The 71,178-nt window shown below is 52.8% G+C and overlaps 1 long non-coding RNA gene across 1 annotated transcript; it reads right to left on the minus strand.

The window, feature by feature from the left end:
• Positions 1 to 26,471: 26,471 nt before the first annotated feature.
• LOC125162633 (uncharacterized) lies at positions 26,472 to 53,590 on the minus strand. Its single transcript, XR_007151113.1, has 6 exons — positions 52,325 to 53,590; positions 49,023 to 49,117; positions 47,626 to 48,486; positions 46,115 to 47,520; positions 29,983 to 30,129; positions 26,472 to 28,388 (listed from the first exon to the last, which is right to left on the minus strand). It is a non-coding gene; the product is annotated as an uncharacterized LOC125162633 (long non-coding RNA).
• Between the last annotated feature and the right edge of the window lie 17,588 nt (positions 53,591 to 71,178).

Consider the following 71,178-nt stretch of genomic DNA (forward strand, 5'->3'; position numbering starts at 1 on the left):
GAGTGCAAACGAGTCTCCTCGCTTCTTCCCCTCTGCAAATTTGGGTTGGGGGAGGCAAGTGCTGGGCCCCCAGCCCAGTGCTGCTCACCATACACTACTCGAGGCCCTTGCTCGCTTCTTCCCTTTTTCCTTTCTACACAGATCTCGGGGTCGCTGCACAAGCCACAGGGTCAGGGACAAAATGAAAATGCAGGGCCCTTGTTCAAAAAGCAGGAAGAAGAGTGCCAGTAAAGGTACCCAAGGTACTAAAATAGAAAGTATTTTCCTTTCTTGACTTGTCATGGTGTTTCTTTGCTATTTGATGTTGTTCTCCGTGCAGAAGAAATTCAGAATGATTAGCATGGATTTTTGTTGCCCGGCTGTATATTGCAAAGCTCCAATTCTAAATTCAAAGAGAAGGGCATTGAGCCCGCCAGCAGAATCACCCGGATTACATGACTTGTATTTTGTCGCTCATGCGCGCGCGCGCGCACACACACACACACACACACACACATTCCATCCTTGCCAGTGCAGGGGAACACCACACAGAAACTTCTCTTCTGGACACGCGAACATTCTACCAGCCCCCCTCTGCCTTCTGCTCGCCGCAGAGAGAGGACGGGCAGAAAGGAGGAGGATTCACGGGTTGCGCAATCCTTCCTTTCCTTCCAAGTCTCGTTTCCAGGATCAATAACTGACCAAAACAGAAGTTCCGTGGGTAAGAAAGGGTTCCTTGGTTGGTCGGGTTTCTTTCTGCATTTGTCTTTTTTCTACATCCCAAGCGGGTTCTGGTTCTGACAGAAAGCCTGGCCTCTCAGGGCTGTCAGTGCCCCTCCCCCCACCCCCCAGTTACCACTCGGTCGGCCGTGAGTCTAACACGCATCCCTTGGACATCCCCTGAGTCTCGATGAACTCCCATGGTGGTGGGCGTCTCGGATTCCTGGGAATCCTGATCCTGGGAACAGCCGAGGTCGCCTTGGCTCTCTCACATTCCGCCTCCGCCCCCATCCCATTGGACTCCACTTACCAAACACCCGTTCGAAGATAAATTAGGAATTTTTAGAGGACAGAAGTGCCAGATGTGGGGCTGATCTGAGCACGAGGCCTCGGTGCCCAGCCATGACGCGGATCCTCACATCATGTTTATTTTTCTGACTCGCAATGCATCTGCTTCGCACAGCAAACCAGGTCTGATTATGTGACAATTACCGCCCGGCCACGACGCTGGCCGTGTAACTTGCTGGATGTTTCTCTAGGTCTAGGTCACCAGAGAACTCATCAAAACCCTCCGGCGAGTTCTCGAATGGGTCCCCATCCTACCTACACCACACCACATTCTCCCTACTGGCAGCTGACCCCCACCGGCCCCTCTCCGCCTCATTTCTCTGCTGCTCGCTCACCCTGCCCCAGGCCTCTTTCCTCGAACAAAGCCTTTCCAGTTTTGCACCCGCAGTTCCCTGTGCCTGGGATCCCTGTCCACAGCTCCTCTGTGACTGCCTGTGCAGCCTTGAGGTCCCGGGTGCAACGTCACCTCCTCCAAGAGCCCTGCTCTGACAATAAAGTACCTCCCAGTCCTTCTTCATCAGGCGTGTGACTGGTTGCCCAGCGACTCCCACCAGGGCTATGCTCGGTGCTGGTGGGTTTCAGATTGGGTTTCCGAACCGATCACTGGTTGGCAGTTAGATGATCATGACTGGCTTAGGCCAGGGGTGGCCAAGTCCGGCCCACTGCTTGGGTTTGTTAATAAAGTTTTACTGGAACACAACCACGCTCACTTGTTTATGTATCATTTTTTGGTTGCTTTCTGGCCACCACAGCAGAGTTGATTAGTTACGACAAACACTGTGTGGCTTGGGGGGCGCCTGGGTGGCTCAGTCGGTTGAGCGTCCGACTTCGGCTCAGGTCATGATCTCGCGGTCTGTGGGTTTGAGTCCCGCGTCGGGCTCTGTGTGCTGACAGCTGGGAGCCTGGAGCTGCTTCGGATTCCGTGTCTCCTTCTCTCTCTGCCCCTCCCCCACTTGTGCTCTGTCTCTCTCTCTCTCAAAAATAAATGTAACAAAACAAAACCAAACACTGTGTGGCTTGCAAAGCCTTAAATATTTACTCTCGGGCCCTTACAGAATATGTTCGCCACCCCTGGGTTAGATAGAGTTTACTCCCGGGTCTGGAGACGGGGTCAGCCTCTCTGGAGTCTCACGGCTGCGTCAGAAAGAGGTCGATGCCTAAGCAGGGTGAGGATGCCGAGAGGCAGGAGGAAGGGGAGGAATGCAGAGTGATCAACCAGCAGGTGCAGAAAATACTTCTGAGGACACAGACTTTCTGTAGGTTTCTTTTGGGACACGTGCCTTTGAAGCCCTGGGCCGCCACGTAAAGAAACCCGGCCACCCTAAAGCCACCACAGTAGACACGCCCTGAAAAGAGATCGGCCAGAGAGAGAGCTTCCCGGGAGCCCCCCGTGTCTGAGCCGACGGCCGGCTTCAGCATCAGCTTCTGCTGGCATTTTCACTGGCATTCGTAGCCACTACGAGCGAGCGAGCGAGCCTTCAGGGGTTCCAGATGCCACGTTTCCTGTGAGCCTCCCCAGCTGACGCCACATAGAGCAGAGAAGGGCTGTTCTCACCGAGCCCTGCCCAGTTTTCAGGTTTGCGAGATGAATAAATACCGGCTATTTTATACGCCCCCAAAGGTTCAGTGACATGCTCAAGGTCACCAGCTCGTAGGTGGCAGGACTTCACCTCCGTTTACCTCGCTCTGGAGCTCCTGCCATTCACCGTGTGCGGATGAAAGGAGACGAGACGTGAAAAGGGCTTAGCCCAGCCTCGGGCACACATGAAGTACTCAAGGACGGGGCCACGGTCACTGGCATTGTTATCTTTGCCCTAAGTTGCCCGAGACCCCCCAGTAAGTTAGAAATAACTGGGTCCTCCGCTGCTTCTTAGCCTGCTGCTTTCCACTCTCACTCCCATTTCTGAAGAGAGAGGACATGAGATGTTTGCAGAGCACTTAGGGAGGCGTGTGTGAAATACTACAAAATGTATGTATCAGTCTCCGCCCTGGTTCCCGAGCCAGAGCTCCTAAAACCCGTGTAAACAGGGATGCTAGGAGCATCTTCTGTTGTGCTGTTTGGTCTCTGACCCCAGTTCCCAGAGTTCCTAAATCCCTTGGGATTTCCCGGGTGACAGCGGTAGTTTTGGTTCTAGTGGTGGTCAGCTCCCGGATGGGGGCTGGTCACTAGAAAGAGCCAACCATGATTAGAAGCTTGGAAATTGCAGCCCCACCCCCACCTCCCGAAAGAGGACAGGGGCGAGAAAACGAGTGAATCGTGACTGTGTGACCAACACTCCATAAAAAATCCCAAAAGTATGGGATTCAGAAAGCTTCAGGCTTCGTGGACATATCCAGGTGCCAGGAGGATGGCATGTCCCAACCCCACGGGGACGGAGTCCCCTGTCCTCTTCCGGACCTTGCCCCGTGAACCTCTTCATCTGGCTCTTCACGGATACCCTGAAGAGTATCCTTTGTAATAAATCGGCGGTAGTAAGTGAAGTGTTTTCTTGGGCTCTAGCAAATTATCGGACCCGAGGAGGGGGCTGTGGGACCCCCCCTGGGCTGCTGGTGGGCTAGAAGCACAGGCTCACCTGGCCGGCAGCTGGTGTCAAAGTCGCCAGGGGAGGGGGAGGCAGCCTCGCGGGACTGACCCCGCGGCCTGGGGAGTCTGTGCCGATTCCGGTTAGTGTCAGAATCGGATTGAGTTGTAGACTCGCAGCTGGTGTTGCAGAATTGCTGATGGGGGAAAACCCACACACCTACTGTCAGAGTGCTATGAGCAGAGTGTGAAAAAGCAAACAGAGAACAGGGTTTTTTCCCTCTCCAGTCTGGCATGTGAGCCTGTGCCGTCAGCCCCAGCTGCCACGACCGATCGGTACAGGCTGGCGGAGAAGACAGCCCGCCGAGCGCCCGCCCCTCTGGTCTCTGCCTCTCCCCGGCCCCATCTCCTCGTGCCACCAAGATTTATCCTCACGTATGGATCCAGGGCCGACTGGTCACCCCAAACCTGGGACCAGCTGAGACTCATCTGAGATATTAAGCCCTCATCGGCCCTGGGGCCGCCCCCCGGAAGCTGACCTCTCTCCCCAGAGAGGCTGGCTCACGGGGCAAGATGCCTCGCTGCATCTGGGCAGAAGCAGTTGACATCGGCTGTCAGGACAGAAATGCCCCAGGGCTCGCAGAGGTCGGAAGCTCTGCCGTCAGGAAGCAGACACTAGAGCCTTGTGACTCACTGCTTTCCCAAGGTCAGGTATCATTTTGAAGGTCAGCTACGCCTGAGGCTCTGGGAGCCATGCCCTTATTTGGTGAAGCTTACAAGTGGACCTCTTGGCGACCACCCCTTGCCCCCATCCCTCGCGCCCTGGCCTTTATCTGAATTTTTCCTGAGTGCACTCGACTCCTTAAGAAATCATCTTGAGGTGTTTGGTTCTAAACTCTGTAGATGCCAGACCTCATCCCTTCCCCACCCAGGGATGCCCTTGGGGCCGTGGGTGAGTCACAAGGCATCTGGAGTGACATTATCCCGGGGCTGGCATCAAAGTGGCTGTCCTGCCGGGAGGCTCCCTCCTGACTCCATCCAGGTCCTGTGAGTCAGATACAGACTTGTGCAGAAACACCCTGCGTGTGTATGTGAAGCACCACCCCAAAGAGCAGGGGTTAGGAGAAGGGCTTAAAGCTCTGTGGGAGTCCAAGCTCCTGCCCATCACAAAAATGTCCAGTCCCTGGAGGCAGGAGCCTCCCAGGCAGGCAGCGTTTTGCAGCAAGCCTGTGCTCTGTACCATTTCTGGAGCAGCCTGGATGGTGGTATTCGACGAAGCGTGTGCCCCTCTAGGCCGCTTGCACTGGAATCACGTGGGGATCTTGTTACAAGCGTGGATTTCCGAGCCCTAAGCCAGACCCAGGGACTCAGAATCTCAGGCCTGTGCAAAGGAGCCTTCACGGGACTCGGGGCCACCAGGCCAGGAGGCTGGAGGCTGTACTCGCCAAGCACCTGCTAAGCACTTTCCGTGACGGCTCATCAGGGGCCTGCTCGGGGCCAGGCACAGTCTTCACCCCTGGGGACTCATAAAAGAAAATGACACATAAAATGTAAAACAAAGGAACAGAACACAAAATGAAAATAAACACAGAGAAAGCCCCCGCCCACATGCAAATTTCGGTTGAGAGCATGTGTGTGTCTTGCTGTTGCCTTAACGGGGAGGCAGAAAGCAGACAAAAAAAAGAATGAGATTATTCCAGAAAGTCCTAAGTGCTGCGCGGGAAAAGAGATGGGATGATAGGGCACAGCGGGAGGCGGAGGGCTGTTTTCGGTAGCAAGACCTTTCTTGGTGGGTGGCGGTCACAGGGAGGGTGGGGGTGGGGGGGAAGACCTGAGCCGTGAAGCCAGGCATGGGAAGTGGGGGGAGAAGGCCCGGGTCAGGCGTGCTGGGCACTTTGCGTACACTGCCTCATTTGACCCTCGCGGCATCCCTGGGCAGGGTTACTAGGGACCCTCCCCCTCCCCCTCCCCTCATGCAAACCTCCCCTAGGGACCCTCCCCCTCCCCCTCCCCTTATGCAAATCTCCCCGAGGGACCCTCCCCTCCCCTTATGCAAACCTCCCCCTAGGCACCCTCCCCCTCCCCCCCTCTTATGCAAACCTCCCCCTAGGGACCCTCCCCCTCCCCTTATGCAAACCTCCCCCTAGGCACCCTCTCCCTCCCCCCCTCTTATGCAAACCTCCCCCTAGGGACCCTCCCCCTCCCCTTATGCAAACCTCCCCCTAGGCACCCTCCCCCTCCCCCCCTCTTATGCAAACCTCCCCCTAGGGACCCTCCCCCTCCCCTTATGCAAATCTCCCCGAGGGACCCTCCCCCTCCCCTTATGCAAATCTCCCCCTAGGGACCCTCCCCCTCCCCCTCCCCTTATGCAAACCTCCCTGAGGGACCCTCCCCCTCCCCTTATGCAAATCTCCCCCTAGGGACCCTCCCCCTCCCCCTCCTCTTATGCAAACCTCCCTGAGGGACCCTCCCCCTCCCCTTATGCAAAGCTCCCCTAGGCACCCTCCCCCTCTCCCTCCTCTTTTGCAAACCTCCCCCAGTCTCAGATAGTGCCAGCCCCATCCTTCCAGTTTGCTGGAATGCGGCACCCCAGAAGGCTCAGACAATAGAAATTCATCTACTCCCAAAGTCTGGAGAATGGAGGACCCGTATCAAGGCACAGGGCCTGTTCCTCCTGGGGCCTCTGGGGGGGGGGGGGGGGTCGATCCCGTGCCGCCCCCCACCCCCAGCTTCTGGTGGATGCGTTAGCCACTGGTGCTCCTTGACGGCAGCCCGCTGTCGGTCAACTCCACTGTCCAGCCCTCCCGACCACGGCCATCCCACGGGGCTCCTGTGGAAGGAGGCCCCACTTCTCCTGAGGCTCCCCCCACCCCCAGGGCTATCTCCAATGTTCCAGCAAGCCGATGGGAGATTAGGGATGAGATGAGAGCAAAGTGATGGCAGAAGGGCCCACATGGCAGTATCGCCACCTTGAGGGAGACAACGGAACCGGAACCGGATCGCAGCCCTGGAATGCTTTTCTACTGGGAAAGGAGGGTCGTAGAGGTCAGCAGACTGCGAATGAGAGGGACGGGCTCTCGGCGACGGCGACCGATGGAGCTGCCCCAGGGGCTGTGCTGCCTCCGGAGTGGAGCCTGGAGATACACCCCCGAGATCCCAAAGGAAGACTGCTCCTTCGGTTTTGCTGAGCCCAATTTAGTAAAGCCAGTAAGTCACCTCTGACCCCAGATCACAGTCCCTCTGGAAGAGGAGAGTCTGCCCCAGGAAATGAAGCCTCGGGGTCAGTGAAGGAGGCTGGAAGCACCAGCGGACTCCTTGGTCCCCAACGCCGTGCTGGGTGGTCAGAACTCCAGTTCTTCTGGGCTGCTGTAGTCACACTGCATCCCCGATGGTGACAGAGACCTCACTGTCAGCCAGTGTCCAAGACTACACTTCTCAGCATCCACTGAAGCTAGATAAGACCGCAGGACTATGATTTGGCCCAGGAGATATAAAAGGAGATTTGGTGGGTTATTGCCAAGACAGCTCTGTAAAGGGGAAGGTGTGAGGGCCCTTGGCTCCTCAGTTTCTTCTGGCAGCTGGCCTAGAAGGTCGATGCGATGGCTGGAGCTGCAGCAGCTATTTAGAATCACGAGGTGACCTTGAGGATAGAGGCCACATGCTGAGGACAGTAGAGCAAAAAGACAGTCTGGGTCCCTAATTTTTTATGAAGGAATAATAAACTTTGATCTTTTTTTAAGGCATAACATATTTGGGTTTTTCTTCTGTTATGTTTAGTGAAACCTAATCCTAACAGATATAATTGGTTTAAATGGAAATCTGAAGTGAGACTCTTCATCTGAATTTTTTTTTTTTTTTTTTTTTTTTTTTTTTTTTTTACAAATGCAGCCCTACGCGTTTGGGATGTTTAGATTTTAGAAAACCTCAAAGCTCTCTGTGTTAATGGCACAAACTTGGGGTTGGGAGAAAGAAAGGAAATAGGTCTGGTACTGCCCTATTGCCCAGTAGACAACGCTAATGACAGCAGCCGTAGGGACAAAGAAAAGCGGTTTCTTGGCTGGGGACAGGGGTGGGGGCGGGGATGGGGGGGTGAGAGGTGGGGACAGCTGGAAATGTATTCTGAGGGTGGGGATAAAACTCCTGTCTCTGTGATTAGCAGAATTAGATGTGGGTCAGTGGCCACAGCTGGAGTTTGTAAACAGTCTTTTGAGTATTTATTTGCACATTTTTTCTGGCTTGATCAAAATGAAACATCATTAAAAACAGCCCCATCACCAATTGCCATCCCTGTCAGGGCCTTGGGAGGCGCCCTCCAGTCACGTCAGGCCGGTTGTAATTGGCTTTGAAGTTTGTATATGGCAAGTGCCTTTGACTGCAGCCCAAGAGAACTTTGGCGGAGGAAGAGACTTTGGGAGAACCCATCGACCGATACGGCGTCTCAGCTTAACTACAAAGACATCCAGCAGTCACCTAACACAGCCTTTGCTGAATGAACCTGAAAACAGGCTCAGGGGGGTGGCCTTCCTTCAGCCATCTAGAAAGAACGACGTCATCTTACGATGCCATGGCCGGGACCCCAACTATCCGAGGCCCATGGGCCAGTCCCTGGGGACCCAGGCTCTGCAGCTGGGTTAATCGGCCTCAAATTCCTGTTCTCTCGTTTACTGGCCACGTTACCCCACCCAACTCACTTCACCGCTCTGTGCCTCAACGTTCCCATCTATAAAATGGGGACAGTGTTCGCATGTAGCTCATACGATAAAGCACTTAGGAGAGGGGCAATACGGATGAGCGGCTGTTACGACCACCTACTATTGCTGCATAGTTTCTACTTGAAGTTAATCCTCCTGGAAAGTGGTGTTTTCCTTTTTACGGCATGATGTTTAATTTGCATGTTATTATCATTATTCCATTATAAACTGAACAAGGAACAAGTTCAGAGAGTCTTTTCTGCCTCCTGTTCTCATTTTCAAAGAACAGATGCCACATCGGAAAAAGTTAAAAAACCAAATACAATCAATTTAAAGTTTTAAAACGACTCAACGAGATATTTGCAGGCATATCCAAACCCCTCGCTTCCACAAGGTCTATAGGTTTTTTGGTCAGGTTTCACCTTGAATTTGCTTTATAATTCAACTGGTTTCTTGAGTTTGCCTCCCAATTTTAGGTGAGTTTTTTGGTCAAGAAAGGAAATCTAGTGGGACTTTTGCTCTATGGGAAGGCCACAGGGTCTTTCCAGGGAGGAGCTGAAGAAGTCGGGTAGTGTCCGTGGTGTCTGGGGGGTGTTTTCTTTCCTCTTACTTGTGACCAGAAGGCTCCTGACTCACCCAAGGAGACAGAGTTCTCAGACGCTAGCCCCTCAGGAACTGGCCGCAGACAGGAAGAACTTACCAGGGGTCAGAAGCCAACCGAGGCCCTGTGTGAGCCACTAAGGTACCTGTGCAAGAAACGTGCTGACCACTTGGGCTCATGGGGACTCTGAAGGGCCATTTGGGGACACAGAGCTACAGCATACCCTTCCCAGAGTAGCAGGGACTGCTCTCCACCACGGCCATTTCCTGACGAGTCCTTTTGCTACCTGTCTCCTCATACCTTCTGGAAGGTCTATTACCCTGTGCTGGGCACTCATTACCCACCACAACTGGCAAAGGTCAAGGGAAGCGATGGAGCCGAGGAGTCAGGGCAAAGACTTTCTGTTGACCCATGAGGAGAGGGCAGGGAGGAATGAAGGAATGAAGGAATGAATGACACTAACATTTATGGAGCAATAAATGTGGCTGACAGGCCAGGTATGTTCCAGGGGCTCTAAACATATCCCCTCCCTCGATCCCCACAATTCTACCAGGTGGGTCCTAGGACAACTCCCATTTCACAGATGAAGAAACTGAGGCACAGAGAGACGACTGAGCACTGTGCCCGGTACAAGGGAAATGACTTTGCGCAGAGACACACGTGGGCCGGTCGTCACGGCATTTTTCAGCATCTGAACTCATCTTAGGAAACACACTTCATTGTCTACCTGTTTCTATCCGTCTTCTCTACCAGAACGGTAGCTGGCTCCATGAGGGGAGCCTCAGGGGTCTCCTTCACAGTCTTACGGCTGGGCTACCCAGGACCTGGCACACAGAGGGCACTCAGAATTCATTCAACAAGTGACTGAACCTAGAGCTGAGTTTCTTGTGCTCGGCACTATTGACGAGTGGGGCTGGTCCCTCTCTGCAGGGAGGGGGGGAGGGGGAGCACTGCCCCCTGCATCGCAGGGGGGTCAGCAGCACCCTGGGTTTCCTTCCACCCACGAGGTTCAAGCAGCACCCGGCCTCACTCCATCCCCCACGGTCGTGACAACCAAGAATGTTCTCGAACGCTGCCAAATGTTCCCCGGGGGGCAAAATGATTCCCAGCTGAGAACCCCTGATCCAGAGCGTTGGAACGACCCCGCGGATACCCTACATGATCCCCCGAGAGGCAGAAACACAACGCCCGAGCCCCCTGACGCATCTGACATTCAGGACGATCCCTTTGTCAAGACCCTGAAATACCCGTGATGTGAACGGGCACGACTGGGCCCCGAAGCTAAGACATGACTCGAGCCCACAAGTATGCTGCAGATCCCTGTCAGCACTCGAAACCCTGAAATCTATACATCTGTCGTGGTGAGCCAGAACACGGAGACCCTGAGTGATGTCAAGAGGCAAGGGCCTGCGCTTGATCGGTCCAAGAAGTGTCCTATTTCAGAGGCTCTGCTGGTCTGGGGGGAGAGGCCCTTTCTCGGGAGGGTGCCATTTGCAGATGGCAGCGAAAACATGATGCAATCTGCCTCTGCCACAATTGGCGAAAGTGAGCTTTCATGCAGAGGGTTCTCATTTCCTCTGAGTGGCTTGTTTCTTCCCAGGGACAGAGCTGGAGGAAGGAGTTCCAGAAGCGCACGTCTCTCCCGGTGCCCCTCCAGCAACCCAGGCTGCCCCTTCTCCGGTGCTCTGATAGTACGTAGACGGACATAAACCTCCCATACGTAAAAAGCACATATGTAATACATAAATCATATATTACACATAAATCGCGTGTAAATCCCATTTTTTTCTCATCCCTGGGTCTTTATTCATGATCTCATTTAATTTTTGCAACGGTCCTGCCGGGTAGGATTTACTAACCCCACTTTCCCGATGACTAAGACTGAGGCATGGAGAGGCTAAGTGACTTGCCCCAGGTCATGGCTCTGATATTTTCTATCACAAGAAAACAGCACGACTGTCCCCCCCACCCCCCCGCCCTAGTCACTCTGACTATAGCAGTAGGTGTCCTTACGCCCCCACTCCCTCTGCCCGCACATCCTATCGACGGGCAGGTCCACGGGCCCTCCTTCCAGCAATGCTCCAGGCCTGGTCGTGGTCACGCGTCTCCCCTGTCCGAGGGCCAGGGTGGTCCAGGCCGTCTCTCACCTGCAGGACTACGCCAGCCTCCTCCTCTGCCGTTTCTGCTGGTCCCCGGCTCCTCCGTCTGGACCGTTCTCGCTGCACAGCGATTATCCCTGCTGAAATGTGAGCCGAGGCCCTGGTGGCCCTAAGGACCCATCCAGGTTCCGTGAGAAGGCCAGCAGACCTCGGCTACCTGCTCTGGGCCCTCCTCCCAAGATTCCCCTCGGCCATTCCTCTCTCTTGACCACGCCTCCCACCCACATTTACTGAGCACCTACTGTGTGCCCAGCCTTCACGCGTGGGCGCTGGGGATATGGTGGTCAGTCAATGAGGCAGAGCTCCTGGGGCGCCTGGGTGGCTCAGTCGGCGAAGCACCCGACGCTTGATTTCAGCTCGGGTCGTGATCTCGCGGTCCGGGAGTTTGAGCCCCGCGTCGGGCTCTGTGCTGACGGTACGGAGCCTGCTTGGGATTCCCTCTCTTTCCCTCTCTCTGCCCCTCACGCTTTCTCTCTCTCTCTCTCTCTCTCTCTCTCTCTCAAAATAAATAAACTTAAAAAAAATGAGCTGAAGTTCCTGCCCCCACGGGGTGGACGTCTGCAGCCTGCGCTCCGCCCCAACCAGACCCTCGCGGTTTCTGCCACAGCAGCACGTTCTCTTCCTTCTGGGCCCTGCTCAGTTGGTCCCCGCGCCCACCACGGCCTCCCCGTTCCCCTTCGCTTCCCTCCCAACACAGGGCTAATTCCCGCTCTTCTATGTTGGTTATCTGCTGCCGTGTAACAAAGCTCCCCCAGAACCAAGTGGCTTGAAACGGCATTTTTTTGTCCCGTGGTTTCTACGGGTCAGGAATCCAGACGCCGTTACCTGCGTCCCCTGGCTCTGGGTCTCCCGAGGGCCGCCATCACCTCGAAGCTCGGCTGACGAGGCCTCTGGCTCACCCACGGGGCTGCTGGCAGATTCAGTTCCTCCTGCGTCGTCGGGCCAGGGACCACAGTTCCTCGCAAGGTGTCGGCCGGAAGTACCCCCTCCCCACCCCCTGCCCGTCCCCGCCGCCTTAGTTCCGCACCATGGGGGCCTCTCCCCACCACATGTAACGACACGGCAGCTGGCAGACGGAGTGAGCAGGAGGGCAGGAGGGAGTGCCAGCGAGATGGAGGTCACGGTGTTGTGCACCCAATTCTGGAAGTGATAGCCCATCACGCTGCCACATTTTATTCGTTGGAAGCAGGCCACTAGGCCCAGCAGTGCCCACACAAGGGGAAATCTGACACGAGGCTGGGAATACACGAGGCAGGCAGGGATCACTAGGGGCTGTGGCAAGAGTAGCCTGCCACAGCTTCTTTCAGCGTTAAATGCCCATGTCTCCTCCTCCAGGAAGCCCTCCTTGCCTCCTGGGTTAGGAGCCCCTTCTTTGAGCTCACACAACCCAGGGGCCCCCTTACAACACTTACTATATTACTGTGTATGTTACATGGGTGAGCCCCCCCGCCCCCACCTTACCAGACTGGGGGCTCCTCAAGGACAGTAGGGCTGTCTTTACCAGTTTATTCTTCACTGTGTTCCCGGCCCCCTGCCGCTCCTGGGCACACAGTTGGGCTTGGTGCCTTTGTTTAAACTGTTTCTTTACTAGTTAAAAAGTAGTGACATATCTAAAAAAAAATTTTTTTAATGTTTTAATTTCTTTTTGAGAGAGAGAGAGACAGAGTATGGATGGCGGGGAGGGGCAGAGAGAGAGAAGGAGACACAGAATCCGAAGCAGGCTCCAGGCTCCGAGCTGTCAGCACAGAGCCCGACGCGGGGCTCGACCTCGTGAACCGCGAGATCACGACCTGAGCTGAAGTCGGGCCCTCAATCGACTGAGCCACCCACCCAGGCGCCCCACATGACATGTTTTAGTTCCACATTCGTTATCATAGATACACGTAACAACAGATTACACAGAATTCATAACAAGATTAATCTTTACCGATCATCTAAGAGTGAGTAGCTAATTTATTTTATTTTAGTAACCGAATCCTGCCTGACTTCAAATTCCTGCCCCTTCCCTACGCTGCCTGTGGAACCCCGGGCCCCTCCACTCAAATGTCCTCATCTGTACAACACGGATAAGGGCAGGTCTTTACTAAGCACCTACTATGTGCCACACAGCCTCATTTAATCCTCTGAACGACCTGACGGGTGGACCCCACTGCTGCTGTTCCCCTTTGAGGAAGAAGGAAAACGGGGCACAAGGAGATGGAGTTACTTGCCTAAGTTGAAAGAGGCAAGAATTCGAGTCCTGACTACCCGGCTCCGGAACCCACCTAATTCATCGGGTTACCGTAAGGGTTAAATGTGTACCCCAGCATATGGCAAGTGCTCGACAAACATGGCCGTGTAAGTTTAACTCCAGCTGCATGTAATGGGGAGCTAAGTATAGTTTTTTAAAACATGCAGGGCTCCTTTTCTTTTCACGTAGGAGGCAGCACGGGGCTGGTGTGGTAGGTATGGCAGTGCCACAATGCCATTGACACCCCAGCCTCCCGCTTAACCATCCTCAGCACAGAACTTCCGTGTTCAGTGATGAGCCATGGTCCAAGGTGGCTGCCGGGGCTCCGGCCGTTGCTTTGAAGATCCGAGCAGCAAAAAGGAGGCAAAGAGAAGAAGGGCCAAAAGGACTCACCTTCTAGTGAGTGAGTAAACTCTACAAAGAGCCTTTTGAGCCCCAGCTGGTGACTCCAGCTTTACATCTTACTGGCTGCCTCTAGCTGTAAGCAGGGGAGGGGTTGGGGCCATTTCGCTGGACACGATGCCCCAGTCAATAAAACTGGAGTGAAGGAGGGAACAATGGATCCTGAGAAGGCAATGAAGGGCCCCTGCCTTGCATACTTTATCTTGTCAGCGTAAATAAAACAAGAAAACTAGTTTGATATTAAGCTAATACTATTCACCTCGAGCCCCACATATGAGAACGGAGAGCGGAGGTGGGAATAGGGAGAAGTGGGTGCCCTCAGTGCCCTCCGTGCTCCTTAGTGCGACCTCGAATTTACCCGGGAAGGGCCCAGGGCACCACACCACCACAACAGCGTGAAAACCCCCTCTTCACCCTGGTCAAGTTATTTAACCTCTCGGTGCCTTGGTTTCGTCACCTGGAAAATGGGGCTAACAAAGGCATTCCACCATAAGACTCTGAGAAGGCCCACGAGGGACAGAACGACGTACACATTAGCACAGCGCCTGGCACTCCGTCCACACGAAGTAAGTGTCGTGACCTCGTGGCTGTTGTTATACCTGGACAGAAACCTAACGTCTGGGCCTCTGACTTCTCAAAAAGTGCTCTACTGGCTTTTCTTTTTTTTTTTTTCAACCAACGTACCGAATCCCACTGGGCTGGCAGGAGGCCACCGGTAAATCTGGGGCAGCACAGAACCCAGCAGAGTGCCAGGGTGTACCCCACCGCAGCATTTTTCCACAGACTCTGCCGGCCTGGCCCCAGCTCACAGTGGGAGCCGTGCTCCCCGCAGAACGGCGCGTCCTGGGCAGACCGTGTGGTGCTGCCCGTGGTGATTCATGCACGTCTGTGGGGAGCCAGGAGCAAAGCCGACACACTCCACTGCCAACTGGGCCTCGGCTGGTCCCGCTTTCCCCCGGGGCCAGAGATCCCCAAGCTACTTTGCGAATCATCAGAGCCTTGGACCCGGCCCGAAGCCCGCCCCCTGGGTCACTTACGGCCTGCGCGCGCGCTCTCTCTCCGGGGCCCGAAGTACACATGCCTCCTGCAACGCAGGTTCAACAGGTCCCAATTTTGACAAAGCATCCCAGAGGGTGATGGCTCCTCAGGGGAACAGGCAAAGCGCCTCCCTCCCCCTTCTTCCCTTCCCACCCAAATTCCGACTGGTTACTAAGACCATAGGTTTGAGGACCTCAGACCTGGGTTTGAATCCCTATTTGATCGTGTGGCCTCAGGTTAGTTACATAAGCTCTGTGGGCCTCAGTTTCCTTATCTGTCAAGTGGGGACAGTAACAGTGTCTACCCCATCTGGTGAGGACTGAAGGAGGCAATGCAGGGGAAGGGCCATGCCTGGCACTGAGCCACACCCGGGATCACTAGCCACTACGATCATCTCATCGTGGGGCTTTCCGTGCCTCTGGTTAGGCCCCTTATCATCTCTCTGACCTCACCGTCTACCGTCTTCCCCTCCTCACCTGCTCCAGCCACGGCAGGCTCTGTGTCGAGGGCACACTCAAGCTCCTGCCTCAGGACCTTTGCACTTGCCGATCTCATTGCCCGAGAGACTCTTCCACATAGTTCATTCCCTAACTGCTTTCAGGCTTTAGCCAATTGTCACCTTCTTAGTGAGGCCTTAGTGACTATCTTCTTTAAGACTGCAATTCCCTCCCCACCAGTCCCTTTCCTGCTTTATCTTTCTCCGCAGCACTTAGCCTTCACCAGGCACTGTGTGGGGCACTATTCGTTTCTCCCCATCTATGACTTATTTATTGCTGCATAATGAATTACTACAAAACTAAATGGCTTAAAAGAACAGACATCGGTTCTCTTACTGTGTTTGTGAGTCAGAAATTTGGGGGCAGCTCACCTGGGTGGTTCTGGCTCAGGGTCCCCCATGAGGTTGCAGCCAAAATGTCAGCTGGTGCTACCGTCTCATCCGGAGGCTTGACTGAGGCTGGAGGGTCTGTTTCCAAGATGGCGCCCGCACACGGCTGTTGGCAGGAGGCCTCAGTTCCTCACTGTGCGGACCCTGTCACAAGGGTGCTCACAACACGGGAGCTGGATTCCCTCAGAGTGACGGATTCGAGAGAGAGTGTGACAGAAGGCACAGTGTCTTTTCGACCTGACCTCAGAAGTCACCTCCATCATTCCTGTGAATGTGTGTGTGCGTGAGAGAGAGAGAGAGAGAGAGAGAGACCCCTGTTCACTGTTCACCGCGTGCGAATACAAGGAGGCGAGGAGGCCATCCTAGAGGCTGGCTACCACCGAAACATGAATATCAAGACAGCAGGACCTGCTGCTGTCCTTGGCACATAACAGATTCTTAATCCATCCTGTCGGAAAACCGACGGACTTAACGAACAGCGCCGGTGGAACTCAGTCGGCCAAAGCAAAACAAACACACCTCTCCGAGGACGGGCGGAGCATGGCGTCTCCAACGAGACTTTCTCCCAGGCAGCCTGCGAAGGACTCCAACCATGTGGTGGCACAACCGCAGGATGACGGGGAAACAAAAGAAAGAGCGACATCTCCGAACGTGGAGCGGCTTCTTCGGACTTCCAGAATGTTCTGATGTGAAGGACAGACGTGAGGAGGTGGGGTGAAGGGCAGAAGGTCCAGCCGCTTCACTGCCCGACGACTAGAGTTCCAGCCCCACCCATCCCGCCTAGCACCCAGGGGCATAGCTCATTTCTCCATCGGTATTGGTCATCCGGTCGTAATCCCTGATGTCATGGATCCACAGTTTAGCGAGAGACTCGGCGGGACTGGTACCCTCTGAAAACAGCGCCGTACGATACGACGCTCTGTGGTTAAGTGCCTTGGTGAACTCCCTTTTCATCTGATGGACAGCCGCTGTGCTATATCTTGTATGTATTCTCTATATGAGTCGGTAGTTTTAATTCCCATTTTATAGGTGAAGCAATGAAGTCTCAGAGAGGTTAAGCCACTCGTCCTACGTCACACAGTTAGTAATGTGAATCTAAGTTTTCTGACCCCCAAGCCTTTCCTACTACATCAGAAGTTTTGCTTATGTGTGTTTTAAATGTCCATTTATACTGGCAGTCGGGAGTGACTTAAAAATATTTTTTTTAATGTTTATTTAATTTTGAGAGAGAGAGAGAGAGAGAATAGAGTAGGGGCAGAGTGTGAATAGAGTAGGGGCAGAGAGAGAGAGAGGAAGACACAGAATCTGAGGCAGGCTCCAGGCTCCAAGCTGTCAGCACAGAGCCCGACGTGGGGCTTGAACCCATGAACCGTGAGACCGTGACCTGAGACAAAGTTGGACACTTAGCACTGACTGAGCCCCCCAGGTGCCCCTGGGAGTGACATTTTTTTCTTTCTTCAAATGTTTTTTTAATGTTTGTTTATTTTTAAAGGAGAGACAGAGCGTGAGCAGGGGAGGGGCAGAGAGAGAGGGAGACACAGAATGTGAAGCAGGCTCCAGGCTCTGAGCTGTCAGCACAGAGCCTGACGTGGGGCTCAATCTCATGGACCACAAGATCATGACCTGAGCCAAAGTCAGAGGCTTAACCGACTGAGCCACCCGGGCGCCCCGAGTGACATTTCTAACAAACGCCCAAATCAATTCACTTACTGCTATCTACTTTATAATGTAATACTTGTGGCGGGTTTGGATTGTGTCAACTCCGCCAAGTTAGAATTCCCAGAATTCCTTTCCCTGTACAGTTTCTGGTTGGCATGGGGCTCAGGAGACATTTTGGGTAAGACTGGGAAGGTAGAAGTGAAGAAGCATAGATGCTGTTTTTTAAAAGTTTCGTTATTTTGAGAGAGAGAGAGAGAGAGAGAGAGAGAGAGGCAGAGAGAGAAAGAATCCCAAGCAGCCTCTGCACTGTCATCATGGAGCCCAGTGAGGGACTCGCACCCACAAACCGCGAGATCACGAGCTCAGCCGAAATCAAGAGTCCGATGCTTAACCGACGGAGACACGCAGGTGCCCCGCAGATGTGCTGTTTTTATTCTTGAAGGGTGGGGTGTGGGGGCCTGGCTCTGGCTCGCCCGCCCCAGTGCTCATCTCTGGCTCTCCTGGCCGGCCCGGGGCCCCAGGAAGCCCCCTCCCAGTTCCTGCAGCTGTTTCTTCAGTCGTCCGAATGCCGGGCAGGTGCCTGTTTAGTTGCGTGATGAAGGATGCCACCTTCTCCAGCCGATCCCTCGGGTGGGGCTTCTGGCCTGTCCTTGTGGCTCCAGGGTGTCCTCGAGCCTGCGTCTCTCACTCGCCCTGTCTTCTTGGCAGCGGCCCTGCTGACGTGAGGCCCCAGCATCGAAGAAACAGGCTCACATAGGCTGTCGAACCACCTCCCGTGTTTGCATAACGTCAAATCCCTACGCTAAATCCTTCCGGCTGATTCTCTGATCAAACCCTGCTACAGTCATCGAAGGCTAATTCTCGTGGGATGCCCTTTAAGACAGAATAACCCAAGACTATTCTCGCGGCGCCACTGTTTTCAAATGATGGCATCGAATGCCTAGGAGCATGTAAGGAGTAAGGAACACCTACAGGCGTGTCACACATCATGGTTAGAAGTTCTGCTCGAGGTTTTGGAAAAAAACAAAAACAAAAACACGCTCGAGACGAACGGCAGGTCTGTCTGTCCGGAGAGGTGCAGCGGTACTGAGGTGGAAGGAAATCCCTTTGCCCTTGACCCAGACTCTTTGCTTCTCCCAGATCACTTGGTGGTTTTTCCCCAGACCTGCCCCCGAGGCCGTGGACATGGCTGCGGCTTTGAGGGCAGGAGCACCTCCAAACTGGCTGCTGGCGAGTGTGGACCGTCTAGTGGAAAATCCTGATGCCAATCTCAGCTGTGTTGCAAGCACGCGGCTAGACAGGGCAGAAAGTGCCCGCACGCTGGGAAGTGATGTGTCTCCTTGGACGATATGCCAGCGGACAGTGTTCGAGATTCGTAAGCTTTTCCAGACGCGCGGAGCAGAAGATGAACAGCCTCACTTTTACAACCGCAAGTAGTACATTCTTGAGCTTGTACGTGTGTGTGTAAGTAGATGCTTTCAAATGACCGAATCAAGCACAACCCACAAACAATGAAAAGAACAGTAAGCAAACCTATGATTGAGCTTACATTCACCTAAAGGAGAAAAAAATAAGTAACTTTCCACCTGTCCAAAGAAGGGAACAGCAATGGGAAAATCCGCTGAAGAGCCTCCATTTACTCAAAGGAGGGGAAAAATGAGTAAATCCATAAATAAAACAGTAAAACCTACTTCCTGAAGGGAGAAAAGGGCAATTAGCAAATCCATGGATGAGACTTCATTTACCCAAGAGAGGAAAGAACACTTTACAGAAACGTACACCATCTTCTGTTTTTTAAAGACGGAAAAACTGACCTCAACTATTTACTCCAGGGGTCGGCAAACGAGGGCCCGCAGCTGGCTGGCTGTTTTTGTAAATCAACTTTTATTGGAACACAACTGTGCTCATTCTTTTAGTTATTGCCTGTGGCTGCTTTCATGTTACAAGGACAGAGTTCATTAGTTGGGACAGAGGCATATGGCCTGCCAGCCTGAAGTCTTTATTATGTAATCCTTTGATAAAAGATGGCCGACCTCCGGTTTATTCTATAACCTCTGTGACCTGTGAAGTAGTCAACTCTTTCCCGATTGCTTTCATGTTTCCAATAAATACATGACGCCTCATTGAGAAGTCCGACATCTCCTCTTCCTCCCTGACCACGCCTACTGTTCAAGAACCCTGGGATTTACCTGGTCCAAAGGAGGGCCAGTCGAGCATCCCAACAACAGAGTTGGGCGGCTGGACCACGAACGACATCCATAGGGCCTCGTCGCCACTAGGGGTCACTGTTGAACACAGGCTGCACACATTCTCCCCAGCTCTCCTGTTCACGATCAGCATTGATCCCAGACCCAACTGTACGAGGACTTCTGGGGCCTGAAGAAGCCCACCTCATCCACCTGCCCTGTCGGAAGCAGCCCTCCCCAAAGTTCATTTGGGTTCTCAGTCTCTGGCCAGAGGCTCCCACCCTCCTGGGGATTTCCCACCTGGGTTTCTTATCCTCCTCTTCCAGTGGGTGTTAGGTGAGAGTTTCAGAGTCACTCTGATGGGTTTTCCTGACTTCAGACCTTGAGGAGCGGTGGTTGGATGTCTGAGCCCCTTCCTTCTCTGGAGATCCAGCCTCCCTCAGCCCCAACCCCAGCCGCTGAGTCTTTATGGCGAGAGAGTGGCCTTTGCCAGGTCACGCAAATTCTTTACGATCTCTCTCAAGCAACATGCTACGTGTCCCTGTCACATGAACTGAGAGAGACCAGTTGCCTTCTGATCAAAGGCTTACTGTGAGATGACTTGAGAAGGGGTGTGGGCAGGTTCAGGGACCTCATTACAGCCTGAAGGAGGGGACAACCCTGAGTCCACCGAGCTAAGCCTTTGCGTACATCTCACAGGTTCTTCCCTAGTGTCAGTGGTCTCTGAGATGCCTCCGACGGTCTACACTGGGTGGCCATCGCATCCCGGATAATCCTGTCCCCCTGAGCAGTCTGTCTAACCAACAGAATACCTCAGAGTCGGCGGGACATCACACTGTGCTTAGATTACAGAAGGTTCTGATTTCCATCTTGCTGGCAGACTCTCTCCCCTGTTGGTTGTGATGAAGCAGCCGTACCAGCCAACAGCTGGCTGACATGGTCACGCGGTCAGCTCCACCCCGGGGAGGCCGCTACAGCGAGGAACCAAGAGAGGGGCTCCCCAACGGCCCGTGAGGCCCCGAGGCACCTCAGGCCAACAACCTGCAAGGCACCAAATCTGGCACAAATCTCAACAACCAGGTGAGTGCACTTGGAAGCAGCTCCACCCCCAGTCAAGCCTTCGGATGAGACCCCAGCCCTGGCAGCCGCCTTGGTTGCAGTCTTGTGACATGCCGAGGCAGTGGACCAGCCAAGCCATGCTGGATTCCTGACCCAAAGAAGCTGTGAGATTGTTTTAATTGTGCTGTCTTAGGCCACTAGGTTTGTGCTCAGTTCTTAATGCAGCAATAATGAAGATACCTGCCTCTAGCCCACACAGGTGCCAAACATCTGAAAAGCTGTGAAGTATTAAAACTGTATCTACCTTTTAAGAGTTCTGCATTTTTCAATAGCAAGCAGCATGCAAATAAAACTCCTTCGTAGAAAACTAAAAAGTATGACCTAAGCAGTTTAGTATTTAGAGACTGTGAAGGCCCAAGCAGGGTGACCAGGTATTGGGGTGGTATTATGGACTGAATGCTTGTGTCCCCTCAAAATTCATATGTTGAAACCCCCAACACCCAATGTGATGGTATTTGGAGGCAGGTCCTCTAGGAGGTGATTAAGGCAAGAGGGTGGAGTCCTCATGAATGGGATTAGTGCCCTCATAAAAGAGACCCCAGAGAGTTCTCTTGCCCCTTCTGCCACAGTAGGAAGATGGCCTTCTATGAACAAAAACATGGGGAGCGCCTGGTGTTTCAGTCCGTTAAGTGTCCGACTTCGGCTCAGGTCATGATCTCGTGGTGTGTGAGTTCCAGCCCCGCATCAGGCTCTGTACTGATGGCTTGGAGCCTGGAGCCTGCTTCGGATTCTGTGTCTCCCTCTCTCTCTCTGCCCCTCCCCTGTTCGTGTTCTCTCTCTCTCTCTCAAAAAAAAAATAACATATTGGGGCATTTGTGTGGCTCAGTCGGTTAAGCGTCCGACTTCAGCTCAGGTCATGGTCTCACGGTTCATGAATCTGAGCCCTGCGTTGGGCTCTGTACTGATGGCTCGGAGCCTGGAGCCTGCTTCAGAATCTGTCTCCCTCTCTCTCTCTGTCCCTCCCCCTACGGCACTCTGTCACTCTCTCTCCAAAACAAACATTAACATTTTTTTAAATAAACAAAACATTAAAAAACATTAAAAAAAAAAAAAAAAGAACAAAGGCTGTCACCCCAAACCTGCTGGTGCCTTAATCTTGGACTTCTCAGCTTCTAGAACTCTGAGAAATGAATTTCTGTTGCTTGTAAGCCACCCAGTCTGAGGTATGCTGTTACAGGAGCCCAGATAGACAAAGACAGTGTCTCATGCGACCAAATCTTCTTAAGGCCAATATTTACTGCAGGCACACCATGTGCTGGGCATGGGGCTGAATGTGCTAGCTGTATTATTTCATTGGACGCCCCCCCCAAATCTCTTGTATTATTATTAGCTCCAGTTTTTAGATACAAAACAGACTTAGTGAGCGAGACAGGCAAAGATCCCCACCTTCAAGGAGCCGACGTTTTAGTGAAGGAGAGACAATCAGTAAATAATCGAATATGTGGGATCATGGGAGCTAATTGTAAAGGCTGTAATTGAAAAAACCCTCTAAGAGTGATAGAATAAAGTTATGGGGGGTGCTGGGTGGCTCTGTCAGTTTAGCATCCAACTCTTGATTTCGGCTCAGGCCATGATCTCAGGGTTTGTGAGTTCAAGCCCCACATCAGGCTTTATGCTGCCAGTGCAGAGCCTGCTTGGGATTCTCTCTGCTTCTTCCTCTCTCCCTGCCCCTCCCCTACTCACTCAAAATACAACCAAAACGACAAAAATAAATAAATAAACTTACAAAAATAAATAAACTTACAAAAAGAATAAAGTTATGGGGATAGTGTCTTAGAGTTATCACGGAGGGCTTCCTCGAGGCGGTGACAGGTGCGTGGAAACCCAAGATCCAACACTGTAGGCACAGGGCACAGCCGCTGCAAACACCCTGAGGTCAGATCGCGGGCAGGAGCCAAACAGCAGGGTGGGTTTTGAGGCTGAATCATCCAGAAGGTGTGGGCAGAGTGGGGGCTGGTGCTAGACAGGGCCAACATTATGCAGAGCCTGGCGGGAACGAGGATTTTATTCTCTTTGTGAAGGGAGGCCCGTTCGCACACAGTGATGGCGCGTCGTTGGGGGAGTGCCACCGCCCTGCTCGAACCTGGCCAGGGAGAAGGACAGGGCCCCCTCGCCCCGGGCTCCGGATCTCCCCTTTCCAGGTTCCGCTCCCCCCTCCACAGAACAGCCGCAGGGTGAGACAGCACACGTGGAAAGGGGCTGGTGGAAAAAGTGACTCACTGCCGGGCCTGGCAGAGGACCCTCCCACTGCCGTATCTGCTTTCTGTGGGAGCGGGGAAAAGCCACGTTCCACAAGGGCCCCAGGCCCGCTCCGGGTCACACATGCCCATCTCCCCCTTCCTGGTGAGCTGCAGGTCAGGTCAGGGTCCTCGGCCCCCCTGGGTCTCCTCACGCTGCGCGCGTGTCCCGGCCGCGGAGCCCTGGGCTTTGGGAGCGCACACCTGCGGCGCCCAGGACCCCCTCCCGCCGGCCGGCCCGTCAGAGCCCCGTGTGCCCCAGGCTCCAGAAACGTCTCTTTTGCAGTTGCCAGTTGGCAAGGCAGTTGTCGGTAACCGAATCCCCAGCCCAGGAAATGTGACTTCACCAGGACACCGAAGCCCAGGAAGGGAGACACTTCTGGGCCCTGGGCTGACCACAGACACCGCGGAGGGCAGTTCCGCACCGTGGCATCGGGTGACATCACTGCGGCTTGTGTCCGAGACGTGACACGAGGCCAACCCCTAAGGTGGCCGGACCCGGGGCGTCTGTGGGAGGTTTCCCCTCCGTCTGCCCACCAAAACCCCAGGCGTTTCTATTTCTGGCACCTCGCAAAGATGGATGTGGTGGTTGGGGAAGGAAATTAGCTGTTAACGGACTTGCCAAAAACACAGATCAATTTCCAGCTCTACGGACCTTTGCGTGGAGGGGGGTTTGACGTTAAAGATTTATAAATTTATAAAATACTACCGCTAAAACGACTTGTTGGAGCCTTCTCCGGCACCCTAGAAAAACATGTAACCAAGGAAACGCCGGAAAAATTTCCACACCCCTCTGAGCAAACAGTGTTTCAACCCTGTTCTTTAAACGTACACACGGCCAGTTTCTCTACAGCCGTCGAGCTTTCCGCAGAGGCACAAAAGCCGCGGCACCGATTAAAGTGGATTTCCTGGGGGTACTTCCATTTCCTAAGATCCGAAGGGAATGAGCCAGGGCCTCCGTGTCCTGCTGGGCCCCGACTTGTGACAACGGGGGCTAGAAGCAGTGGGGGAACTGCAGGGAGTCTTGGGTGGCCGGTGAAGCATCCGGGTATAGGATCGGAGACCTGAGTTCAAATCCCTCCTCCGCATCCCTCTGTTCAGGTAACACTGGGTGGGTTTCATTTCGTCTCCTTCTGGAAAATGGACATAACGACATTTAGCCTCTCACTACGTGCTGCTGGGAGGACTGGAGGGTGCCATACGTGTAAAGGATCCGGTTTCGGGGGGGGTGTGGCGATTATCAGCCGACCCCAGGACATCTCCGCTCTGCTGCTGTACGTCCTCCAGCGGCCTGGGTGCCCTGAGCTCACTGTCCGCACGTCCAGCCCTGGAGGGGTGGCATCTGCCCAGGTGGCTCTGAGCTCCAGGCTCTCGGGCCCGAGTTCAAGTGTGTCACGAGCAGCGGGTCTGCAGCACTGGCCTGTCTCTCTGAGCCCAGTCTCCTCTTCTGTCTCATGGCCGCAGGTAGCGCTCACCCAGCCGGGGCTGCTGGGCAGATCAGGGCGGCAAAGCCTGGGAACCTCTCCGGTGACTACGAGGTCCTAGACCAAAGTGAGCAGACGATCTTTTCCTGGTCCTTTTCTCCCTTTAAACGGAGTCTTCCTCCCTCACCCGTTCTCAGATGTACTATTTCTCACCAGAGCGTGCAATCAGTAGCCAAGCGGGTGAATGTGTCCAAATGTGCCCCTGTAAGAGCTCCAGACGAGTCCCCGAGACCAGCTCTAACCCCACGGCAGCCAGTCCAGGCAGAGGGCGAGGGCCCCCCCCACCCCGCCCCAAGCGTCACACGGACGGCAGGCCCGGGAAACAACATCAGGTGCTACATCTGTGTTTGTCACGGACTCGCCCGCATACAGCAACCCTCCAGCCAGGCAGTCACAGAGAGAACACTTTTGTGATCTCAATTTGTAGGGTCACCGCCAAGCATTTACGGGCGCGCGGAAGTTTATTATTAAGGATTTCAAGCCTACGACAAAGGACAGAGAGTCACCCACCGCCCGGCTTGGCTCACATCTGCTTCATGACTTACGGTTTTTAATTTTTACCGAAAAATCACAGATGTGCAGAAAAGTGCACATCGACTGTGTGATCAGCTGCGTGAATTTTCACAAAGCGAAGCCAGCATCCTGATTAAGAAACCTGTTACCGGTCTCCCGGGAACCCCCTCACGTGCCCAGGGTTCGTTTTTAAGAAACAAAGCTTATCGTTGTGACAGACCAAGTTAAGGCCTCATGGGTAACTCCCCCCACCCTGCCTGCTTCTCTCTCGCGCCCGGTACCAATGTCCCGAATATGCCGCTCGTCATGCCCAGATCTGCCTTTACCTCGACAGGACTCAGGCACGCACACGTAAACAATGCGTGCTGTCACTTGTCAGGCTTAATGCTTTGCATAAATAAAACACTACGCTTTCCTCAGTGTTTTGAGATTTGTCCGCACTAATAAATGTAGCCGTAGCTCATTCTAGCTGCAAATGTATCACAAAGCATGGCTCCATCGGCCTGTTGATGGACACTTGGGACGGCTTCTGACGTCGCCCTGTTACACATGTTCACACACGATGCTGGGATGCACATCCTTCCGCATGGCCCCTGCAGGTGGGAGTGAGAGTTCTTCCAGGGCATCTAAGCGGGGGGTGGGCCCGGGGTGTCACAGGGTATGTGTGTGTTCAATTTTGCTCTCCCCGGGGTGTGTGGGTGGGGGAGTGGGGTGTCAGAGTCACAAAAATTTTAAACTGGAGAGAGTATCGTTGACTTTCTGTCCAAAAGTCACAAGCTGTCAGCCAATGGAGCCGGAAGAGTCTGCATCGTATTTGAATAATGAATGTTAATCCTCGCAAATGGGCAGACTGCACACCAAATCTAGCCTCGAAACATGTTGCAAAAAACCGAAAAAGCTTGACAATTCTGGGCCCAGATGGTTGCAGAGGTGCTTCTGGGTGGGGGGGGGGGACCCTGGAAGTCAGGCCAGGCAGAGAGACCCCCCGAGGTGCTCCGCACCAAAGCAAAGAGATCTGGAAGGCAGGGAAAGGTGCAGGGAGAGGGAGGGAGGAGCAGGGGGAAGCGAGGTGGGCCAAGCGGCTGGGGATGGGCCGGAAGCGTGGAAATGCCTGGAACCTTGTAAGATGGAGGATGCCCAGCATCAAACCGTGAGTTGTGTTTGGTTAGGGAGACGTAAGTAACGTCCTCCAGCGGTCGAAACCTTCTCTGCTCCCAGACGCCTTCCTGGAGTGTGAGAGCCAGCCTCTCTGTGCTCCTCGCGTGAGATGTGTCACCTGCAGCGGTGGCCACCCGGGCCGGAGACCAGCTCTCATCGCAGCAATTTCAGTGGGAGCGGGAGTGAGGGCTGAGAGGTGCCCTGGGGAGCAGAGCCCTGAGAGGCCACCATCATGCTGAGGCAGCCCAGGGCCTCCCCACGCGCCGGGCAGTGGGGTTAGAAAAATGGGCTTTCTAGAGCCTGTTAAGAGTGGAATTAAACTGTATAAACCGAGGGGCGCCTGGGTGGCTCAGTCGGTTAAGCATCCGACTTCGGCTCAGGTCATGATCTCGCGTTCCGTGAGTTCGAGCCCCGCGTCGGGCTCTGTGCTGACAGCTCAGAGCCTGGAGCCTGTTTCGGATTCTGCGTCTCCCTCTCTCTCTGACCCTCCCCTGTTCATGCTGTCTCCCCCTGTCTCAAAAATAAAATAAACGTTAAAAAAAAATTTTTTAAATAAAAAAAATAAATAAACCGTATAAACCGGATCAAAACTTACCCTTGTCTGTGACCACTGCTTCCCCTCCATTCCCTAAAAAGGACTTTCAGGATCACCCACTGTTTTCTAGCATCCTGTCTCTGGCCAGTCACACCCGTCCATGGGCGACTGTTCGGACACCTCCCATGTCACACCCTGCCCCAGCACGAGCTCTTTTCCCCACTCTAACAGTCAGTTCTGAGGTCTGTGGGGTCAGGCATGAGACCCCACCTTGCCACTGGCTGTCAACAGGGCTTCCGGCATGATCCAAGCTGGCGTGTGCCTCAGTTTCCTGCTGAATGGGGCTACGGCACCTCAGTCACAGGGCTGTTGCAAAGACAAAATGGTGAACAGTACCCGCTCCCCAGGTGTTGGTCTGCCCTGCTGTTAGCACTGTACTGTTGGCTCCCAGGACCCCTCTCTCTGAGCCACGGGCAGTGGGACCGGCAGCCTGCCCTGGGTTCCCCAACCCCTGCACCGATCTCTCTAGGAAGCCCAATGCCTTATCCTGCACACACCACACCACGACCCTGAGGCCAGGACTGGCACCCTCAAGTCCCCACACCCCAAGTGTCGAGCAGACAGGCCCCCAGTACTCAGGCGCCCACCCTCAGTGTCGGCCGAATGGACCCCACTTTCTCCTATGGCTGCCTGGAGAGAGGTAATTTTCAAACCAACCTGAAAGGTAAAGAACCAGAAGTTCAAAGAGGTTAGCCCAAAGCCACACAGCCCCACGGGGGTAAAATTGAAACCAACTCCAAAGTCCTAACTCTTCTCATTGTTACCCAAAGGCTGGGAACTCAAAATCATTTCTTCTGTTTTTAGAATGAACTCAGTGCATCCTTTGAGTGGGGTGGTGCTCAGGGTTAACCTCACCCCAAGCCCTGAGGCCGGATGGTCAAGAATTCAGCTTGGGTGAGAAATTTCCTTGGCCCGGTTCTCCGTTCCCTGCCCTGGCCCCAAAGCCTCCGCCCACCACGCAGAGGAACCTGCTTAGTTGAAGTGGGGGGGGCCTTGTTTCCGCCACCTTCTCCGGGAACTGGAGGGATGCTGGATGCTTTGTTCTCTCTGCTCGAATTCAGCACCTGCGTCTGTACAATTCACACAATTCCGCCCCTTGGCACCCGTTACAGAGGGGGGAGAAGGGCGGGAAGGTGATCTGCCCCACCCCCCGCCGCCATTCATTCGTCAATTCCTCCAACCCAGACTCCTGAACTTAGATGAATGATCACTGAACTTTACGTGAAAAGTACTACTTTATGAAACCCCACACCGAAAACCAACCATAATTTTCACGTTCCCCTTTGGCTTTTAAAGACGAAATTTTTATTTCAAATAGGGAGCGGGGTTCTGGCCTTCCTCAACCCCTGAGGGGCCCTGATTAGGTGTCCATGTCAAGATGTTTCCTGAGCCAAACAAAAGCCGGTTTATGCAAAATCTAAGATCTTCACAAGTCACTTAGGGCTCAGACAAGCCTTTGTGACAAACGTCTCTAATCAGTTCCATCCCTACCCGCCTCCAGAAGTCTATGGAAGAAATAAGCTTGGCCTCCAAATTGTAAGGCACAGAGGCTCTTTGACTTCTTCGGGCCCCAGCCCCTTGGCCCATCTGACGGCTGCTCTGGGCCTCTGTCCAGGGAAGTGTGTGGACTGGCCTATAGCACTTAGCATCAGGCCCCGGGCTTTCCACAGTCATGGTTAAGTCCCTTAAGTCCCCAGTCATGGTTTTTTAAGTAAGCAAGTTACAACAACAGAGGGATGTAATCCATGATCAACGCGACTGTCCCCCGGGTACAATACTTATGGGTGCACGTTACAGTCCCCGAATCTGCCGGCTGGAAGCACAGTGTCTGTGTGAGACAGACGCAGGTCTGATTCCTGTCCCTACGGAAGAGCAAAGGCCCCCGTCACTAAAATTTTGAAACATGAATGGGACTGACCGTGCAGAACTGCCAAGAGGATCGAGCTAATATTTGTAAGTTGCACGGAAGGGTCCCTGGCACACAGCAAGTGCCCAGGAAGTGTTCACTCGTACCAGCATCACTGGGCCCTTCTCCTTCGGGGCTCCGGGACGGACAGATCAAACCCTCTGCCCGCGTAGACCTCGGGCTCCCTGGAGCCTGCAGGGCTCACCTCTGTGCAGCCACTAGAGGGAGCACTTGCCTAACACAGAGGCCTCGCCTCTGCAGGGCCTTCCAGCAGGGACACCGGAGACGGCCACCTTCCCCGCAACATCCGCTGGCGTGGGGTGGGTAGGGGCGCGGTCGGCCCCGCACCTTGGACGGGCCTCTAATTTACAATTTTTAATTTACTCGGCCTGAGAGTTCCCCTTCTCCGCTACCTCCCAGGGCGGGCCTTCTCCTTGCTGGTCTGAGAACCTTGGTTTGTGTGGCAGGTTCAGGGTGATCAACGATGACGGTCGGGCCATTTCCCTTGAGGGAACGCTCCATATGCCGGCCTTCCTCACAGCGGCCACCGGGACCCAGTTCTGGCCGAGGGCTTGCAAGCGGAAGCTCACCGGGGCTTCTGGAAAAGGCTCTATTCCTGTTTGCGTCACAGACGCAACAGGCATCCTCCTAACCCTGTCTTCCCGCCTGGGATGCTGGTGGCTCCGGTGGCCGTCCTGACACTGTGAGGTGACGAACCACAGACAGATGGAGGGCAGAAAGACAGCCTGGGCCCACCCCTGAACTTCCTGTCCTTCCCGGGAACGCGCTAACCCTCCTGCCCCTTCTGAGCCCCCAGTGGCTACCCCACTGCTCTGAGGATAAGATCCCAGCTGAGGCTGCTAGGCCCCTACTATAGCCTGGTCTCCTGACCCTTCCTCCCTCCCTCCCATCCGTCCATCCGTCCATCCATCCATCCTGACACACCAGGCTTCTTCTCTGCTGCTCTACTATGCGAAGTCCACTCCTGCCTCAGGGCCTTTGCACTTGCTACTCCCTGTGTCTGGAATGTTCTGTACCCAAATTCCCAACCCAGGCTCTCATCATTCAGGTCTCAGCCCAGACGTTCTCTCCTCAGAGGTGCTTTACCCCACGACCTCCTGCTCCACCCGAGTATCGACCTGCACTATGTACCCAGCACTGCAATGCTGGGTACATTTATTCGGTGCCTGGTTTAGTGACCTTCCTCTCGAGGAGAACTGAAGTTTCCAAGGGCACGGTGTGTGGCACGGGGTAGATACGCAGGGAACACCTGCCCAGTGAGCAACTACATTTACCTCTTTTGCTGGGCCTCCTTTGAGGAGGTACCTGTTATTTGCAGTCACAAAAACTCTTGGCCAAGATAACGGAACGGAAAAATCACCCCCAAACCAAGCAACACAACATGTTCTGCTCTGGCTGCCGCGAGGTGAGCTCTCGTTCTGTCTTCTTGGCCTCCTGCCCTCCCTCCGACACACACACCCTCCCCGCCTCACCCCGAGACACGGCTCGTTCATCTCACACTGGATGTCATTCCTGGCGTTAGCACTCACCTCCTGGGCCAGGGCCTTCTTCTGGATTACGCAGTTACGGCAGCACGTCCCCTGTGGACGTTCATCAACAAAGTGGATGCAGGCAGTGGCTGCCTGTGGTGCCCCCTTAGCTCACAGGTGAACCCCGACTTCCCCAGCAGACGGTTCCTGGAAAAGTATACAAACAGCCAACTTGGGCAGAGCCGCGTGCCGAAATGCATCCAAGGGCGTGCTGCTAAGAGGAAGATTTGCGAAGGAAATATGAATCACGGCCCCCATGGCGTGGCTTTGTGCATTCAGAATTCGTTCATTAGGGTTTCTGTGAAAACTCAAGCTAGCCACGGCGTTCACAAGCACCCTGAGCCATCCAGTACAATCTCTCCAACCTGCACGGCGGCCGAGAGGTCTGGCCCTGCGGTCACGTGAACCACCCATCAGCTGTGTGATATCCGGCCAATCACTGAACTTCTCTGTGCCTCGGTTTCCCCATCTGTAAGTGGCCACACAACACGGAGCCACCTGATGGAGAATGTAGTCGAGGCTTTTTGGAGTGTGATTTGGCCGAATCAGTTTAAATGAAATACGCAAAACCCCTTTCACTCCAAAACGTCCCTCCTAGGGCGCCTGGTGGCTCAGCTGGTGAAGCATCTGGCTCTTGATCTCGGCTCAGGTCATGAGCTCGTGGTTGGTGAGATCAAGTCCCACATCAGGCTCTGTGCTGTCAGGACAGAGTCTACTTGGGATTCCCCCTCTCTCCCTCTCGCTCCCTTTCTCTCTCTCGCAAAATAAATAAATAAACTTAAAAAAAAAAAATGTCCCGACTAGGAATCTAGCTCGAGTGAGATTTATTTTCTACACAGCAACCACCTAAATGTCCCTCGACAAAGGTGGGGATTGAATAAATTCTGGCACCAGCAGAAAACTGAAAAAGTATAAAGCGTTAAATTAACGAGGTAGAACTCACTGAAAGGCTCAGGATGGGGGAGAAAAGCACATTTTAGGACAATATTATGACAAGATTCCTTTTAATTCTTTTGGAAAACTGTATTCAGCACGAGTATAAACCGTTGCTCAATTAAACCCATGGTCTCCAGGCTCCATGCCCTTCACTGTGGGGAGCGGAGGTGGCTTTGTCACTGCACAGAGCAGCCTGGCTGCCGGCCACGGGGCCAGACACGCACTTGGCTGTCCCGTCTCCACCGGCATCTGCCCCTGCCCGCAAGCGGGCGGGCACAGAGCTCCAACAAATACATACACGAACCCTTGAAATAATGCTCGTTTGGTTCTCTACCTCAGAGTCAGATGACAGATCCAAATCTCGCCGCGTCCACCAGGGGAATGGGGACTCGGGTGCTGCTGCTCCAATGTGGGGGGCGGGGATCCATTTGCTGGCGTGAGGCTTGGGATTCTAGGGTCTCAGGGGCCCACAGGACCACTCCATGGACTCTCTGCCCTGTGTCCCTTTTCTTTCTCAGTGGTTTTTTTAACATATATTTTTCTGAGATACACACACACACACACACACACACACACACACACACAGCACGAGTGGGGGCGGGGCAGAGAGAGAGGGAGGAGGAGAATCCCAAGCAGGCTCCGCACTGTCAGCACAGAGCCGGGCGCGGGGCTTGAACTCACCAACAGCAAAATCATAACCTGAGCTGAAATCAAGAGTCAGACGCTTAACCGACTGAGCCACCCAGGTGCCCCAGAACTGCTACAGATATTAAGGAAAGAGTGGAACCAAGAATCCTGTTGGGGCCAGCAGGCAGTTTTGATTCTGAGATCTGCAACCAGTTCGTTCGTGGCCTCTCCCGCAGGAGAGGGAGCCAAGGGGTTAGCGAGACAGCTCTCCAGAGGGCAGACCAGAAATACCAAACTTTTTTTTACCCAGGGCCAAAGAATCAAAATTTTGGATTATGGGTCAAGAGGCAGAACTGAATTATGTATGGTATTAACAAGATTTTTAAAAAACCTCCACACATTTTTTTATTGATGAAATTCAAAATATAGTAACTAAGTGCAGTTTCAAAGAATAATACAAGTTTGGGGCACCTGGGTGGCTCAGCCGGTTGGAGCGTCTGACTCTTGATTTTGGCTCAGGTCACGATCCCAGGGTTGTGAGATCGAGCCCTGTGTCAGACTCTGTGCTGACAGCACAGAGCCTGCTTGGGATTCATTCTCTCTCTCTCTCTCTCTAAAAAAAAAAATTAAAAAAAAACATTAAAAATAGTAAGAATACAAGTCTACTAATGAGAAGAATGGAATGCAGATGAGAATATTTTGCTTAACTGGGGTTCCCAAGTTACTGTTCCCTATCACTGAAATCAACAGCACAGTTTGACTTTTTCCAACAGTGTGAAAAGGTAAAAACTTTTCTTAGCTTTTGGGGCATACAAAACCCAGCAGGCACCCGGACCACTGATGATTCCGAGGCGAACCGCCCCGGGGCCCTCAAGGCCCACCCCAGGAACCTGGCCACTTCTCTAAACCTCCCAGGCTGGGGTACACAGCCAACACCACACGGGCACCCAGAGAAGTGCAACTTCTCCACGCGCTTTCTGTCGACAAAAACCAAAAGGCTACGCAAATACAGTGGGTGGTTCTGATTTGCCTCGAAGACAGCGCCTCAAACTTGAATCTCAAATGGACTCTGTGCCACTCAGCCAAAGTCATGAGATCACCACCAGGGTGGAGCCCAGGTCAGTGGTGGGGAGACAGTTGAAATGCAGGTTCCAGGACCCAGAGAGGTTCCGTCCTCAGGTTCCGTCCACAGAGAGTCTGATTCTACGGGTCAGAGACGGGGCCCGGGAGTCTGAATTCTAACGGGTACCACCTTTGACCGGCCAGGTGATCTTACGGCAGGTGGTCCACGGGTCCTACTTAGAGCAACGCTGGCAGAGAGGAAGGGTGAGGAGGTGGGACAGGAGTGCCGAAGTCCTGCATCATGACCAACAGCGGCCGTGCCTGCAGGTTGCTATTACGGGGTGCCACCTTCCTGCCCTCCTGACCCGCTCCTGTCTCAGAGAACCCTTCCCTTCCTGCAGCCCGGAGCTAGGAAATGCTGTTCAACCCATTTAATTGCTGAGATGCCGGGAGATTAGGTAGCTTACCCCAAGTCACCCGGCTAGTAAGGTGTGCAGCCAGAACTGAAGCGAGCCAGCATCACTCCAGGGCCTGGATCTTTACCTCTAAAGCTTCTATCAAGTGGCTTCTGGTGACACAGGGACTCACAAAGCCATTCTCGAAACCTAACAGTTTGGCAACACTTGGAAAGGAAGGGGAGTGGGAATGACAGCAAGGCACGGGGGACCTACTACGTTTCCAGTTCTTCAGATACAATCTGTGTTATCCTCACAACAGCCCTTCGCGGTAGAGGTGACCATCCATATTTATCGCACAAGGACATTCCTCAAAGGCCACGGTGCAGCAGCAAGCCTCAGCTCACAGGAGATAAGTACAAGGGCCTACCGGGGTCAAACCGAGGTTGATCTGGCCCCAAGTCAGCGCCACTGATGCTCACTGCTATCAGTTTTCTCGAACCTCAGAAAGCCCTCGGCTCTGTATCCGTCAGCTCTTGCCGCATAACAAACCACGCCAGAACTCAGCAGTATACATGAGAATTTATCATCATCTCAAAGGTATGTGGGAAAGCTGAGTCGGGTTTTCACTACATGTGTTTATTCTGATGGAGAGACAGCGACTACCCAGGAGTTTATTATTCTCGTGGGTAAAATCTGGAGCTACCAGAATGGCAGGTGGAAGTGTCAGATCCTCCTTATGGTCTAGGCTCAAAACTGCCACTTTTACCCTCATTCTAGTGATCAAAACAAATCACAAGGTCAAGGGCAACCTCAGTGGGACAGGGCATACGTTTCTTGAGCAGAGGCTGAAGGGCGTAGGAAGAAAGCGAGTATCTGCTGAACAGTAATCTAAAGGCTGATCTGGAGGATGGGAGAGCTACTGGAACTCCTCTGCTGTCGTGTGTCCAGATACTCTGACACTAGGACGCCAAGTGCTTAGTGTCAACGCGGGAGAAGCCAGACGTTAATTCCGCGACAGCAAGGCAGGCGACAGACATGAGGAAACCAGACAGGGTGGAGGGGCCCCCGGTGACTCAGTGTGTTAAGCACCCAGCTCTCGACTTCGCTCAGGTCATGATCGCACGGTTCACGGGCCCAAGCCCCACATCAGGCTCTGCGCTGGCCATGTGGAGCCTGCCTGGGATTCTCTCTCCCTCTCTCTCTGGCCCTCCCCAACCCATGCTCTCTTGCTCCCAAAATAAGTAAATAAACTTAAAAAAAAAAAAAAAAGGAAGAAAGCAGATGAGTGCAAAACAACAGGGGGTGGTAGGGACAATGACTCTGCCCGGCCACTCCCTGGCTCCTGCAGACGACCGCGGATATGCCACCTTTCCACTGACCCTTGCCACCCTGGCCCTGCCTCCTGAGCACCTGACCTGCCATCATAGGAGAGGGGACCCTCCGAGAAGCAACATTCTAGGAGAAACTTGCTTCTGTTCTTGCCGTACGGCGTAAAGAGACGTTCTCAGTACTGCTGGAGGTCTACCCGAGCCCTTCATTACGCCTTGCTGGGCTCCTCCCCCGGGAAATCAGGGATTTGTTCATCCTGCTGTTTTCCTCCCCCAGAACTCCTTACCGAGGGGCGGGATGGCGGCACAACCCGGTCATTAGTAGTGTAAAAATAGACAGGTTTGATCAAAAGAGATCAGGGTGATAACTAAGTGGCCTAAACGTTCTGCACGACTGCCTTGTAGGAGGAACGAGAGTGAAGTGTAAGCACAGGTTGAGCAGCCTTGAGCAGAAGGATGCGACTCTGGAGAATCAGGGCTGGGCGAGGACCCGGGCACCAGCTGTCCCCCCGACACCTGCACCGACCTGCAGACATCAGGAAGGACGTCCGGCCAAAGTCTGGCTCTGCCCCAAGCCCGATCTCCCACCACTGCAGTGACGGTCCTGTGTGTTAGGTACTGTCCCCTTGTAGTAGAATCTGCCATTTTTGTGTATTTCACATCTAGTCCTCTTTTTAGAACTGAAACAGCGCCCCAACATTTTTGAGGGCCATCCCCCCCAACTGTCACCATACGTGATAGGGTGGGGCTGTTACTTCTAGTGCTGGACACCAGCAGGAGTCGAAGACACCCCAGGCCACAGCTTCCGTGTGCATCTCGTGAAGTAGGATGCACGGCCGAGGCTGTGGGGGCCACCTCGGCCACCGGCAGCCAGCACGGGGTCAGCCCCAGCCGTGCCAAGCGCCACTGGAGCCTGAGCCAAAGAAAACATCAGTCAGGCTGATCCTGTCTTTGTTTAAAAGTTTGATATTCTGGGGCGCCTGGGTGGCGCAGTCGGTTAAGCATCCGACTTCAGCCAGGTCACCATCTCGCGGTCCGTGGGTTCGAGCCCCGCGTCAGGCTCTGGGCTGATGGCTCAGAGCCTGGAGCCTGTTTCTGATTCTGTGTCTTCCTCTCTCTCTGCCCCTCCCCCGTTCATGCTCTGTCTCTCTCTGTCCCAAAAATAAATAAACGTTGAAAAAAAAAAAAAAAAATAAATAAATAAATAAAGTTTGATATTCTGAGGTGGTTCAGACAGTTGAGCATCCGACTTCGGCTCAGGTCATGATCTCACCGTTCGTGAGTTCGAGCCCCGTATCGGCTTCTCTGTTGTCACCCTGGAGCCTGCTTTGGATCCTCTGTCCCTGCCTCTCTCGGCCCCTCCCCTGCTTACTCTCTCTTTCTCTCTCAAAAATAAATGAAAACATTTAAAAAAAACTTTTAATATTTTTGCCTTGTGGCTATTTGCCATGGATCCTTTTTGTATAGATTTCGATTTTTAAAGTATTGCACCCCAACGTAACGTATCTCGATTTCTCAGCTTTTTGGCAGCCCCTGACATTTTGCACTTGACCTGATCTATGTGACCTTGGGCGAGACGCTCAGCCCTCCTGAGCCCTGGTTAATGCATCTGTAAAACAGGGGTGCCGATACCCACTGGGCTAGATTAAATAAGACGACGTATGTAAATATTCCTTGTAAACGGCGATTACCTGAATATAAGCGATCTTTCTAGCTGAACACTCAACTCCTCCTCCAACAGTGAATAGGAAAATTCATTTAGGGTCAGGCACTGGGCCAAGGGATGAGGCTGACTACCCTACCAAATGCTCACCACAGCCCCCTGAGACTCGGACCACAGGATATAAATCCTGTAGTTAGAGGTCCCCCAGCTCTCCCAGATCCCGTGACAGGCACAGACAGGGGCCACCCAGTGGTGACTGTCAGATCTGGGCAGAAGATACCCGCTGCACCGATTCGTCAGAGCGAGGGAGGGAGCAGTGAGGGTCAGGCTCGAGACCCAGACTCCAGAACTGAGCCAGGCTGATCAACATCGCTCATCACCACATTTTGAGGCTGGTGAATTTTTGTCACTTTGTGTGGCTTTGGATCAGCTTTTACAACTGAAACGACGACAAAATTCTGCACTCGGTGCCTGCCTTAGTCACCACAGCGAGCGACCTGTGTGGCTCAGGCTGCTCCCGGAGCAGACCGCTGATGTCGGCTGCTGTTGGCATTCGGTGCGAACGGCAGGTGGAAGCTTGGTGCCATCCTGGCCAAACCCAGAGCAGAGGAAGCAACCAAACAAAGCTTCTGTCTACAAACAGGTGAAGCCCCGTGTGTGTCTGTCGGCAGCTGCCAGAAAGCTGAATGACCTCTTGTCTACAGGAGCCCTCTCGTGACCATGAGGCAAGAGCAGTCAAAATGTGAAGGAAAGCAAAGTAGAAAGACATAAAAAAGAGCGAGCTCAGGTTCAAGATGTCACTTCTGAGCAGCTAAATCCGTGCCAGCAACTCCCTACCTCTGGGCGTCTGGTGTGAAAAAACAAATCCCCCCCTCCCCTCCCCCCCCCAGCGCTCCCTGCCCACCATACATCTACTTGTTTAAGCCATTGTTGGTCAGGTTCTTGCTCTGTGCAGCCAACCCAGTTCTACGTGATACAGCTAGGGATCAGCCTCTTGCGCTGTGTATAATTCGGTTGCTCTTGAGCAAAGTGTTGCCTGTGCTAAGAGTTTCTGGTCGCTGGTCAATGAAAACGTGTCTGCATATGCATTTAATGTGCCGATGGACTTCCGAAACAAGTATCTTGCGCCATGAGGCTGCACACGTCTCCTGTAGTCTGTCCAACAAACAGCCACGAACATGTGCTAACGTCACAGAAGCTTAATATTAAAACAGAGCAAACTGCCTGAAGGCAAGAGCAGATCTTATGTGCATGCAACTGACTGGCCAGGCCTAAGTAACGTCTAGAACACCAGCAGCAGGAGACTCTGGGAAACGGAATCGGGCGCTTTCTTGCCTCTGTGTATGGGAAACAGAAGGACAGAATCAGAAATGGACGCTAACACCAGTCCGTGCCATCTACCACCTGTGGCAAAAGAGGGGCATCCTTGTATTTCAAACATCTCTTAAAATGTAATTTCAGGGGCGCCTGGGAGACTCATTCGGTTGAGCGTCTGACTTCGGCTCAGGTCATGATCCTACGGTTCATGGGTTCAAGCCCTGTGTCAGGCTCTGCACTGACAGCTCAGAGCCTGGAGCCTGCGTCCTATTTTGTCTCCCTCTCTCTCTGCCCCTCCCCTCTCATGTTCTGTCTCTCTCAAAAATAAATAACACCATTTAAAAAATTAAAATGCAATTTCACGCTTAAGTATTAGCACAGAGAACAAATACATACCCATAAGACAGAAATAAAAATCTGGTAGCTCTAACAGGTACTTAGGCCAGTTAGTTAAGTTCCCAGCTCCTCTGTTCTTTTATGTCTGAAACGGACACCAGGATCTCCATCCCAGTTACTACGTGGGGTGTCTGTGAAAACAAAGTGGGATAACGCACAGGCGAGTATTTGGCAAGTGGTCCAGGGCTACGGCATATAAAGAGCTTCGAGAATCTGACCTACAGCTACGAGTCCGGATCGGTATTTGGGCTGGAAAAAAATTAAAAAGACGACAATGGTTGATCAAGGCAAAATATACCCAGCTATGGCAGATGGGCTGAAAAAATATGAGGTTCACTTGGGGAGAGATGACGTCAGCATTTAGAGATCTCGGTAAGCAACCCATCATTCTATAAGGCACACGTGATGTGTTTTCAAATCACAGTCAAGGGAACCGAGGATCAGATGGAAACTGGCTGTATTCAGTGTTTCGTCCAGCTGAGTTCTGTCCCTCTCACCTGTCTTGGCCCTGCCCCTCCCTCCAGACCATCCCCTCTGTCTGTGGACCGCATTAGCTTCATCTAGATGCCCCCAACAACTTTCCCCCTCTAAGGAGACTTGTCCCTCTAATCTCCCTTCACAGCAGATGGGGGAAACACCTAAAACTCAAATCTGACCATTCCGCTCCCTCGTTAGTAAGCTCTCCAAGGCTCCCTGCTGCTCCCAGGATCTGCCCCGAATTCTTGCTATGTCTTTCCACTTTCTTCTTACCCTCTGACTCTCTGGTTCCATCACATCCCACTGTCTAGTTACTCAAATTGGGCACAACTTCCCGCTCATATTATGCCCCTAAGCATCTGCCCCTGCTATTCTCTGGTCCAACTCCTATTCAATCCTCAAGTCCCAGCTCAGTGGTCACCTCCTCCAAGAAGCCTTCTCCGAATCCCACCTACTGTCAGGTCGCTCTCCTTCTGGGCTCCCAGAGCGGCCTGTACAAGTGGCTTGTGTCCGTCTTATCATCAACTACACAACATAGAAATAATCCATTTATATAACTCTCAAAAACCTGAGCCACTTTCATCAACCCCCCCCCCCCCCCCCCACACACACACAGGGACTAGGATATCATCGTCTCTGGAACGGTAGGTAACCTTGGCACATGCTTAGCAGTGGCTCACTATGTGCCAGACCCAGGGCCAAACACGAAGTCCTCCTAACCACCCTCTGAAGCAGGTCATGCGGTTATTCCTGATCTACAGACAAGGAGCAGGAAGCCCTAGGAGGTTTAGGAACCCTGCTCGACAGCATGTGGTTACTAAGGGAGACAAGAATGCAAGAATCCAAACCCAAGTCTTTCAATCCCCAGGACTTGGCATGCTCCCTGGTAACGATTTGCTGAGTCTAAGTGCAATTCTGGGAGTGAATAAGCACGGCAAAAGTACTCGTGAGAGCCCCTGGCTGACTGCAACCTGTAGGACCGAGGCCCTTGTGTTAAAGCAAGAAGGGGGCCAGGGCAGGCCTTCAGTCTGTGACCCTGCATTTCCTCTCCGATTGCCAGTCTTGTCCCAGCAAGTAGCCCTGCCCTTTATACTTTGAACATCCTTCTTGGGGATCCCCAGAGAGCAGCTGAGCCCTCAACAGATGCCCCACGTGTCCATGTAGGTGAGAAGTGGGGTCTATGCCTTGCCCCTATCTTTCTTCCTTCTTGCTATGAGCCGTATCTTTGCAGTAATGTGTGAGGGTGGGGAAACTCAGAGACCAAGTTGCTTTATGCGGCCAGGATCACACCAATAGCTATTAGTCAGTACTCTTGCCATCAAACTGAATTTATGAATGCATATACCTATCGACTCCAAACTTAATTAGCTTCAGGAATGGCTGGATCCAGATGTTCAAGTGATCTCATTAGAACTCCGTCTTTCCCTCCCTGTCACCCAAGTTCTAGCTCTTCTTTTCTGTGCTGTCCTCACTATCAAAGACGCTTTCTCCCAGCACTCTGGCTGCCAGCAGCTTCCGGTCTCCATCTCACCCATTCAGCCAGTTTCTAGCAGGACAACTTCTCTTTGCCAATAGTTCCCATATAAGTCCCGAAACCAAATCTTGCTGGTCTGGCATGGGTTTCCTGTTTGTGTCTGAGTCACCAAGGTAGATCAGAGAGAAAAATACATTCACTGGCCAAACCTCAATCATGTGACCACTTCTAAAAATGGTGGTGGGGTAGGGGGTAACAGGTGGAATTCACCCCTACCCAAAATGCATGAACTAAGGGTAGAGGCAGCAGTCATGCCCAAAGAGAATTGAGGTCCCATTTCCAGAAGTGACTGCACAGGAAAAATCAAGATGGGCACGACAAAAGGTCTAGGTGAAACAGGAACTCTTTCTTCTGCAGTAAATTTCTGAAGCCTGAACCTGTGTCAGGGGCCCTGTGTCTCATCCCAGAATTAGGGATTCCAAGGAAGGTCCCTGAAAGTCCCCATAATGCAGGACATATGGGTTGTTGATGATGGCAACCTTCCACTTCCTCTCTCACGTGTCTGGCTAAGATGCTATCAGGATTCAAAGACCGGCAAGAGTACAAGCTGTAAAAATAATCTGCTATTAAGCTCTGTGCCGGCACCAACTGTGGTGGCATTTGGAAGATGAAACCAAAACCGTTCCTTTGGAGATAGCAGGCACTTTCCAAGTGCGCTGATAAAAAAGGAAGGCTTGAAGTAAAGTGACATTTACGTGCTAGGAGAAGCAGATCTTCTTTCTTACTCCAAAACCATTTCAGGAGCTGGGCAAGGGGGGCGTTGGCACGCGCTGTGGGGAGCATCTGGCTGGGGGGGTTGGGGGGGGTTGTTGCTCGGCGGCCAGGTGGGGCTCAGCCTCCCATCCCTTGTGCTCTGAGGGGCCAACGCTGCCCCCACCCCCATCTGCTACTCTGCTACTGGCAAATTTAAATACCAGCCTGTTTCAGCTCAGAGATGTGGAAATTAAGAAAGGAAACGAGAGGCGGCGGGAAGGAAAGAAAAGCGATAAATCACTTTGGACTGCTGCCGCATTTGAATGTGCGTGGCGAGAGGCAGATCCATGTAGGAGGCAGAGTCTGGGAGGTGAAAAGACCCAAGTTCAAATTATAGCTTCACAAAGTATGGCAAGAGGCCTGGGGCCGCTCGCCTCACTGAGCCTCATTTTCCTCATCTGCAAAATGGGAGCACACCTTTCACAGGATGTTTCTGAAGGTTCAGGGCCATGGATAGATGGCAGCTGGTACAGAACTGGTGCTGAAGGACAATGATCCTTCCTGCTTCTCTTTCTTCTCCTAGGAGGCTGGGTCCGAGCCACAACACGGCTCCATCATCCCCCCACCTAGACCAGGAGGCGGCAGTGCTCAATTCCCTTCCAATACATCTCCCCTGGCCTTCTGCTCCTGCCTAGCCCTACTCTGACCTCCAGCGCTTTCTCCATCCTCAGGCTCCACCCACATGGGCTGTTGCCTATTTTTCAAGTACCAGGGCTTTTTGCCACCTCAAGGCCACCGTGCTCGCTGTCCCTTCCTCTCCCACCCCTATCCTTCCCAGGGTCAGCTCCCTCTCATCATTTGGTCTCTGCCTAAATGTCACCTCCTCCAAGAAGCCCTCCTTGACCACCCTGGTGAAAGCAGCTGCCCACACTTCAGTCACACTCTCTGGCTCATCTCTTGAAAATGATCTCATTTATCTATTAGTTCTTACTCCCGAAGGAGACTATAAGCCCTAACAGCTAGGAAACATTTCCATCTTGTTCATCTGTGTGTCTGTCCCCTAGTGCTGAATGTGTGCCCGGCACAGAACAGGTACTCAAATATTTGAGGAGGGAGGGAAGAAAAAAGAAAGGAAGGTGAGAGTAGAGAGGGCAAGAGGGAGAAAGTTGGAGACACATCCTCCACCCCATTCTGGAGCTTCTATCCCCCCTCCCAATCCCAGGTGCTGGCTCCCTTCACACCTACACCCAGCCCTCTCACCACCCCCCACCCCCAACACACCATACTGGACTCCAACGCCTGGCTTAACCCTGTGTAGACAGCTGCCTCATATACAACATTCCACCATTAGAACTTCCTTCGGTCTCGAGGGCCAGTCCGGCTCACAGACCACCTTTCCACATCACCGTACTCAGGAATCAAGCATAATAGTCATCCATTACTTCCCTCTGTCCCCTGTACTGCCCCTTCAGGGCACAGAACCTCCACTCAGCCACACTCAGTCCCTGGAGCTTGGATTGGAGCCCACCCCACCCCCTCCTCCAGGAGCTGAACACGTGACCCAAACCCGGCCAGTGAGAACACAGCATTGTCCTGGCCCCACCCCCACCCCGTGATGGGCTAGGAATGGCCTAAGACTCCAGCTGGGCGGCCCTGGACGTTGAATTCCAGGACCCTTACCACGTGTTGATCCGCAAAGTGGTGCTGTTCCTCTGCCGAGCTCCTGTAGGTGTAAGCCTGGAGCTGATGGCCATCTTGCCACAGCGTGGGACCAGCCTGCCTGAGAATAAAGCCAGCACGGAGGGTGGCAGAGCTCAGAGGCAGGCAGTTCAGATGGCATCATTTGAGCACCTGGATCCCTATTTACCTGAAAGTAAACGCCCCTCCTGAAATCTTCAGTGAACTCCCTTTGGGGCTTAAGGCGGCTGGACTTGAATTTGTCACTTGCCCCTAAAACTGTGCTGATTTGTAAAGCGACCATTAGTTAGTGGCTAGTGACTGAGACGTGAGGAGGCGGCCAGGGGGCAGAGACTACCAGTCACGGAAAGAGGGCCACCCTTCCCCACACTGGTCTGTGGCACACGGGGGGCGACAGTCCCGTCTAGAAGGGGGAAGAGGCAGACAAAACTCCAAAGGCCGACTAGAGCAGAAGTCAGCCGGGGCATTGACCGGGGAGAACCAGCGTCTTCCCAGATGGAGGGATTCCTGAGCGCCTCTGCTGGCACACGCGGCCGCTTGGAGAGCCCTGCTTCCCTCCAGCCCTCTCAGGGTTTCAGGCAGCCTTGAAATCTTTCAAGGCAAAAATAAATCTGAGGCACTAGTCGTATCTTTAGAGGAAAAAGACTTCCTCAGCCTTCTTTAAGGCGCACAGCATTTCCAGCACGCAGGATGCCTCCCACGTGCCATCCGCTCCCAGGCCCATATAAGGCGCGCCTTCTGGATGCTCTATACACTCAAAATGGTACCTGAGGGCCAGCTGGGGTGCGTTCCAGCTCTCTCCGCCAGGCAAGTACTCACCTGAGCCCACAGAAGGGAACTATTCCAGAAAAATAGCCCCACGAGTGCAGGGGAAGGTGGAGGATGTACGGCCCAGCTCCCCAGAGCCACGCTTGGGGGCAGAAACACAGCTGGGGGCGTGAGGCACCAGCAAAGGCCTTGTCTGTGTGCCAGATGTCCACTCCTCAGGAAGAGTGACAGCCTCTGGCGCTCCTGGGATCTCTGGCTCTAGGGAGAACGTTCTTTCCCAGCTTCTGAGGCCTGGAGGAGGTCCTGGCCGTTTGGAGGCTGGGCTGGGATTTGCAGGGTCCCGGACTCGCCTCACGGGCTGCGGCTGCTCCTGAGGCTCAAGAAATGGCCTCGGGAGGACATGAGGAGAAGCCCTGAGCTGGAGCTGCAAGAATGTGGGCTTTCAAGAACTCAGCCCCGGGTCTGAACCACACCCTGCTGTTGGCCTCACTCCTCATGCTGCGGATTGTACACTGGAGGCTGGGAAACCACCACCTTCTGGGGCGCACCTGTCCCTCCCTCTGAGCTCCAGACCCATAACACCAACCTCTAGCTGGACATCTTGGCTGAGACATCCAACAGGAGTCTCAAACTCCACACCTCCTAAACTGAACTCCCAGCTCTGGCTCCCCCTCCCCCCCTCCCCCTCCCCCTCGCTCAGTGAATGACGCCTCTGATCCCCCCACCAAATTATGGAATTTCCCTGATTCCTCCTTTCTCCGTCTCGCCACCCGCAGAAAATTAGTTACCAACTCCTGGTGATTCTCCCTCCTAAAGCTCTCACCCAGCTGGCACTTTCCAGCCCAGCCTCCTCTTGCCTGGATTATCTCAACAGACTCCTAACAGGTTTTGCTGCCCGCACTCTGGTTTGTTACTGACAGTGCACTCAGCAGCCAGACTGGCGGTCCCGAAACACGAAGGCAGTCCTGTCCCTCCCCTTTCAACCCCCTGCAGTGGTAGTCCTCTGCCAGCCCAGCAAGTTTCATTTCCTTACCAAGCCTTTCCTGATCGGACTTCCGGCCTAGCAAAAATAAAGTATTCGAACGTTTTCTCTAAACCAGGCAAACTTTTTCAGTAAAGGGCCAGATAGTAAATATTTTAGACTTTGTGGGCCATATGGTCCCTGTCACAACTACTCAACTTGCTGTTGTAGTGCGAGAGCAGCTGAAGACATTATGTAAATGAATGGCTGAGGTCATGTGCCAATAAAACTTTATTTACAGAAACAGGTGGTGGGTGAGCGTTGACCCATGGGCCATGGTTTGCTCTAAAGGAATGACCTAATTACCCACCATTTCCACATCTCAGGGGCCACATCTAGGAAAAGGGGATAGTGCCCATACTGAAGGGTTAGTGGAGGATTTGAAAGAACTTGTCAAGTTCCTGGGACACAGAGTCTAACATGTAGTAGGTGCTCAAGTGGTGATCGTTATCATTAAGTCTATTATATAAGTCTCTTTTTCTGCATGTTTAAGAATCAGTCAGCCCTGACTCCATAGCAAGGTTTACAAGGATAGAGACCCTTCTTTTTCTGAGGCCTGATGATGCACCATGCATTTATGGAGGTGACAGGAAACCAAACAGCTGAGCACCTACTATGTGCCAGGCATTGGGCTTCACACTGTAAAGTGGTCAGAATAAATCATAAGGCAATATTCACCCCCTGAGGCCAAGTCTAAAGAAGTGGGGAGAGAGGGGAGAGCTACAAGAAATTCTTTGTTCACCCCAACTGCATGCCTGCTATGTGCCAGGCTTCACGCAGGCTCTAGGGTTGCCCAGAAGCATAAGGGACAAGCTCTGCCTTTAAAAAAAAAAAGGCACCGCCTAGAGAAATTTTTTTCTCCCGTTTTTAAGTTTATGTATTTATTTTGGGAGAGAGAGACGGACAGAGAGAGATTCCCAAGCAGGCTCTGCACTGTCAGTGTGACAGCATATACAGGGCTCAAATTCACAAACCAGGAGATCACGACCCGAGCCAAAGTCAGACGCTTAACCGACTGAGCCACCCAGGTGCCCCGGAACTATTTTCTCTTAAATGCTAAGCTTCTCCCTACCCTTGAAGCCACATTTCCTCCTCAAACGGAGACACAGATTCAATCCACCTTGGGTCCCTCCAGGGCTCTCTAGGCAGGCCTACATCCCCTCTATCTTCTGGATGGGACCTGGGGTTCTCACACTGAATGGAAATATAAGGGGTATGGGGCTGCGGAACCCCAGAGGTCCTGCCCCACTCTACGCCTCATCCTTATGCTAAGCCACATGGGCATAAAACTCCCACAAGTTCTCTGGGCTGTGAGCTCCTCCAAGCCAGGCCCTGCGGGGCACCTGGGTGGGTCAATCGGTTAAGCATCGTACTTCGGCTCAGGTCATGATCTCATGGTTTGTGAGTTCCAGCCCCGAGTTGGGTTCTGTGCTGACAGCTTGGAGCCTGGAGCCTGCTGTGGATTCTGTCTTCCTTTCTCTCCCCCCCCACTCATGCTCTGTCTCTCTCTCTCTCTCTCAAAAAAAAAAAAAAAAAAAAAAAAAAAAAGCCAGGCCCTGTCTCTCATGTATCCCTGTAGTCCCAGCACAGGGTCTGATGAGGGGCAGGCCTTTCACAGCGTGAGCTGGAAGAATGTGCACCCTCTTTGTTTCCACTTTTCCTATCCATCGCTGTGTGCAGCCCACAGCTCTTGTTTTTGTTCTCAGCATCCCTGGCCCTTCCAGCAATAGTGCCCTAGTCTCGGGGATGGGCAATGGGACGCCACCAAAGCGCCGAAACATGCAACCGAAGCCTAAACTAATCAAAGCATGACACCTCCTAGCCATGCCCACTACTTCCGGGACAGACACTTGGGCCAATGAGGTACGAGACCCCCCCCCCCACTCTTTCCCACTTACTGTGAGCCCATGAGGAGTACTGTTGGCAGTTGCTGTCACCTCTTGCTCCCGGGCAGAGCAGGAGACAGAACCCAACACGGAGGAAAAGCAGAGCTCAGTGATGGGCAGAAGCTAGGGTCCTGCTCACATTCACATTCCTGAGGATCAGTCTGCCCCGGATTTTTCTTTCACACGAATCAATAAATTCCCTCACCCTCTCTCTCTTTTCGCTTAAGCCATCTGGCAACCAATTTTCTGTCCCATTTGAACCAAAAGTGTTCTAACAGACACCTCATTTGGGGCCCGTCTCCTTCTTTCGATGAGAATTCCAACGTACCTTTTAAGGAGACACCCTCCCCTCCTCTCCGTGAATCTTTCCCCGAGGCCCAGCTGGTTCATACGGGGTTGTCACTCACAACAGCATTATACGGTCACTTCAAGGAGGATTAAGGATGACAACCTTGACGGCTCGTAGGACTAGCGCTGGGACTTGGTCTCAGCTTGTCTCAACATCCTATTTGGATTCAAAACCACGTGTCTCCTCATTTCTCACAGAGACCGCCAAGTTCCACGGGGTAAGTCATGTCCGATGGATTCAACAAGCAACGATTAAGTGCCTGAGGTGTCCTACACGCTGGTGAGAAGCCGTGAACGCAGACGTGAAAGCAGACGATTGCTTCTTATAAAAGTTCCGCGCGACGGCATGTTTCCAGTTACGAGTCATGGAGAAAGGCCACTTGAACTGGCTGGCGCAATGGAGGGGATCGGTATCACGCACGCAGAAAGCGCCGGTAAGCTCAAGCCTCCAGGTGGATCATCCAGAAGCTTCACAACGCCACCGGTACGCAAGTGTTTGCGGTTTCTCAGCTCTGCGCGCTCAGCAAAACCTCTGCAAGGCCGGCCGCACCCCAGCAGGTCCACCCTTCCGCACGTAGGCTCTTTCCCCAGAAGGCAAGCACAGGACAAAACAAGATGCGCCCTGATTGGCCCCCCCGGGTCACATGCTCGCCTGCGAACCAATGACTGGCTTGTGTGGAAACCTCTGCTCCCTGTAAGCCAATCAGGGCCTACCCCTGGAGCAAGGGGGTGGAGTCACCCGTCCCCCAAGCGTGGGCTGCGTGGAGGTGGGGTGCGAGCCTAGGAGGGAATTCTGGAAGCTTGAGGAAGGCTGAAGGGGAAGGAACGGGGGTGGCAGACGCCCACTGACGGTTCTCAGAGGTGGGAGTCGCTTCAGGGTCCCCGGAGCCGATGCGCAAGCCCTTCTTGCTGCCTCTATCCCTGGGCTGCCCTCGCTGCACATGCACAGTGTGGCTTCATGGTCCCAGTGGCTTTAGCAGCCGCTCCCAGTGTATGTGAAGCGCCTCGTAGCGCCAGATGCTACAGTGCCCCACATTTGCCATCCATGGGCTCACCTAACAGCATCGGAAAGCGTGGTTATTTCCCTTTTGCAGATTAGGCCACCGAGGCCTGGAGAGCCAAAGCGACCTGCCCGATGTTGTCGGCCTGAACGTGTAAGAGTCAAGGGCACACCCAGTTGTCCTCAGATTCCTAGTGTTGGGAAGGCACTAGTCACATCCTTGGGCTGGCCTCACTGGGTGGGGTTTCAAGGTAGGAAACAGAAGCCACTTCTCTGCTGAGCTGTTACCTTTGCCCTTGAAACAATCCCACGTGTTTGGAAGGATTGCCCCCAGAGTCCTTGGTAAGTGCCCGCATTGGCCATCTCTGCTGATGAATTTAACTTACCTTAAAAAAAAAAAAAAAGGTTTATTTATTTAGAGGGAGAAAGGAGAATCCCAAGCAGGCTCCACACTGTCAGCACCAAGCCCAACTTGCGGGGCTCAAACTCACCAAGGGGAGATCATGAGCTGAGCCGAAATCAAGAGTTGGATGTTTAATGGACTGAGCTACCCACGTGCCCCTAATTTCCCTTTAAACTCTAGGAAAATGTAAGAGAAGTGTCCCCTTCAGACCCTATGATGCTCTAAAATCCGTGTGAATTCTGCCTAAAAATAAGCTCAACGTCCCATTACATTGTATTATTAGGATAACAGCAACCATTACTTTTTAGAATCAGCAGAATCAACACTAGTTGTTGACTTTGTCCAGAGGATTGGCAGGGGCCTTGTTTCACAAATCGTATCACTTCAGGACAGGTGTTGGGGCGGGCAGGCAGGCAGAGAAGCAGGGCCAGACAACGGTTGGCCGCCGTGGCCTCCTAACTAACTTGTTCCCTTCCAGCTGCACCTGCCTGTCCTCTAGAGGCACGGGTTTGCCTCTCTGGGCTTGGATAAACTCTCAGCTTCTCTCTTCAGCTGGGTCTACACCCTCTCCTCTGGGAGTGAGGATTCCAAGAAACCCTATTCCCCCCACCAGGAAGTTCTGTCTCTGGTGGGTAGGGGCCAGGGTGGGGCATATGTGTGGGAGAGAATGAGGTAGAAGCTACACGGCTGTCTCCACCTAACAGAACAGGGCACTTTGCATTGAACATTCATCGAGGCCCCAACGCTGGAAGTTTCCACTTGCTTTCCTCTTTCTTGACTCCGGAAATGAGTTGCTTTTGCTTCTGCTGGAAGCAGTCTGCTCCAGTTTGGTGGAACTTGTCTCCTGGAACTTTTGATTTCCTCCTCGTGTTCGCTTTACTCCATTAAGCTTCACCTCCAATTCAGCTCCGCTCCACAGGGGTCCCCGGCGAGAAGACGCTCAGCAAAGCTGATAGAGACACAGAGGAGGAACATGCCTTGGGACACTGGAATCAGGGGTTCCCCCCGCCCCCCCCCCCAGGAGCTGTGTGGCATTAATCATGTTACTTGATAACTCCTGAGGTTCGGGGCACCTGGGCGGCTCGGTTGCTTGAGCGTCTGACTTCGGCTCAGGTCATGATCTCCTGGGTCATGAGTCCAAGCCCCGTATCGGGCTCTCTGCTGTCAGCACAATCCTCTGTCCCTCCCTCTCTGCCCCTCCCCTGCTTGCGCCCTCTCAAAAATAAGTAAAATATTTAAAAGAAATACTCCTGAGCCTCATCCGTAAACTGGGAACAAAAGTGGCACTTACTCCTCTGGAGGTGCCTCCTCCTTTTCTCTGGTGGACCACCAGCTCCCCATCTTAGGTAAAGGGCTAGAAAACCTCAAACCTCCTTCCGATCAGACTGCCATTCCTCACTCCCTTCCACCCCCGAATTCTGGAGCTGCCGCAGGCCTATTTTATACAGATATTGTGAAGTTTTAATGAGCACATAACATGCCTACCGCAGTGTCTGGGCCTAAAAAGCACCCAACGCAGGGTCCCGATTATTATGACCTGATGTTCAATCTTCAGGATCTCTGTGCCTCAGTTTCCTCATCTGTAAAATGAAGATAAGAGGAACAGAAGGTCTCACGAAGTGAGGTATAAATGAGCTGTTACCACAGTGCCTGGCTCATAGAAAAGACTCAGTAAATGTTGGCTATTAATTAAAAATTGAAATAAATACTTGAGAGACAGCAGGGCATGGTCTGTGGCTTCACATGGTCTCCTTCTAGCATTTACCACTTACTATCGCTTAGTAGAAAAGTTCTCCACCCTCGCCGAGCCTCCATTTCTTCTCCTCCCAATGGCGAAAATGATTATATGGCTTCATAGAGTTTGCTGGGAGGGTTCATTCATTTTAAATGTCTCACTGTGCAAACCCAGTGACCGTAGCAAACCTGGCTGGTCTCCTTTGAAAGACTTGCTCACAAGGCTGGCCCCTGGGTGGCATCTGAGAAGGTGGGCTGCAGGAGGATTCCCACCATTCCCGGATAAGTGTAGCTCACTGGGCCTGAACAGAATGCAGAGGCTGCTTCCTCCTGGGAGATTCGGTCCGTGTCAGCCAGACTGCCTATGTGGCCAGCCCAAATAATGACCTTGGGCTCTTGGTACCTGTGCCATGATTAGTCCTCACAAGTTGAAGCCTCAAATATGGGTTCCTATCATGGTCATGGCTCAATGTCCTTACTTGCAAGAATCAAATCAAAGAGACCAGTTTTCCCTAAAAGTGATTTTTTTTTTTTTTTTTTTTTTTTTTGATTTTTTTTTTCAACGTTTATTTATTTTTGGGACAGAGAGAGACAGAGCATGAACGGGGGAGGGGCAGAGAGAGAGGGAGACACAGAATCGGAAACAGGCTCCAGGCTCTGAGCCATCAGCCCAGAGCCTGACGCGGGGCTCGAACTCACGGACCGTGAGATCGTGACCTGGCTGAAGTCGGATGCTTAACCGACTGCGCCACCCAGGCGCCCCAAAGTGATTTTTTTTTTTAAAGTTTCAAACGATATCCAAGAATCTAAGGCTGGCAAGGACACAAATATGAACTCATGAGAGTATTCGCGGCCTCTTTTATCTTCAACCCTAAAGAAAATTCTATCAGCTTTGTTTTTGCTCTCTTCCTCCCCAATCCAGGAAGGAGTCTTGTCTGATTGGTGACTGAGCCTTTTCTCAATTGAACGCAAGAACCAGTAAGGGAGATAAATTAAGGAAGGGCTAGTGGGGGTTCCCATGGGAACTTCGAGGACTTCAGCTGGGGACTTCAAACGGATTGGGGAAATAAGGGAGAGGGATCAAAATCAAAGAGCCCAAGAGGGTTGAGTTAGAGGTTTTTTTGGTTTATGTCATTTTGTTTAAGTGGGAGATAAAAAGAGGAGCAAATAACCTCATGGCAGCCATTGTATATTGTAGAAAGAAGGATTGTAAAAAGAAGTTTTGATATGTATTATCCGTGGGTCCCTTCTTTGGCACACTATTCAAAAGGCTCCAATATATATTCAAATGACTCCTGGTGAATTTGGGGCTGCTAAACTGTTTTTGTTTTTACACAGATGCCTTGTCATACTGGACCTCAGTGCAACTGGGCTTTACGTGGGTTATATAAGCCATAGTTATTCTGCAGCCATCAGTCATATTCCTTGTGTGTGTGTCTCTCTCTCACACATGCAAAGTATTCTATTTCAGAATCTGCCAAATGGTATGCACTATCGCTAACCTTCCCTCCTCAGACAGATTTACTTCTCAAGAAGACCGGGGCAGATACAGACATCAAGTACCGCTCACACCTAGACTCAGAAACCTGGGTTGGTTCAATGATGAACCCCAGTGTGCACCATCATGGCTCCCAGCCTGAGCCCAGCAAGGGTCCCACTGTCTAAATTCTTTTAGGTCCCAATCTCTGACAGTTTAGGCTTCTTAGGCTTCTGAATTTTAGAATCGTCATTATACATGCAAGACACAAGATCAAAATTCCTCAAGGGAAGAGGACATCAACAAACTCCTTGAGGGCTAACATCTCACAGATTCTGGAATTAAAGACAAATTAGTAACATCAGCAGAACACGGGCCCCTGAAGACTCCTGAGTTTAGAGAAGAAAGGAAAACCAAATTCTTCAAAGGAGGCTGACAGCTGTATCATCCGGGCAGAGTGTGATCGATGCAAATTTAAAAGGTACAAATGTGGGGCGCCTGGGTGGCTCAGTTGGTTGAGTGTCTGACTCTTGACTTCGACTCTGGTCATGATCTCACGGTTTGGGGGACTGAGCCCCACGTTGGGCTCTGTGCTGGCAGCATGAGCCTGCTTGGGACTCTCTCTCTCTCTCTCTCTCTCTCTCTCTCTCTGCCCCTTCCCCGCTTGTACGAATGCGCTCTCTCTCTCTCTCTCTCTCTCAAAAATAAAATAAACATTTAAAAATTAAAGAAATAAATAAAAGGTACAAATGTTATTGGAAGGGGCACCTCACAAAGAAGACACCCAAAATGGCCGTAAGCATTCGAAAAGGTGCTGCTGAGCTTTAACACGTCTCAAACACCAAGTGTTGGCAGACACATAGAGCAACTGGAAAGCCCCAGCACTGCTGGTTGTGGACAGGTGAAAAATCGGGGCCAACCACTTTGCCAAAGCTATCGCGTTGAATAAATGTGTAACTTTCGAGCCGGCGGTCCCGCTCCTTGGGACTATCCCCAACAGAAATGCAAACGTATGTTCCCCAAACACACGTACAAGGATGTTCACGGCAGTATCAGTCACAGATAGTCTCAAAGCACAACCTACCCCCAAAAGCTCAACAAAAGAACAGATGAATCAGATGTGGTATATCCACACAATGGAGTGTTCCACGGTAGGGACTGGGAAATATGGCTTTGTGTTTGTAACCCAGGCTGCTGTTTTTCGTGAATAAAGTTTTTTCAGAACATAGCCGTCCATTGGTTTGAAGACTGTCTACGGCTGCTTTCACCCAATGGCAGCGGTGCCGAATGGCTGTGATTGAGATCAAATGGCCGGAGAAGTCTCCTGTATTTAGTATCTGGCCCTTTACAGAAAAAGTTTGCTGAGCCCTGCCCTACATTGAGGGGAAAACAACGTATAACTACCTACAATAATAAGGATGTATCTCCCGATGAGGAATTAAAGAAGAGTTGGTTCTATTTTTATAAAGTTGAAAGCAGGCAACACTACCCCATGACGTGGATGTGAGAAGTCAGGACAACTTACCCTTGGGACACGTGGTGACAGGAGGGGATGTAAAACTTTATGGGTACTGACCGTGCTCCGCTTCTGGATCTGTATGCAGGTGACACGGATGCGTCCTCTCGGTGAAAATCCATCCCGCGGTGCATGTATATGCACGCTTTTCTCTCTCCAATGGCTATTTCAGTGGAACGTCTTTTACAAACATCACTGGTGCTCCCTGTGTCCCATATAAAACTCCAAGCCCTCTGCCTTGCTCTCTCATGTGTTTTTGCCTTCACACAGGTGGAGAGTTCCCCCGGCAGGCACTCCTCCTGTTCTCTTTGATAGAATAACACAAACTCACTCTTCAAAACTCAGTTCAGTCGCCCCTCATCCAGGATGCTTTCCTGCCACGTCCCAGCACTCACAGACAATCCAGGGGGAGAGAGAGAGAGAGAGAGAGAGGGAGGGAGTGCACCTAGAGGGTGACACTGGGTTTCTGGGTAATTTGTTACGTGGCATCTGAAGGCAAACTTCAGTTATTTTTGGAGAATAAAAGAAGTGTGACTGGCTGAATCTTGAGTGTTTGTCACATGACAGGCCAGGTGGGCATCCCTGGAGAAGCTCAGTAGTTTGTAGTTTAGACCAATCTAAGTTTAACCCATCCAGAGTTGAGGGGAGAGTAGCTTGGTGTGGTGGAGAGAAGGTGGGACATACTTGGAAGAAAGATCTCGTTGGCAGTCAGGAGACAGGGAAGTTCAAGCAACCACGAGGCCAACCCTAACCGCCTTGAGCAAAGGGCAGAATTTGTCTTGCATAACAGAGAAACCCAGGATGGGAAGTCATGAGTTCAGTTAGGGCTCGATCCAGCCTTGGAAGTGACGCCCGTCATCAAGAATCTGCCTCCTCTTCTGGCTCCTTTCCATCCACCCCACCTCCTGGGTTTCACACTCTGACGGGTGGTCTCCCTGCAACCCCAGAAGCCCCATGCACATGTCTTTAGGCCCAACAGAAAGAACGAGTTTTTCTTTCACAATTCATGAGTGGTGGCAGGGCCACATCTCCTTTGCCTTGCTTGGGTCACGTGCCAACTAGCCCCTGGCTGAATCCTTGTAATCTGGGGATGGAACGTGGAAGTCAAGAATTGCCCCGGCAGCAGGGAATGAGGAGGAGTGGGTGCCATCCAGACCTTGCACGGCCTGAGGGTGAAGGAGGGTTAGGCCCCCACAAAGGAAAATCGAGGTGCCGTGACCAGCGGGGGAGGATGGGAGGCTGAGCAGGTCAGAACTACAGCCGTACCAGCAACTGCTTAATAACTGTGACCCGAAAGAATGACGTTTCCTGGGGTGCCTGGGTGGCTCAGTCGGTTGGGCGTCCGACTTCAGCTCAGGTCACTCTCGCGGTCCTTGAGTTCGAGCCCCGCGTCGGGCTCTGGGCTGACAGCTCGGAGCCTGGAGCCTGCTTCCGATTCTGTGTCTCCCTCTCTCTCTGCCCCTCCCCCGTTCATGCTCTGTCTCTCTCTGTCTCAAAAATAAATAAACGTTAAAAAAAAATAAAAAAAAATAAAAAAAAGATGGACGCTTCTCTACTGTCTTGTCTTTGTGTCATTCCCCAGGGCTGGCGATGAGGGTCAGGTGCAGAGGCCGCCCACCCTGCAGCCACTATGGAGCTCCCGGCTGTGTAAGGGTCCCTGTCAATCACAGCCGCTTGACCTCAAGGAGAATCATTATGCTTTTTTAAAACCATACAATGGAAACAAACAAGAATCAAGCCTCAGATTAATTCAAGCATAAGAGTGGAACACATTTTGTGATCTGCAAGTTAAATGTGGATTCAGACCACATCTTCACTCCAGTTTAATTTTTTTTTTAATGTTTACTTAGTTTTGAGAGAGAGGGAGAGAGACAGGGCGTGAGCCAGGGAGGAGCAGAGAGACAGGGAGACAGAATCCGAAGCAGGCCCAGGCCCTGAGCTGTCAGCGCAGAGCCCGATGCGGGGCTCAAACCCACGGACCGTGAGATCACGATCTGAGCTGAAGTCGGACGCTCAACCGACTGAGCCCCCCAGGAGCCCCGACCCTCACTCCAGTTTAAAAGTCACATCCTCCTGGGCCGAGGTGGGAAGGGACAGAGGGAGGGGGCAGGAGACTTGGCTTCGTATTGTGGCTCTGACACTGACACTGACTAATCAGTGTGACCTTGGGCAGTCTGCTGACCTACCACAGGCCTCAGCTTTCTCATCTGTAAGATGGAATCATTGTCGTGAAGATTGGAGGCGTGACTGAAGTAGGCAGAGTTCAGCGGCAGAAACAGAAGAGTCGTCCTACCTGTTTCGAAGAGAAATCGGGAGAGGGTACTAGGTGCCTACAGAAACCACGGGGAGTTCACGACGAGCGGTCCTGGGTTGGGTCTCCACCAGAAACACGGCAGAACCGGCCCACCAGGGGCCTCCGTGTGTCCGCCTCCGTCAGGAAAGTGGACACCCAGGCGCTGCCTCCGGAACCGCACGCTTCGGGAACACACAACAAAGGCCGGGATCCTGGGAGCGAGAGGCCTTCACCGAAGGATCCTGACGCACCTGGCCCACCTCTCGGGCCAGTCCTGACTGACACCATCTAAACTCTCCCTAAAGGCCTCCTGGTTCCCGGCATCAGGCAGGGAAAGAAGGAGGCTGTCAGACGTGTGATGATTAAGGATTGTCCCTGAGCCCCAACCTGCCCTCTCTGCTCTCCCGCGACACTGGGCTGGGGCTCTGGACGCCACCTGTCTTCTCTGCCGGCTGGGAGGGGCTGGAGGACGGGGAAGCACGGTCTCTCCCGTCTGCTTGCCCGTCCAGCACCGGCCTCCTGATGGTGTCAACATCCATCGGACCCCAGCAGGGTCACGGTGCCTCTCTGCGGACGGCCGGAGCCCCGCTTCGGGCCCTTCGAAGTCTCGGCAGGTCCGGCCTTCCCTGGGACCCCCAGCCCTGGCACGGCAGACGCTCCCCAAACTCACGCCCTCAGCGGCGGCTTCGTGTTCTCCCTTCGCCTCTGCAGTTCTTTAATACTTAGGTCACCGTCCTTTATATTAAGTGTAGGAAGGCAGCTGGTGTGATTTGTCCCGACGGGCCTCTTGGCCACATGCAGGGCCTTTGGTGCCCAGCTCCTCCTTCAGGGGCCGTGGGACCCGCCGGCAAGTGGCTTAATCTTAATCAGCCACAATTTCTTCATCTCTGTAAGAGGGAGAAAAACAGTCTCCCTCCACAGAGGTGGGCTGACAGTTCATCGCATCAATGGGTATAAAGCAGTTAATATGGCACCCGACAAACGCTGAGCTCCCAACAAGCGTCTGTGGTGGCCCTGCACGCCAGGCCGTCCCTGCTAGAGAGTCCTTACCAAGTGTGTAAAGACTTCTGGAAAGATCCCTGGATGCCCCCGTGAAGACCCCTCAGGCAGACGCTGCTGGACGCACAGGACAATCGTCACTCTCCTGTTCCTCCCGTGTGGGGCGGCCGCCTCCTGGAACAGAAAATGGCATGTGCTCCATGTCAGGTCTCAGGCATGTGACCTGCCCTGGCCAGTGGAGAATGGGGGTCCTCAGAGGCTCCTAAGAAATATTTTCCTCACTGAAGGGAGAGTGGGCTGCACTAAGAGAACATTCTGGGGCCTGGGTGGCTCAGTCGGTTGAGCATCCAACATCAGCTTGGGTCATGATCTCCCGGTCTGTGAGTTCGAGCCCTGCGTCGGGCTCTGCGCTGATGGCTCGGAGCCTGGAGCCTGCTTCGGATTCTGTGTCTCCCTCTCTCTCTCTGCCCCTCCCCTGCTTCGGATTCTGTGTCTCCCTCCCTCTCTCTCTGCCCCTCCCCTGCTTCGGATTCTGTGTGTCTCTCTCTCTCTCTCTCTCTCTGCCCCTCCCCTGCTCATGCTCTGTCTCTCAAAGATAAATAAACGTTCAAAAAATTAAAAAAAAAAAAAAGAACATTTTTGCTCCTACTTTGGGTCAGTGGTTCTCACCCGGGGGTGATTTTTGTCCCTCAGAGGACATCTGGCAATGTCTGGAGACATTTTTAGTGGCTGCAACTTGGGGGAGGGGTGCTGCTAGTGGGCAGAGGCCAGGGGTGCTGGTAAAGCACCCTTCAGTGCACACGACAGCCCCCCAGCAGAGAGTGGTCCACTCCGTATGTCCACAGTGCCGAGGAGAGAACACTGCCCTGGATACAGCTGTGTGAATAGATGACGCTGGGGACGGCAACCACCATTTGGGGACCGTGACGAAAGATCTGGAGAGTCAGAGGCGACCAGGGTCCCGAGACGAATGAGCTGTTGATACAATGGCAGAGGCACCGCTCTTCAAACTCCTGGCTTAGTGACACAAAGGCCTCGTATTCAAATTATCGTTCATCGGACGTTCTGTTATTTACCGTCCAAATATTCTGACCTCCCCATTTTAGCCCGCGTGCACGAATCCCCAAGGACAGCCACCGCTTCGATCCCTGGAATCCTCACCACAAACCCACGAGAGAGGTGAGGAGACGGAGCCTCAGCATCCCTGTGGGTAACTTGCTGAGACGGTGGAAACGGAGACAAATGGGGGGGGGGGTGCTCACATCTGTGTAGCACTTGGTGTCATTATGAGACGTTTCAAACATAAAGTGCAGTCGGCAATCTAATCAACACCCACCGATACGCCGTCCAGATTTAACGAGTGTGAAAACTTGCCAAAGGGGCTTCGAACGCTGAATTCCTGGCACGTTCCGTGTCTCCCAGTATTTATGCGCCTCTTCCCTTTAGGCGTCGGACCCTCGTGTTCCTGCTGGGAAGATGAGTGTTGGAGTAAGACTACAATTCCCAGCTGCTCCTGCAGCCGAGTGTGGCCACATCACTGAATACTGGCCAATGATAAATGCCGAGAAGGGACGTTTACAACATTTGGGTCATGTCGTTAAAGGATGTGCACACCCTTTCTCCTTTGCCGCTGGCTAACTCACAGGTAAAATGAAGACAGCTGGGGTACAGATGTGGTGGCAGGAGCTAGAGCAGCCATATTGGGCCATGAGATGGAAACCGTGTCTGGACGATGGAAGAATGAGAGAGAAGGGGCCTGGGTTTCAGATGATTAGGAAGCCGCCCTACTAGCCCCATATGCTTAAGCATCCTGCTGCCTGAGAAAGAAAGATAAGCTTCTATTACATTGTAGCCATTGCCATCTCGGGTCTCTATTTCGGTAGCTGAACCACTTTCTGAATATGTGCAAGTTTCTAGTGTTTTCATATGAAGATTTCATCTGTTCCCCATAACCAGACAGGGTCTAGAACTAAGAAAATTCATTCAGTTGTTCATTCATCCAATAATTATTTTGGGGTGTCGATAATGTGCCGGGCACTGCTTTATCGGATGTTAAGCATGGAGGGACGCCCAGAGTTCTCCTGCACTGGCTCAGTCTCTGAGACCTTGGTTTCACCTCTCCCTGTTACCTCTCTAGCCTGCTTCTTTCCAACAGTTTAGGTCAGGCCAGTGTCCATTCCTGCTTAGTTTCTTACACCCATCTTCCTGCCCCCCCTACTCCCATTATTCCTTGTTCTGGATCTTCTCAGGGCTCCCCACTGCCAGAGGGCAAGAAGTTCAGACTTCTGGAGGTGGACAAGGCCCCGCCCATTCTGGAAGCCTAATCTCTTGCCAGTCTGTTCGAGCCACAAGGAACTAGGTGACATTTCTTTCGTGAGTTCACTCGGCTTAGGAGCTCACATTGCTTACTTCCCTAAGGCTCAGAGAAGTTGCACAGACTGGCTCGCAGTGAAGCTTGAAATTGCCTGAGGGTCCCCCGAGCCCAAGACACCAAACTGCTCTGAAGCCAGTTCAGAGTCTTGAGTCGCCCCAGTGCTCAGCCTCGGAGCTGTTACTGGCAGGGATGGGAGGTCTGATGTGGAATTCCACAAAGCAGGGTCTGTGGGTGCCCTGCACCAAAATGCCAGCGGGGAGCATGTGGAAAACCTAACTTCTCGCCCACCCCAGAGCTACGGAACGGAAGGCCGTGAGGTGAGGCCCGACTGCTGGCATTTTCCACAAACTTCTCACGCGTCACTAAGGCTCGAGAACCTGCTGGGGCTCTGAAAATATGGCCTGCAGGTTGCACTGCTGGTGCCTTCTTTCCCATTTTCCACGTCTCTCCCGACGCCCCAACCAGAGCCCGCAATGAGGGGGTGAGGCCGTTGGTGCTGTTAAGAGCTCTGCACATCCCTCACCTTACCTTTTATAGGAGATTAATTAAAAAAAAATAAGACGCATTCAAACGACTCGGATGGCATTTTCTTTCACCTTGAAACTGCGATACTTTAAGCAGTTACCGTACCAAGGAGTAGCGACAGAGAGAACTAGAAAGGGTTCTGGGGCCCACGCGTCTTGAAGTTCAAGGAGGGAGGCCCAAAGTCTGAGGCAGGGAGGGACCAGCCCAGGTCCAACACATCCCGGTTGAATCTTGACTCGTCCACTTCCTCTCTGTGGGGTCTTGGTCAAGTTCCTTCGACTCACCTGTAAAACAGGGATAATAACAATCTGCCTCTTAGTGAAAAGATCACGTGACTGGGGGGTGCACTGGGCACAGATATGGGAATAGCACTGGGGCAATTATTCTGTTCGCTATTCCTAATACTATTTTCAACGTAAGATGGAATGTAGGGAATTTCTCAAAGCTCATCCAACCCTCCCAGAGTTAACCTCAAGGGATAGTCTCTGAAATCTGAAATCCTATTTTATTTCACAGTAGGTTAAAGCTTCGTTGACCTTTTGCTCAGCATTATTACTGTAGGCAGGCGATGTGTTGCTCTTAATGTCTGTGATTTATCATTTCTAACAAGCCCCCTCTGCCTGGAGACGCTGCCCTTTCCCGCATTTTGGGGCACAGACAGCTTACTGCCTCTGGTGGAGAGATGCACCGATGTGAACCAGCACATTTCAACAGAGGGGGAAACCTTCCAAAACACAGGGGATAAAGTTAGACATGTCTTTAAAATAATATGACTCCAGGGGCGCCTGCGTGGCTCAGTTGGTTAAGCGTCGGACTCTTGATCTCGGCTCAGGTCGTGATCTCACGGTTTGCGGGTTCAAGCCCCGCATCGGACTCTGGGTTGACAGCATGGAGCCTGCTTGGGATTCTGTGTCTCCCTCTCCCTGCCCCTCCCCTGCTTGCTCTCTATTTCTCTCTCTCAAATAAATAAACTTAAAAAAAAAAATGATACAACTGGGTAAGGGGGAGTTGGGAGAGAAGAACAAGTTTTTCACTTAAAGGGACCCTCCCGCTTTCTCAGTCAAGACGTGGCAGTGGGCAAAGATCAACGCCACTTGATAAGCTATCGAATGATAGAAAGTGACCAACGAGGTCCTGCAGATTCCCCTCCTCCCCAACATGGCGGCATGACTGCTTCCTCAGAGGGCTCAGGGCGCATCTGGAAGTTTCCTCCCTTGAGGAAAGCAAGGGAGTGGTAGAGAGCGGGTTAGTAGACAGGAAGGGCTCACAGTGGAACAGGGTTAGTGTAGGGCCATCAACCAAAGACCAATGAGAACAGAGATACCAGCTACCACAGCCAACGTGGAAGAACACTGGGGGTGGGGGTGGGAACAGGTCTCCCTCTGGAGATCTCATCGTTTTTGTTTTGTTTTGTTTTTACAATTTTTCAAAAATGTTTTTATTTTGTTTTTGAAAGACAGAGTGTGAGCAGGGGAGGGCCAGAGAGAAAGGGAGACACAGAATCCAAAGCAAGGTCCAGGCTCCGAGCTGTCAGCACAGAGCCCGACGCGGGGCTTGAACTCACAAACCGCGAGATCGTGACCTGAGCCGAAGATGGACGCTTAACCGACTGAGCCACCCAGGTGCCCCAGCATACTTTTTTTTTTTTTTTTTTTTGCAGATCAGAGTTTGTGGTTGGAAAAATCGGACCCTCTACGGGACCATCCAAATTAATGCCAGGAAATAAGACCTTCCTTCTGCCAGGGGCCAGTGTTGTCCTGTGGCTGAGTCTCAACTTGCTTGCCTATTTCTTCACCAGTGAAAGCCTGGCTCACCGCTCTGCTGTGTTTCAAGATTTATTGTGGGGATCCAACAAGATACTACGTGTGGAAACACTCTGAAAACAGAAAGCTTCAGAGACGAGCAGCATGGTGATGATGACGGTGACAGCAACGATGAGCCAGCGGTGGTGATGGGCGCTTCCGAAGCCAGGAGGGTGGCGGGTCTGCCTTCAACACGCTTGGTTGGCATTTAAGGGATAAGCAGAAGAGCTGGGAAGGTTCCACTTAGAGTACCACCTCCTTGTGAAAACACAGCCCAGGCAGGACAGGAAAAGCAGATTCTCCCTTGATTGACGAGGCTCGTTTGAATGACAAAGCTGAACGAAGTCAGTAAACCTCTGAAGTCACATTTTGACATTTGGCTGTGACAGCCGTGGCAGGGAAGGAAACTCACCAAGGAAGTGAAAGCGTGGCCTTGTCCCCAGGGCTTACGAGCCGCTGCAGTTGCTGGGGAGAGAGACCTTGTCATCGACACAGGAAGGAGCAGGTCCCGAGGGGTAACTGCTCCCCACGGCCAGAGCCCAACACTGTGACATCAGGGCTTACGGGACCTTAAAATAGAAGGCCAGAATTCCTATTTTTATTTGTTCAGCCACTGCTGTCTTCTGGGTGGGATTTAGCATGCCGGGCAGTGTAGCCAGCAGGAAGGGTAAGGGCCAGGCCCCAACCTTCAAAAACCCACAGTTCAAAGTCAAGGATGTGGAGCACGCAGGAGTCCTTACCCGTGGCTGGTGGAGCAAGAAACTGGCACAGACACTGGGGAAAAAAAAAGTTAAACGTACATGCCTTCTAGGACCTAGAAATTCCCTCCTAGGCGCCTGCATGGTGGAAGTGTGTGCAGATTCTGCCAAAAGGCACGTGCAAGGGTCCTGGGGGCAGCAATTCATTATAACCCCGAGCAGCCGTCAGCAGAGCCGAGGTGAACAAGTCGCGGCACGCACGCACCGTACCCAACCGGGGGCGACTGCGTCCCACGGGGGCCGTTTGGTGGCTTCTGGAGATGTTTCTGACAGTCACAACCAGGGAATGCTACCAGCATCTAGCGGGTAGAGGTCACGGGCGCTGCGAAATGCCCTGCAATGCGCAGGGCAGCCCTACAACAAAGATTGACCCTCCCCAAAATGTCAGTGGTGCTGAGGTTGAGAAATCCTATCGCGCATCCCGAGAAGGAATGAATTACACCAGGGGAAGGATCAGCTGTGACTGCATAGGCACCGTAGGGAAATATTCAAATGGACCATCGAGCAGAAAGAAGCCAGACACGGAACTGCATGCGTGTATGACTCTGTTTGTATTCAGCTCAACCTCAGGCAGCGAAAACAGAGAGATTAGCCAACATGTGTTGAGGCCGTTTGTTGGAGTGAAGTTTTCTTAGAAAGTCTATGTGTGGGGGAGAAAAGACCACCCACCGATTGGCCCCAGGAAGTTTTGGCGATGGTACCCGCTCTGTGATCACAGGTAAGTCTCGGAGCCTCTCTGGACCCGTGTACTCCCCTTCGCTCAGCGAGAGGCCTGCTTAGCCCAAGAATTCCTGTCGCAACAGGCACCTGTCGCTTTCGTCTACGCAGCTTCCATCGCCCCTTTGTCTGGTGATAGCACCTCACTGTTTCTTTGGAGAACCACTCGTCGCCCACCGCATACAGTCCTGGGGGGCTGTCAGTCTAGGTGCCCCGCCCTCCCTCGGCCGTGACCCAAGCTGAGCCCACCAGGCTCTCCCCGGGATGGTGCGTTAACCTGCTCTGGGGCCAATTCATCCCTGGAGCAGTGCTCCACAGAGACTGGGGACTGTCATCCCCAGAGGTTCCTGGAGTTCTCCCATCCTTTCCTGGGTCTGGCTCGTCATCTTCCCGTCTATTCTGTGAGCGACCTCATTTCCTTTATAAAGTCCCTGCAATGGACCCAATGTTTGTGTCCTCCTCCCCCCCAAATCCATAGGTTGAAACCCGCATCCCGACGTGAGTGTAGGAGGTGGCGGGGCCTCTGGGAGGTGATTAGGTCATGTGCGTGGCACGCTCGTGAACGGAATGAGTAACCCTTGCAAGAAGAGGCCCCAGAATGCCCTCTCTTTCTGCCAGGTGCCGACACAGGGAGAACCGGCCGGCTGCAGCCCGGAAGAGACTCTCGCCACAGCCCAGCCCCTCTGGCCCTGTGATCTCAGACTTCTGGCCTCCAGAGGTGCGAGAACTAAACGTCTCAGCCACGTAGGCTAGGGTTCTGTTACAGCAGCCGGAAGTGACTGAGAGGGCCCTGTGGCGCTCCTGTCCCTTGCAACCCAAGAAGCCCGGCTGCTGACCCCCAGCACGGGATGTAAATAGTCTGCACAGGTTGGCAGTAACTCCTGTTCTGAGACACGAATGCCCTCCTGTCACCCCAGACCTGCCCCCGGTGCCTCCTGGGCCCTCCCGTGATCCTGCGGCTGAATGGCCGGTGCCTGGCACAGCCGAGGCCTCCGGGCCCTGCCCCCACCCCACCGTCGTCCTGTCACTGTGTCCCGTGTCCCTCCTGCACAAATGACTCCGCAGGCTGCCCCCGCCCGCACACCCCTCCCCTCCCCAGCTCAGCCTCGTCGACAGTAAAACAGGCGAACCACACGCACCGCCCTGCCGCTTCCGCAGGGTGACGGAGGTGACAGGGCACCGGGAATTGTGAAAAACGCTCCCCGCACGTGAGGCATTCCTGCCACCGCCCCGAGATCGCACAGCACACAGGGGGCCAAACAAATTTCCCAGGAGAAAGCACCATCTCAAAATGAAAGAGCACCGCTAGGGGTTCTGAAAGGGACCCAGAAGTGATAAACACGGCTTCCAAAAAGGCAGAGACTTAAAAAAAGCTCCCCTGCATTTCTAGGCCGGAGCTCGTGTTGGGCTGGAATCTCTGCGAGGGACTCACGTGGGGAGTCTGCCCGGCTCCGCTCTGTGTCCAGACCGGTGGGACAGCATCACTCTTACCTCCCGTCCCTCAGACGGTGACCGAGGGACCGCTTTCTGTCACTCAGCTGGCTCTCCCAGGAAGCCGTATGAGGAGGGTGGGGGTTGAGAGGTGTGAGCTCCGGGAGCAAGAGGCAGAGGCTTCTGGCGGAGTCCCGGGGCCTGCAGGGCTGTGACCCCCCGCTTTGTCACCCAGCGGCCCTCCATCCTCCAGAGGGGACACACGTGGGCAGGAAAAGCCTCAGCTCCTCCTGGCCGCATGTCCCCGGACGAATCCTGGAGGCTCCACTTACCGGGTGTCTGGGGGCAGAGCCTGATGCACGAAGCAGGCAGCGTGGCCCCGGCGTGTTCACGAACCCATCTCCCCCTCCCGACAATCTTCTCCTTGCCCCCCACTCTGTGGGGAGGCTGGAGGTGTAAGAGCTTGCCCGGGGTCACAGGGCTGGGGGGTGGCAGGGCCGGGCCTCACGTGCAGTCTCGGGGCTCCAGGGCCCAGCCTCTCGGCCACTCTGCCCTCCTGCCCCTCACAGGACAGTAGAGGTGCGGGGAGGTCACCGGGCAGAGGGGCATCTGAGCCACAGGAAGTCCTAACGCGGGCTGCAGCCGGAGCCTGTCCTCCCGGAACCAAGCATCACTGTTCTTCACAAGGCACCTGCCGAGGCCTGGGCTTCTCTGGGACGAGGCAGACCCTCCCTACGCAGACAGCTCTGATCCCGGAAGAGACTCAAGTCCTGTGGCGCGTGGGTATCACGAGTCCCCAGGGGCAGGGCCGGGCGATGCCCCCGGGAAGGCTGGCCAGCCCATTTCCTACCATTTCTAGCAAGGCCACAGGCCAACATCAAGGACACCAGCCCTTACTCCTTGTCCAGGGGAACGCAAACTCAAGAGAAGCCAAAAATGGCTATTTTCACGTGAAGTCTCTGATTTGTGAACATCAGGAATGGGTTTTTTATTTAAAAAAAAAAAGTCAGCCTGACATGGCTCAGGGACCCCCAATTGTCACCTCTTTCCAGCAAGGCTACAACCTGTCTCTCCGACGTTAGGGATTTATCTGATCGATCTGACCAAGCCTCCACCGCCTTGCCCCTTCTGTGAAGGGAGCGCACTGCGGGCACGTTCGGGGCTGGGAGAAAATGAGAGGCAGTGAACATAACGTGCTCAGTATAGAGTAAGGCGTTGGTCTCAGCCTGCTCGGGTCACTTAACAAATGGCCAGAGACCAGTGGCTTCAGCAACAGAAACCCATTTCTGAGGACTGGAAGTCTGAGATCAACAGTCCGGCCAATTCAGCTCCCGGGGAGATCTCTCTTCTTGGCCTACAGATGGCTGTCTTCTCGGTAGGTGCTCAGAAAGAGAAACAGAAACAGAAACAGAGATAGGGACAGAGATAGAGACAGAGACAGACAGAGGTAGAGAGAGAGAGAGACAGAGATCGCGTTCAGCAGTCTCATGGGACTGAGAACCACAGGTTGGAGGTCTCAGCTGCCAAAGCATCTGGAAGCCGGGGAAGCAAGATCCCTGACGGGCTGGCAGGTGAGTTCTACCAACCATTCAAGGGCGAGTTAATTCGTGACCCAGACAAATTCTCCAAAAACTAAACTAAACTAAACTAAACCAAGTGGAGAGTTCCAAGCTTCTCGAATGAGGCTGGAGAGGGGAAAGTTGTCAGGTGGGGACAGCGGGGAGCCAAGTCAAAGATGAGGGCAGATGGGAGCAGGTAAGTCGCAGGCAAACTACACAGGCGAGAGTACACGGGGAGCAAAGGGCTGGCCTCCAGTGACCTTCAAGATCAAGGTGAAGATGTGTAGGCTTGACACTGTGGGTGAGGGGGGCTGATGTGGGGTCCTGGCTAAGGGAATGTCGCAGCACACGTGAGGCCTTTCCTCCCATCCCATCAGGAAGGCTCTGCCCTTCTAAGGGAGCCCTGTCAGGGCCGGGTAACTACAGCCCATCATGCCCGAGAGAGACCCAGTCAGCATCTCTCACCTAAGAACTCCAGTAAGAGAGGGGCGCCTGGGGGGCTCAGTCGGTTAAGCATCTGACTTCGGCTCAAGTCACCATCTGACGGTCTGTAAGTTCGAGCCCCGCGTCGGGCTCTGTGCTGACAGCTCAGAGCCTGGAGCCTGCTTTGGAGTCTGTGTCTCCCTCCCCCACCTGCTCTCTGTCTCTCTCTCTCTTTCTCTCTCTCAAAAATAAAATAAAACATTTAAAAAAACTGTACTAAGAGATACCAAAAGTATAAACGGATTTGGGGTGTAAGTTTGTTTATTCTCTAAGCAAATAACTTACTGAGCACTTACCTACTCCAGACACTCTTCCAAGTGCTGGTTCACAGGGACAACTAACACGGACCAGATCCCTGTCCCCAGAGCTTACAGCACAGAGGTGGTGGATAATAAATGAGTAGATAAAAAATAGACAAAAATCCTTCCCATTAGCGGTACTTCTCTGAAGGGAATAAAACAATGATGAATGACCTGAGTGGTCACTTGTAACCCGATGGCCAGGAAAAACCTCTCTGAAGCCACGTCGTTTGAATTAAGACTTGAAAGAACAGAACGAGCCTGCCACGCAGAAAGATGAGGGAACAGCAAGTGCAAAGGCCCTGAGGTGGGAACCGTCTCCACATGTTCAACAAATGAAAGTAAGGGCAGTGTGACCGGAGAGAACGAACCAGAGGCGGATGATGACAGGAGGCTGTGGGGGCGGATCACGCTTGGCCATGCAGGCCCCGGTGAGCAGTGTGGGCGTTAATCTAAGTGCTCTGGGAAGATTCTGGAGGGTTTCGAGCAGGGGAATTCCATGAACAGACCTCTTCTACTTTAAAATGCTAACTTGAGGCACAGAGGAGAGTAAGAATAGAACCTGAGAAAATTCTGAAGCTCCTGCAGCTGTCTGCACAGCGACGGTGGCTTCAGCTGGCACAGTGGAGCGGAGACAGAATGAACTTGAGGTTGATTCTGGAGGCGGAATTTGCAGGAGGTGACAGTGAGTGAGTTTTGGCCTGAGCAGCTGCAGGGGTGGGGGTGGGGGGGGCCATGAAAAGCTGGGGGCATTGCCACATGGAAAACAGGGCTGCCACCAGCTTATCTCAAAGACCCCTGATGAAAGGAACTCTTTCCATCAATCCTATGCGGCTAGAAAGGTTGGAAGGAGAAAAAGGGAGCTGGCATTCACCTACCCAGGCACCGCTAGCCTGGCTCTGGGCGGGGCGCTGGGTGACAGCTGACTCCTCCCAGACATCTGTGGGAGAGACTGGTTTGACGGATACATACGCTGAGGCTCATCCAGGGAGTGTGGCCACTTCGGGGCCCCCACAGCCATTAGGGATTATAGCACAGTGAGTTTAGGGTTATGAACTGGCTCCCAGTCCAATGGGAGTGGGTGAAACGTGGCCATGCGTGGGGTGGCTCGGTAGCTTAAGTGTCCGACTCTTGATTTCGGCTCGGGTCATGATCTCGCGGTTCGTGAGTTCGAGTCCCGCACTGGCGCTCTTTTAAAAAAAATGAGTTTTGGGTGCTGGGTGGCTCAGTCGGTTGGGCGTCCGACTTCAGCTCAGGTCATGATCTCACGGTTCCTGGGTTCGAGCCCCGCTTTGGGCTCTGTGCTGACAGCTCAGAGCCTGGAGCCTGCTTCAGATTCTATGTCCCCCTCTCCCTCTGTGCCCCTCCCCCACTCATCCTCTGTCTGTCTGTGTCTTTTTCTGTCAAAAAAAAAAATAAACGTTAAAAAAAAATGTGGCCACGCTTTTCAACTCTCTCTTCAGAGATGCTGGCTATGATGTAGATTCAAGAGCCACACTGCCTGGGGCGCCTGGGTGGCTCAGTCAGTTAAGCATCTGACTTCAGCTCAGGTCATGATCTCACAGCTCATAAGTTCGAGCCCCGCTTCGGGCCCTGTACCGACAGCTCGGAGCCTGGAGCCTGCTTCTGATTCTGTGTCTCCCTCTCTCTCTGCCCCTCCCCTGCCCCTGCTCAGGCTCTGTCTCTCTCCCCTTCAAAAATAAATAAACATTAAAAAAATTACAAAAAAAAAAAAAAAGCCACACTGCCTGGGTTCAAACCCAGCTGTGCCACGTACCTGCTGTGTGACTTGGGGCAAGTGACTTGCCCTCTCTGTGCTTTTATTTGCTAAATCCATTACCTGGATTATTTATCCCTCATAAATCTCTGGGGTATGGTGAATCATTATTCTCAGCCAGGTTTCCTAACTTGCTTGAAGCTCACCCGCCTTGTAAGTAACAGGGCTGCACTTTGGAGTCAGGGTCTCAGAGTCTGGATCTGTAGGTAGTGTACCACAGTGCCTCGGTCATGGGTCCCGATCTTCAAAACAGCTGCTGCTTTCTGTCCCCGTGTTCCACACCCAGGAGACCAAACTGGGAATTTTCAGGGAAGACGGCTTAGCTCAGCAGGGCCCGCAACACTCCCTCGCCCAATAAACAGGACCCGGTTTGCGCTTGTCATAAAGCTCAGGTATGATTCTAAAAACCAAATACATGTCCACGGCAACCTGGAGCTCCAGCACCACGCTCACCGTGAGGGTGTCTACGGGTAAGAGAAAGTCGTTAGAAGTTTCATGGGTTCCTTCCCCCCCACCCCCGAATCAGGGCTATATAGGGCTTCAACTTTCAAGCGCCCATTTCTACCGCTCAGGTCAACCACCTGCCACTTGGGGGCAATTTTAGAGAACCCCAGATGTATCTTTTCCTCTACCTTGACCTTCTCACTCAGGGACTCCTCCTGCTCTGTTCCTACTGCTTTCGTATCACTAAGACTGGAAGAAAGTCTAAAATGCAAAGATATACCCAGCAGTGTCTGCCCCGAGAACCTAAGGTCGGGGGATGACAGAAAGCAGGACAAGGGCAACGCTTGGTCCCCAGGGTACAGCGGAGACATTTCAGGCAGCAGTGGGACACCAACTTGGGAGGGAGCTCAACTAGTTCTGGAACATTCCTCTAGTCTGACGACACACTCCTTGGAAGGACTGGCACAATCCTCAAACGTCTATTCAAATTTAGATTGAATACTCTCCACATATTCCACAGCAGTAGAAAAGGACCCATTTCTCAACTTTCAAGCAGGCATCTCGTTCAACCTTATTTTGCATGTTCCAGACAAACCTGGCAGGTAGATCGCTCAGAGTTCCAAGAAGTCCTCAAGAAGATCCCAGCATTACAATGATGAGCTCCTCTCACCTCCAGGGAAGGAGGTGAGAAGGGGGTGAAGGGGGAACCACTGGGCTTGCATTCTAGGTAGGCCGCCGTACCTTCTGCCTCAACCATCGGGGTCCTCCCTCCTCCCTGGTCCCCTGTTGTCATCTTCACAGCCAGAGGGACCCTGTGGAACCTGAGGCAGGTCACATTTCTCCCCTGCTCAGAGCCCTCCAGTGGCTTCCCAGCACACTTGGGAGTAAAACCCAATCTCTGGCCGGGGCCTGCAAAGGCCTTACTTGGCCTGGCCCCACTGCCTCCCAAGAGCCCCCACAGAACCCAGCAGAGATGGGGCTCTTGAAATAGCACCGTCGGGGACCACTGGGCATCCTCTGGGCTATCAAACACACGAACGATTCTGTCTGTGAACAACCTCAAACGGGATCAAAGCCATCCTGCCTTGCAGACGCCAGCAGAAATGCCCTCCTGCCAATGGGTAAATTATTCTTATAAATAATGTATTGGCCTGGGTCTGCCTGTACTAGTCCGGGAATAGGATTTTAGAAGCATGTTTAGAGCGGAAGCATGACTGAAGCATAGCATAAAGTTCAGCAACGCTCAATGAGGGGAAAGAGAAATCAAGCAAAACGAAGTGTGGTGAGCTCTCCAAGGTACATAAATAAATACACCTGCTGTTGTTTCTTACTCCACAATTTACAGTTAGGAAGCAAGAAAGTCACCCAAAGCCAAACTTTCTACCAGCCAGACTAAATGGGCACTGGACCTGTTGTCCCACCACTCCTCTGGGCCAGGGGGCCCCTTGGGACATGAGTATCTGGATCTAGATTTCTCACAGGTAACACATACACCCTAGACGAGCAAAAAAGCTCCCAGGCCAACAAGCCTGACTATTTGGCACTAAACAAAGATGGGCAACCTGGATACGGGTAAGATCAGAGACGGCCAATAAGGGGAACGCGCACGGCAAATGCAACCTTCTGGAAGCATCTCTGGCGAAGCGATAGGATCTCCTCCCAACACTCAGGAAAGACCTTTCTGATGAACAAGTCTGCCCCGGGTGTGACAAGGGGAGCCCATCATGCGTAACAGATTATCTATCCATTCAGCCATTCGGCAAATATGGAATGACCACCATGGGCGAGGCCCGAGGGATGCAGGGTCAAACAAAGGAGATAAGGGCCTGCTGTTCTGGAATCTATAATCTAAAGCTGCCCAGTGAGGAGCCATGAGTCATATGTGGCTCTCAAGCACTTAAAACGTGGCTGGGCCAGACTGAGATGTGCTATTAAGTGTAAAATGCACACCAGGTTTCGAAGACTTGGTACAAAAACCCCATAAAATATATCATTAATAACACATATTGATTATAGGTTGCAGTGACGATATTTTTGATACATTGGGTTAATAAAATATATTAGTAAGATCTGTTCCACCCATTTGCTTTTTACTTTTTTTTCAATGTGGCTACTAGAAAAATTTAGATTATATGTATGGCTACGTTTGCACTTGGATTATCCTTCCACTGGACATTACTGATCTAGAGTAGCTGAAAAACAATATGTAAGTAATCAAATATCATTTAAGGTGACCTCAGAAAGTGATAGGTGCTCCGGAGAAGATAAAGTAGGATATGGGATAAAGGGTGATGGGCAGAATGAGGGCATTTCTTTTTATTTTATTTTTTAACATTTATTCATCTTTGAGAGACAGAGACAGACAGAGCATGAGCGGGGAAGGGGCAGGGAGAGGGAGACACAGAATCCGAAACAGGCTCCAGGCTCTGAGCTGTCAGCACGGAGCCCGACGCGGGGCTCGAACTCACAGACTGCGAGATCATGACCTGAGCCGAAGTCGGATGCTCAATCGACTCAGCCACCCAGGCGCCCCCAAAATGAAGGCATTTAAGTGGAATGGTCAGTGTTGTGGGCTGAACAGAGCCCCCCCCCCATTCATACATTGAAGTCCTAAACTGCAGTATTTTATAACATGATTATATTTGTAGTCAGTAATATATTTGGGGTCTTTAAAGAGATAATTAAATTAAAATGAGGTCACTAGAGTGGGCTGTAATCCAATATGATGCTGTCCTTATAAGAAGAGGAAATGATGGGGTGCCTGGGTGGCTCCATTGGTTAAGTGTCCAACTCTTTTTTTTTTTTAATGTTAATTCATTTCCTGAGAGAGAGAGACAGAGTGTGAGCAGGGGAGGGGCAGAGAGAGAGGGAGACACAGAATCCGAGGCAGGCTCCAGGCTCCGAGCCGTCAGCACAGAGCCCGACGCGGGGCTCAAACTCACAAACTGTGAGATCATGACCTGAGCCAAAGTTGGACACTTAACTGACTGAACCACCCAGGCGCCCCTACAATCCATATATTTCAGTGCAGACACACAATATTTAAATGTTTTGTCCATTTAAAAAAAAGTCTTTATTTATTTTTGAGACAGAGAGAAAGTGTACAAGTGGAGGAGGGATGGAAAGAGGGACAGAGTTTTCACTCTTATGTGGATCCTGAGAAACTTAACAGAAGACCATGGGGGAGGGGAAGGAAAAAAAAAGTTAGAGAGGGAAGGAGCCACACCATAAGAGACTCTTAAAAACTAAGAACAAACTGAGGGCTGATGTGGGGTGGGAGGGAGGGGAGGGTGGGGGATGGGCATTGAGGAGGGCACCTGTTGGGATGAGCTCTGGGTGTTGTATAGAAACCAATTTGACAACAAATTTCATATTAAAAAAAAAGAAAAAAGAAAGAGAGGGACAGAGGATCTGAAGTGATCTCCATGGTGATAGCAGACAGCCCCGTGCAGG

Source organism: Prionailurus viverrinus, chromosome A3 (genome assembly GCF_022837055.1).
Source record: "Prionailurus viverrinus isolate Anna chromosome A3, UM_Priviv_1.0, whole genome shotgun sequence".
NCBI classification, from domain to species: Eukaryota; Metazoa; Chordata; class Mammalia; order Carnivora; family Felidae; genus Prionailurus; species Prionailurus viverrinus.